The 72,089-nt window shown below is 41.2% G+C and overlaps 1 protein-coding gene across 1 annotated transcript; it reads left to right on the top strand.

Moving 5' to 3' along the window:
• The first annotated feature begins 5,612 nt into the window (after nucleotides 1-5,612).
• Nucleotides 5,613-59,646, top strand: KCNU1 (potassium calcium-activated channel subfamily U member 1). Its single transcript, XM_076358745.1, has 27 exons — nucleotides 5,613-5,777; nucleotides 7,601-7,717; nucleotides 9,308-9,369; nucleotides 11,366-11,456; nucleotides 12,222-12,333; nucleotides 12,964-13,039; nucleotides 13,493-13,568; nucleotides 13,916-14,086; nucleotides 14,528-14,619; nucleotides 15,276-15,386; nucleotides 16,872-16,977; nucleotides 18,049-18,131; nucleotides 18,959-19,028; nucleotides 19,465-19,620; nucleotides 21,568-21,680; nucleotides 21,785-21,853; nucleotides 23,765-23,854; nucleotides 23,986-24,086; nucleotides 28,616-28,712; nucleotides 41,825-41,924; nucleotides 44,371-44,595; nucleotides 45,064-45,241; nucleotides 50,723-50,800; nucleotides 54,655-54,794; nucleotides 58,110-58,307; nucleotides 58,639-58,742; nucleotides 59,433-59,646. The coding sequence occupies exons 1-27, from the start codon at nucleotides 5,613-5,615 to the stop codon at nucleotides 59,530-59,532; spliced, it is 3,081 nt and encodes a 1,026-aa protein (XP_076214860.1). The 3' UTR covers nucleotides 59,533-59,646.
• The last annotated feature ends 12,443 nt before the right edge of the window (nucleotides 59,647-72,089 follow it).

A 72,089-nucleotide genomic window follows, 5' to 3' on the forward strand; every position in this document is an offset into this window, starting at 1 on the left:
GATACTGCCCCCCAGAGGGAGAGTTGTGAAGGACAGTTGAGTCTGTTTTGAGCTGAGAGTAATTCACCGCAAAGCTTTTGTGTATAGCTGCCAGAAAATAGTTGCAGCACGGTAGTGAGTTTACCTCTGAACAGGAATCGCAGAACGGCTTCTGCACGTAAAGGAGAGAGAGCTAGTGAATGTGTCCTGTTTAGTACACAGGTGAGCTCTTGGTTGTGCTGTGTGTTAGCAGCCCGGGGAGTAGAATCTGGGAACAGGCTGCTTTGAAAAGACTAGTATCTCCTGAGGTGCTTCCCACACTGCAAGAACCACATGGCTAGATACAGAGCTTTCTTGAAGGACGTTTTGGGATTCCTTAGGATATTCCGGCTACTACCACGTGGGTAAGACTTTTCTGTGCACCTGTCTTTATAGAACAGCTTGTCCCAGGCTTTGAGAGGTGTCCCTTGGGGCATGGCCTGTGAAGTGCTCTGGTGCCAAGCTGTCACTGTCCCTTTGGCACATGGTCTTTTCTCCCAGCATATGTTTTTTTGTACTCTCATCACACATGAGGCCCCATAAGGTACAACATGACTTCCAAATCAGCATAATTGAGGCAATCAAACTGGTTGCATAAGGTTGTTAAAAGAATTCTTCATTAACCTCGCTGTAGATAAGAAAGCTTTTGAAGGCCAATAGCAAGCAGAACTTTGAGACTGATGGGCTGTATTTAGAATCAGTGTGTGTGAAGGGGGAACAAGAGCCAGGCCAAAGAGACAAACAGATGCTTGAGAGGCATCTGAGAATGCTGATAAAATGAAGAGGTCAAAGGGAGGAACAAGTCCAAGAGCAAGCTTTTGTCCCCCTGTGCTTGCTCCATCACCAGTGGGTCTGAATTTTGTCATATTGGAGTTCATTTTCTGATTTTTTTTTTTAAATTTTGTTTTTCTCCCCTTATTGTGACCCTAAGGTGTGGCCATAACCATTCTGTGGATATAGAATGTGGCTGCTTCAAAAACACTGCAGGTACTGGCTGAGCTCCAAAAGACCATCCTTTAAAGACTGACAAATGGCAAAGTCCACACAGGACTGTGGTACTCCTTGAATGCTTAACTGTTTCTGAAGACTGAGGAAGGCTGCACACAACCCCTTGGGTATTCAGGCATGCTGAATTATCTGTTGAGGGGTTCCATCTAACCCTGAAGTATTTTTCTTGCTTGTACGCAAAGCTGCCATCCTGAGCCTTAGGAGAGCTCTACAGTTAACTGTCAGAAGTCCCAATACCCTTGTGGATCCTGCCACAACTAGACAAGGATGTATAGGAGAGTAATTGTAATCCCTTCCAAAAGGGGACTTTAAAAACTTTCTAGGTCTCGGCAGTGTTAGCATACCATGGCCTGAAAGCTCTGAGTTAGGAAAGCAGCTGCATTTCAGATGTAGACGCAGGCATGTCTGGCCATCCAGCCTGATGGTGCCCATAAAGCTGCTCAGGGTCTGGCTCTAGCAGAGGAAAGCACTGCAGGAGGCATGAGAGATTATTATCCTCATCATGAGAAAATGAGAAATGATCTTACTAATAAAATACATGCATTATATAAATAAAGAGAATTCTTATGCAATTTATTCTCTTCATGGACATGTTTGATTCTGTGTCACATGGAGTGTGTGTATGTGCATTCATATTAGGCAGAATAATGGCCTTTCTGAAAAGATATTAGTGGATTATTTTGCTCTTGCTGCGGGTGACGTTATGATGAGAGGCCTTGGCTATTGTGCTGTCAATTTGTTTAATGATTATTAGAGGAGCAGGTGACTTCTATTAAAGGGAAGTGACAGACTGTCCATTAGATATAGATACATGTTTATTAAATTGGAAGCCTGGAGCAAGCAGCCTGGCTCATTTGCTTCCAAATTCCAGACCAATCTGTTTTATTTTGCACCTGGAAGGTTCAGAGCACAGTAAAAGTGGGAACTATTTACCAAGCAGGGATAAGAGGACTGTTGCATTCATGCACATATATTCGCTTCCATCCCAAATGGAGATTGCAGTGGAAAGGAGGCTGGGAGAATGCAAGCTGTAATACATGTTTCTCAGTTTAATTTCTTAGCCTTCTTACCTAGATAGGCTTGGAAGCAGAGAGAGATGACATAAGGATTTAATCTTGAAGTGCAAACCCTTTATCTCTTCAATCTGTGTGTGTGTGTCTCCACATAATAGAAAGATGGGCAATTTCCTCTAGACCCATTTATCCCAGTGTTCTGGGTCTGCTGGTAGCCAGCAGCTTCAGTAGGAGATGTAAGCTCCCTCCACAGTGAACAATTACAGAACAATCTACCCAAAGGAGACATTTATTTGTAGTTCCCACTAGCTATTGGTTTATGCTCTGAAGCAGCAGAATTTCTTTCTCTTTAATCCGGTCTAATGTGACTGTGGATGTTCTCATTACCCAGACAGAAGTTTAATCCTTTCAGGAAATGTCTCCCCAGTTCAATGCCTCTGTTATCCTTCTTTCCTCTCAAACTGGTGCGCTTTAAAAACAAATCTTTCCTTTCACAGATCTAATATAATAAGCTTACCACTCTATCCACCCCCATTAACCAGATCTTCACTGGGATAGTGATTCGGGGTCTGGTGTCTGCAGATCAAAGAGGATGCTGAAAAATGGGAAGGGTTCATAAAAGAGCTGTATAAATGATGCAGAGTCAGGGAAACATTTTTCTAGTGAAAGATGTAAGGAGCTTGATCCATTTAGGCTATCAAAGAGGAAGTAAAGAGGAGACTCCATCACAATGTGCAAGCACAGATACAGGGAAGATGACTTTTTATAATAGATGGCTCTACTAGCCAGCAGAAAAATATACAGTGAAATTTGGCTGGAAGGTCAGGATTCAGCTTTCATTAGAAGCTGGAGCTAGCACAAGAGTTGGAAAAAAGTATGTATGTCTTCAGGGTAAGATAATTAGCCATTGGAGGAATTTACCATTAGAGTAACAAATTAGGAAAATCCAGAACGTGAGCCTAATTTAGGAGATCCGTAATGCTCTCTGATGAAAAATATTATTTTATTCTACTGATTAGAGACTAAGCTAAATGATGTGTCACAGTGGGCACTGAACATTCCTGTTGGAGACAGCAGCTGAGCATCGTGCTGCCATATTGCAGTGGTGTGGTTGCAGAAGGGAAGCAGCTTAAAACACAGACTTCTATGCCAGAAATTATGAAATCAGGTTCCTGGTATCCTGCTGAATTCATTTGGGGCCTTAATTTTTCTCGTTCAGTTTTCCTACCTGTAAATATTGATAGCACCGAGCTATTTCCTGTCAGGAGATAGGTGTGGACGTTCTCATGTTCATAAAGCACTCTGAATATCAGTAATGCTATTTTTGCCCTAGAAATGAGCAGTACATGATGCCTCTTGGTGGATTTCCACTCTGTATTTAATTCTAAATGTGTGCATCAGTGCAGCCTAAACTACAATGTAGTCAAATTAAAGAAAATAAAACAAAAGTCCACTCTCTGTTGCTTGCTTCCTTTCCTGGTTTACGTATCTGTCACTGCAAAGACAGGGCAGTGTGCTACTGCATGCTAATACATCACTTTCTTTTTGCAGCTCTGTACTCCTGCTGAGTGGCTGTGATTTGTGAACGACCTTTTTCTGCTCTGGGGACAGCTGGACTGAGAAATCAATTGGGAGTTACAGTGAGCTGATTCACTTCCAGTCCTGGCTCAGCGACAACAAGTGGGCAAAGGCTGCCATCTTCAGTCAAAACCTCCCTACAGCAGTGGAGGGGAGAAATTCAGAGAAGAGCTTGCACCACAGGAAGATTTGAGACAGAGCAGGGATCAGATTCCAAATGTGTTAAGGAAGCACTAGATATGGAGCAGAAGTTGCACTGACTGGTGTCACATCCCTTTGTCATCTGGGTGAATTCCCATCCCCAGACTACAGTCCTGCAGGTAAACACTTCATTACTGAGTGGGAGTATCTGCAGAGTGAGGGAGATATTACTGCTACCCTTCATTCACAGGGAGAGCGAACCTTCTTTTCTCCACCCCATCCTCCCACTCCTTCTCCCTTTGGGAACTTACTTAAAATTCTTTCTGTCCTTGGCTTAGGCATCCTGGAGCCTTAGATGAGCTGATTGTAATTTTGTCATATTAGTCTCCATGAAAACACAAGTAATGACTTGTCAGCTGACAGGCTGTCCCCAGGACCACCCTCACCATTCAAAACACCCTATGGGTTCCGATCACTCATAGTCCCCTCTGATGCTCAGCAAGGGAGGAAAGGGGAGGGCAGACATTAAATACTGCTGTATTTAAAGGCTACAATAACATATTCTTTGCCTCCCCACCAACTATTTGCTGGGCTGTTATTTCACTGTTCTTTTTCTGTTTTTTCTTTTTTTTCCTGGGCACATTTTTCCCAATTCAGGCAAAATCACTGCTTCCATACTCAGCTGTCCTGATTGCATGAAGAAGAGTCTGATTGCATTATTCATCTGCAGTGCTCATAAAAGACTTCAAAACTCTTGACTAGACCTAAAGCTTTTGATGATGTTCTGTTTCAGTTAGAAAGGGGGAAAGATACTGTGTGAACTGGTGGCATCTGAGTGCATTGCTACCCCACCAGCTGTGGATGGGACAGCTAGGCCTGCATGGTACAAGATGAACTGTTGCTTTTACTGAGCAGTTTCTGGGAGATGGCTTGCTGTGCTGTTCTGCTTTGTTTTTCCTTTTTGTCCAAGGCTGCAGTGATGCTGAGAAGCACATTGGTTTTACATACTGGTATGCAAAAGTAGCCTAACTCCAAGGGAATGCTGCCACCTGTGGGCATGAGAGCACATTTATCCCAGCTTGGTTATTTTCATATCATTAGAAGCTCTGACTTAGCTTGTTAAAATTCTTCTGATTTAAAAAGTTTATTAAACTAGAAAAAGAAAGAGGGTAATCCAGTGAAATGAAGGCAGCAGTGGAAAGGTCACACTGTACTTCACCACTGACAACTGGGCAATTACAGAGACAAAATACCAGGCTAAGTGCATCTTTGGTCTGACTCATCTGACCAGTCTCATTTTGCTTATTCTGTTACATTGCTATTGCAGCTCTTATCATCACATCTACTCTTTCAGTGCCAGGGCATCTTGCTTGTGTTTGTTTTTGAACAGTAGAAGGACTCAATCCAAAAGTTGAGTGGAGATTCCCAAGGGAGTACTGCAGTATGTGTGTGTTGCAGCTCTTGAAAGGAGGCGTGAAATGGGGTCTGAATGGATGAGTCTGGAGTGCTGTGTGTGAAACTTCATAGGTCTGTATTAAGCAACTTGTGTTTATACAGTGACTTTGTATATGGTGAGAGCCAGCTTTATAAACTGAGATAATCCAGAGAGAAAGTACCTTGGTAATGTCACTAAAAAGATATAGTTCTAAATTAGAACCCCCATTCAAATCCTTCCATTGCAGAGGGAGTCCCTCTCAGTATCCCAGCCTGTCAGTCTGACCAGTGCCAACATGATGCACAGCACTGGTACTGAGGTCACTGCAATGTCACAAGAGCACTGAGTATTCTAGAAGGTCAGGACCAAGCAATTAAGGAAGCTGAGGAGGAAGAAGGCAGAATGAAAAGATTCCTAATATGGCAGGGAAATTTAAGCTGACCTGTGCACTGTACTTTCAGTTGGCTTTTATTATACCATCTTTGTTTGTTTTCTTGGGAGGCCTGTTTACCATACTGGCTTTCAGGTTGGCTAGGTATGCTTATGGATTCATCACAGAGAAGATCTGGATGAAAAAGGTAAGGGCAAAATCTTTTTGAAATGGGTCCTACGTTGCATGTTGATGTAAGAATGCAAGAATTACATTTGGTATGGAAGGAGTACTAGCTTAGAAAGTGTCTTCTGTTACAGTGCACTAAAAATGGCATGTTCAGGGAAAGTTTTGGTTTGGTTTACTTTTGTCCTCGAGTTGATTAACAGGTTAGTGCTTTTGGATGTTACTATCTTTCCCCTTTCAAGGGGAGGGGACAAGATTTTTTTTTACCAATATAGATATTTACTAGCTGCACAAACATACACAGAAACCTCAGCACCTACGTATGCATGCAGATAAACACAGATGTACACAAGAGCACTATAATGCTTGCTGTTTCAATCCACATTTGCATACAACCTCTGGTTCTTAAACGCACAAGCTAGTATGTGCAAACACACAGTATCTCGTACACATAGATATTTAAACACCGAGGCAGAGTTCATAGCAGAAATAAGGAATACATATACATGGTCAAGCCATCTCTCTAGACCATAACTCCCCACTCTGTATACTGCAACTATTGGAAAAGTTGTCTTCAGTTTTTTTTCAGTATTTTAGAATAGCCTTTTTCACGTGGTCTGAACAGACTGGACAAGGATGGGATTAAGCTTGCTGAAAACAAAGCCACCACCAAAAGATCTATCATCTTTTGATCCTGGTCCTCCCTGTGTGCATTGTGGAATTTTTGAGAAGGTATTAGTAGCTCCCAAGGATATCACCAGGATGGTTCTTATGTCGTATTCAGTTCACTTATGTACCTGGTTACCATGTAATTTGCAGGACTGAAGAGCTCTTTCCTTGTGTCACTTCATGTTGCCTCCCACAACTGTCGCAGGCTGTTTCACTCTGTCACTTCCAAGGGAGGGCTTGACATTCTCATCAGCTCACCTGGATTGTGTGGGCAGATAATGAAGGGAACATCTGTGCTGCTGGCAAACTGGAGGTGTCTCTGTTTGCCAAAATGTTAAATTAATCTGATTCTCTGCTGTTCTTTTGGCTGCTGAGCAGAGGTGGGGTTTAGTTCTTAAGTGTTAGCTCTTTACAGATTCTGGTGCCTGGGAAACTGAGTGTAAAAGAAGAGAGGCCAGCACAGTATCTCACATTACAAGCAGCATTGGTCTTTTTTTTTTTTTTTTTCCTGGTGGGTGTTTACAGGTTTTCTGTCATTGAATAATCTGTGTTAGTTATTTGTTACAGTTATTAACAGTTGTATCTGCAAAAAGGACAGAATCCTACCTCATAGCAAAAACTAATCAGATTAGCTGAAGCTGTACAGTAAATCTAAGTCTTACCTGGGGCTGTTACTGGCATACATTAAAAGAGGTAACAGGCCATGTTAAAACAGAACATTGGAACGGAGATTTTCCAGGGTATATACTAGGGAAATGTTTTACATGGTCAAAACTAAGAAAATTAGTTCACATTTGGCCTAAGATGGGAAAGGGTGGGGAGACTAGTAGAGAGGTGTGATTAGCAACAGAGTGCACTCTTCCTTTCAGACTCAGGTTATGAGTCTGAAAGTCAATCACTTTAAGGTGATGAGAATCAATGTTTATTGGTGCAACCAGTAGAGAAGAAATGCAACTGCGTCTGTATATCATGGTATGTGTCTGCACAGCATGCCCTCAGTGAATTCCAGGAAGATAAGGCTTTCTGAAGCTTTTAGTAGCTTAGCTGAAGGAAAATATATTCCACCTCCTTCGTACTTTCAATCCCCATTCAGATTTCGTGGTGGCTGGATGTGTTGGCTTTAGCCAGATTGGGAAACAGTGTCTGGCAAAGCCAAGGTTAATCTATTTGCTTCTCTGTCAGGACGAAGATGTCTGGTGGCCACACAAAAGGAAACAAAGTTCCGTCTACTGGATAAGAGTCTTCTCTACACAGGTAGAAATGATGCTATCAGCTCAAACATCTATGGGGTGTGTACTGGTAAGTAGATCGGTTAGCACAGGTTTCCTCTTTTAATGCAGGTGGTGAGTCATAGAATCATAGAATCATTAAGGTTGGAAAAGACCTCTAAGATCGAGTCCAACCATCAACCAAACGCCACCATGCCCACTAAACCATGTCCCTAAGCGCCTCAGCTACACATCTTTTAAATACTTCCAGGGATGGTGACTCAACCACTTCCCTGGGCAGCCTGTTCCAATGTTTAACCACTGTTTCAGTAAAGAAATTTTTCCTCATGTCCAATCTAAACCTCCCCTGGCGCAACTTGAGACCATTTCCTCTTGTCCCATCGCTTGTTACTTGGGAGAAAAGACCGACACCCACCTTGCCTCAACCTCCTTTCAGGTAGTTGTAGAGAGCGATGAGGTCTCCCCTGAGCCTCCTTTTCTCCAGGCTAAACAACCCCAGTTCCCTCAGCCGCTCCTCATCAGACTTGTGCTCCAGACCCTTCACCAGCCTCGTTGCCCTTCTCTGGACACGCTCCAGCACCTCAATGTCCTTCTTGTAGTGAGGGGCCCAAAACTGAACACAGTATTCGAGGTGCGGCCTCACCAGTACAGGGGCACAATCACTTCCCTAGTCCTGCTGGCCACACTATTTCTGATACAGGCCAGGATGCCATTGGCCTTCTTGGCCGCCCGGGCACACTGCCAGCTCATGTTCAGCCAGCACCCCCAGGTCCTTTTCCGCTGGGCAGCTTTCCAGCCGCTCTTCCCCAAGCCTGTAGGGCTGCATGGGGTGGTTGTGGCCGAAGTGCAGGACCCGGCACTCATACCTGTTCTTATGAGGACATCAAGTGAAAACACAAATATATGTCAAGTTTTGCAGTTCATATGATCTAGGTCACGCTTTTTCCTAATACAAATTTGTTTGGCCTGGGAAGATGATTTGGAAAGTTCCTAAGCAGGAAATGAGTGAAACTTGCCATCTGACATCTCCCTAGATCTGGCTGTAGGCAGACTGCTGGGTCTGGCTACACAGTCTCTATCTTCTGGTCATTTCTGAGTGATTCAGCCCTGATGGCTTTCTTGGTGGCTTACTCTTTCAATGGGAACTGATTATAACAGTATTGGTGGTAATGATTTTTGTTATTTTAAATGCACATCCAAAGGATTAAGAGTGTTGTCTTTATCCACCAAAAAAGAATATGCCAATGACACATCTTAATGGAACTAAACTGCCTTGTTTTTAATCTGAGCGTTCTTTTGTATATTAGATTTTGGTGGCTGCAAGTGAATGAGCAACTAGTCACATGGGTTTGATTCCCTGGCCTTTCTCAATGACAACCAGGGAACTGGAGTTACATGGTGAGCTGCATCCAACCTTCAACAGTAGCAAATTAACATGACAGTGTTTACTTACATTGGTTGAGATTTTGGTTCATTGTGCATATGCCTAACTAAAATCTCTATCTTGAGATTGCTGCAGAGTGTAGGTAACTTCTGCCTCTCCTGTAAGTCATAGAAAAACAGAAAAAGTGGTGGTTTAGATGTGTGCTTGTTTTAGATGGAAGCTGTGTTACTACCAGAGTAAGCCTCATAACATCCTCTTTGATGCCTGTGTTTTCAGGTGATACTGGTGTTTCTTCTGAATATTGGCGCTCTCATCATTTATTTTGTCAATCTTGCTGAGTAAGTAGATTACTGATGTTTATCCAAAAAGCTTGTTTAAACAAACGTTAGAAACAAACTGCCAAGCTGATATGTTTTCTAAGAGCTGGTTTGTGGCCACAGATCTGAGCCAGAGGAGCCTATGGGCACTGATATGTGACAGGCCCCTTTGAGGTCCATGGGTTGTCAGGTACATATTCCCCTCTTCCTTTAAGATGCCAATACTTTACAGGAATTACAGATGCCAGAAGAGCATACCTTGGGCATAACTGCATGATAGCAGCAGCCTGAGTAGTGCATGGAACTACACAATGCAGCCAGAAAGGAAAAATTGTGTTTTGTATCTTTCTGTTACAGCTGTTGAGGTTTCACTATATGTAGGTTTTTTGTGTGTATACCTTCAAGGCTGGATTTTTCAGAAGAACTGAGGACAGATGTCCAGATCCTACAGCTTTTGAAAAGGGTCTGGCACCCATTTTCATACAGGCATTTTCAAAAGCATTCAAAGCCCAGCTGTTGCTATTGCAATGTTTAGAGAATGCTAGACTTTTAATAAAGCTCACCACCCACTACCCAAAGCTCTTTTGAAAGTCTGGCCATCTATTTTTGGTATCTAAATGGGAATGGAGCTCTTCTATAAAATCCAGCCTTCGGTAAACAATTTGATGGGAATAAAATAATGAGACTGAGTAGGAAAGCATGCTGTAGCCTCTACCAGTCTTCACCTGAATACATATATTTTGTAGAATGTGCTCAGGGGTAAAAAGTTATTAATATGTAAACCCCTTTGATTTAATAAGCCAAAGCATTGTTCTCAGTTCTTTGCTTGGACTGATACACAACACTGGAAGAATAAAATGGAATCATAAAATGGAATAATAAAATATAAAAGCTGTGGAGCACTCTGAACTGAATCCAATCAGCAGGGGTAAACCTGAGAAGCAGAATTATACATCAAGAGCAATCCAATATTGTGTTTAATCCCAAGACATTATAAATCTGACAAACATCTAGAAATAGTTTCAGAAGGGAAAGAGTTGGTTTTTTCAGGAATAAACAGGCAGTTAATCCTATTTACACAGAGTTCTTTCCATGAATAGCATTACACCTGTAGGCGAGAGTAGATGTTCACCTAGGCTGACCTACGGGACTAGTTTACTTTGTTGTGTTTCTGCTTTCAAAATACCCCCTGCATGGGTGGAGGAAGAGGTGCCTCAGATGGCTCATAATTGATGTACCTAGCTTGCTGTCAGCCTGATACAGGCAATATGTCAGCAAGCGAGTGTGAGAATGTGGCCTGTAATCTCTTCAGGCACTGCCAAACATCCGCTGTTGGACCAGGTGGTGCCAGTGGGAAAAATCTTATTCCCACAGCTTTCTACTGCCAGATTTTACCACTTGCATCAGTCTGCACTGTTACACTTTGTTTGAGCTCTCTGTTTGAGCACTCTGTAAGCCTATTTCATGCAAGGTCAGTGAGGCTGGCCTAGAAAATTTAAATTGGTGTTGTAAGCTAACCTGGCAGACTTTGATGGAAACTACTCAGTGCTTCAGTTACTCCCTTGGCAGTTAGAAGGCCATGTTCAGAAGGGGTTCAGTGAGAAATAGCTACAGGAGCTCTCTCTTCTGCTGGCTAAGCTGAATACAGAAGAGTATACTGGTCCACAGGAGAAGGGTGAAACCGTTTTCCTGAAGAAGTCAACAGAAAGATTTGCATAAGCACTCTACAAATATATGAAACCCAATCTTTCCAGTATATTTGCATGATAATGTCATGTTTTAACATGCTTGCTTATGCTAATGAAAACCTGCTATTAACAGTCACTTATTCTGCCTAACTCACTGACAAAGTAGAGATTTAATCTACACAAAATTGTGAATACATTTAAATTTTGGTTTAGTGATTATTTCATAATAAAAAATGAAACCAAATGTCACTTTATAGCCACTCTATTGTTTGTTTGTTTGTTTTTTTTCCCCTTCCCTCCACTGGCTGTGATGTCTATTTCCCAATTAGAGCAGAGGAATTCAAGATCTCCTTTCCAGACAGCATCCTTTATGTAGATACAGGCTTCAATGCTTTCTTCCTCCTTTACTTTGGATTACGGGTAAGGGCACTTATGGGAAAGTTGAGTTAAAAATGAACTATATTTGGGAGCAGTTTACCTGTGTGGACAGCAGGTGCTCTATAGTATAATGTTTGATTGCCTTAGCTTAACTCAGAGCCAGTCTGGCTTTCCACTTTTTCTTGTAATTACTTTATTTTCTCCCTTTGGAATCTTGTTATTTCCAGCATTTCTGCAACATTTCTCAGCTCACACGTTAGCCTTGTCTGTCTTTCTCCATGTCTTTAAACCACTGAATGAATTAGTCAGGTCTCTCTTCAGCTTCTCTTGAACAAACTGTATAGCTGTGTGCCATCTGTTGTTAAAATTACATTAGTTGCACTGGTGTGAAATACGTTTTGGTTGTAGCTTTTGACATTAGAACTTTTGTCGAAGTCATTAGAAAACAGGATATTCCCTGTTATAGATTGATGTAGTGAGGATGGGGTCTTGCCTGCCCTTTGATTTTATAATTCATTGTTACTGATACTGCAGTACCACAGAGAAAGACACCCTAGAAAAAAGATGAAGGGGGCAGGAGAGAAAGAGAGCATCGTTATACCTTTGGGTCCAACCCATTTTGTGTTCTTGGGGCTCCAGCCCAAGCCTTTCTGAAACAAAACAACAATGTTAAGGGGGTGTCCACAGAAGCCAAAACAATAGAGAAGGAAGCAGACTGCAAAAATGGGTCTCCTCAGGGAGCTGCCTTCTTGCTCCAAGACCCACAATCACACAGCACTGATGCTTTTTGATGTTATTAATCTTTAGTTTGTGGCAGCAGATGACAAGCTGAGGTTCTGGCTTGAGCTGAATTCTCTTGTGGATTTCTTCACGATCCCTCCAGTTTTTGTTTCCTATTATTTAAAGAAGAATTGGCTTGGTAAGTAAGACTTGGAGATCCTGCTTTCCATCCATGGTGTTCTGCATCTTACATCAAGACTCCCTTCAAGTTTATTTTGATTCAGGGAGGCTTTGACCATCAGTATGAAAACTGTTCTTTGGGAGCAAAATTATGCCTTATTGGCAAAAACGCCTTTAATGTTGAGGGGCTTGTAATTTACCCAAGTCTGTCTCCATTCTGTTTATATGTCTGCCGGGGTTTTAGTATCTCAGCAATCACTGTACCTGACCCAACTGGATGACGAGTTACCCAGCAGGGAAGCAAAGATGGTACCCTGATTTTTGTGAATGACTTTCTTGCATGCTCTGGGATCTATAGTCTAGTAGACCTGTATATCACTTAAGCCTTCAGGTTACAGCTCAAAGGAACTGCAATTCTTAATTTTTCTCATAATTCAAGGCCTCCTTTGAGGACATAGGTGGAAATCCAGTGATATAAAGGCTCTGGATACTGAGCAATGTTATCCTTTCTTACCAGGCTTGAGGTGGGATCCACTATAAATATGTGGAAAACAAAGCATGCATATTTAAACATATCTGAATACGTGGACACACTCTGCTTCTAGACAGATTTTTTTCCTTCTCCTCTGACTGTCTCACTTTTCTGCAGGTTTGCGTTTTTTGAGAGCACTTAGGTTGTTAGAACTTCCGCGAATACTACAGTTCCTCAGGATCACAAAGAACAAGTAAGTTAAAGCCTTGCCAAGTATGCTTGGAAGCCTAACATTCTCCCTGATGTGTGTATTTTGGCTGACTCAGGTAATAAAGGAAAATAGTAGTGTTGCATATGGAAAAAAAAAGACTATCAATAATATTGCACTGGAAATTGCAAAAAATTTTATAACCATCAGCTCAGTGAGACTCTGGTGGTGGGGAAATGAGTGGAAATCATAAATGCAAGAAATCTTGAAGGTTTTAGAGATTGATAAATGTCAAAAATGGGATTATTTGACATGTTGCCTATGATAGAAAGGGCCGGATGTAGGAAGATTTTCTAATCCTAAATCCTTCGTATGTAATCTTACACTCACTAGAGAAGAGTTTTGTTGAGTGAAGTAGGGTCATGTAGGAAATTTTAACTCTGGCAAAGATTATGTTACATTTTAAGTGTCCTGGGATTTTTCCCTTTCTATCTCCAGTTATTCAATCAAGCTCTCCAAGCTCTTTGCTGTATTTATCAGCACCTGGCTCACAGCTGCAGGATTTATTCACCTGGTATGTATAATCTGCTACACATCCTTCCTTGTCACCTTAAATCAGTATTGTCATGTGAGCTTTGGGTATATGTTTTTTCCTAACAAATGCAACATTCTCTTAGGAGAGAACAAATCTGTTGTACCAGGACAAAGCATGACTCAAGCCAGTGTAGTTTACTTGCATATGTTATCAGATGTGGTTCTGTTGATACAATACCCCCCCATGCCCCTCCTGGTAATGAATCACTTCTGCAATAACTAAAATAGTGCTAATTTTTTAACTAAATAATTGTGAATTGGAGATGGGCTGAAACCAAAACCAATTTAAACTTCTCTCTTCTTTTCTCTTTTCCCGCCCCCGGGCAGGTAGAAAACAATGGAGATCCTTGGGTTCAGCCTGCAAATTCCCAGTCCCTCAGCTATTTCAAATGCATGTACCTAGTAATGATGACTATGTCCACTGTTGGTTATGGTGATGTCGTGGTTCAAACAATGTTGGGTCGAACCTTCATTTTCTTCTTCATTATTGGTGGCTTGGTAAGAAACCTATATTACCTTTCTGAAAATAGCAGCTGGGGACAGACAGTGAACAGCAGTGTCACCACAAACTTGATCTTAGCAAGGTTGCCGTAGGGATTAGACATCTATGAGCAAAGAGTTTTGACATTAAGTATTTACTGGCATGGCTATAGAGTAATTTTCTTTTCTATCTTCTAAGAGCTGTCAGGGCTTCTAGTATTTCTTCCTGCAGCTGTAAATACTGGCAAGAGCCAAAATACTGGACAAAATTAATCCAAGGTATCAACGGCATAAATCCATTATCACTACATCATACACTTGTACATTCCTGCCAGTGATTTTAGGAATCAGAAGTAAATTTCTCATTGTTGCTCCACATAATTTAAACTCTCACAAATTAATTTATCATGGTTAGGAGAGACAGAATTGGCTCTGAGATGATTTTTCTTGATGTCTTAGGTACTATTTGCAAACTTTATCCCTGAAGTTGTGGAAATTGTTGAAAGCCATAAAAATTACAGATCCTCCTATGAAGTGGTGAGTGGGAAAAAGTAAGTATGGTTGCTGTTTGTCTTTGGAAAATAAAAATCAGGTCAATGACTAGGCTGGGAACCAGCTCAGAAGAAATAAGAAGCTAAATAAAGCTTCCTGTAGTAATTTAAATGAAATCCTGAAACTTAGTCTTGGTTGATCCTTACCTCAAGACTGTCTGAATAAACCTTGTCAACAGCGCTATTCAGCATGGGCTTTATTTTCAAAGGAAGAGAAGCTAGCTGACATGATAGCCTAACTTAGAGATTGAAGAGACCTATTTCATTGGTGGTGGTGGTGTGGTTTTTTCAGTGTAGGTGTGGTGTGGTTTGGTTTTGTTGGGGGGGGGAGGTTTGTTGGTTTTTCAGCCACTCACAGGACTGGGCAGGTACAGCTTTAACCAGGTCTTATAAAGTTCCTTCTGTGACTCTCTGTTTTTGGGATGTCTACCATTCACTGCTTCTAACTCTTACAGTTCCTCTTCCTTTCCAAAGTAAATGCTGAAGTACATAGTCACGATGGATGAAATTTCCATCAAACCAAAAACACACACTGTTTTCTGCATTACTGGGATTAGTATACTACAAGCAGGTGTGTAGTTTCATACAGTGTCAGCTTTGCAACAACCAGTCTACTATTTTCAAAGTGACAAATCTTGCTTGATCTCTTCCTGTAGCTATATTGTTGTCTGTGGTAATATCACTCTGGAGAGTGTCACTACGTTCCTACGAGACTTTTTGCTTCAGGACAAGGGAAATGTTTGCACAGAAATCCTTTTTTTGGGAGAGTAAGTATCCTTATTTGTCTGAGATGTTTCACTTTGATTGTCTGAACATTTAGGGGAAATGTGGGAGGTCTGAAAGTAAAGGAAGGCTGTGTAATTAATGGGAGTTACAAACCAAGTTGCAGCAATGAAGCATTCATGCTGGAATGTTCATGACAATGTTTTCTGTTGTGATGAATTAAAAAAAATGTTTCCCTGTAAATTCCATAGTAAGCTAGCTTTGCCAGATACACCTGACTTTAAGTCTTGCCAAGTCTGGCAATAAAATAATTGTCAGCTGTCTCAATTTCTTATGTTTTTTCATCCTGGGGAGAAAATTTGTAACTTCCACTTGGTCATGCTGCCGTATGGCAAAGGGAAGAAAGTGAAGCCACTTTTCTGTGCCAAAAATACCAGGCATTTCAACTGTCCTGCCAGATCCTCTTCTTCTGCCTAGCTGAAGCTATTAGACATGTTTCTGAAAGCAGAAGCTTCAGAGGGAGGTGGTTGCTGGGAGCACAAACACGATTTTACCTTGGAATGCAGTGGAGGTGGGGCAAGAGTTGAGCAGAATATTACAGGCATCTCTTTTGAAATACCATGACATTTTGAGAGAGTTGTTGAATTGAGGATGCATGGAAATGAGGTACAGGAATGGTTCAAAGACAGGAAAAGCGCTTTAGAGGAAGAGATGTAGAGTTCAGTCTGTTTAGCATAACAGGAGAAGGATAGGGAGTTTGGCTCAATTAAAGTGCCTAAGTAGCTTCGCAACCAGTATAAAAATCTTCTTTAATCTGGAAAAGATAGGCATAACAAAAGGAAATAACTAGAGTTCAAAGTTGAGCAAACTCAAGTAAGAAGCAAGGCATGCATTTTCAAAAGTAAGAAGTGATTATTAATCACTTCTCAAACTGCTCAGAGAATGGTGGGTGGATTTTCAAACTCCTGTTTTTAAATCAAGATTGGATACCTTCCTAGAGGGCATGCTTCATTACTGGGATCAATGTAGGAATATCTTGATAATGTATCGTACAGCTCACGTAGAAGAGAATGTTACAGAAGTTCCTGGATGAGATACAGTTTGCATAAATTGTATAAGAAAATAACACTTGAGTTGGAGAGAATGTTGAAGTTCAGCAGTTTCATTTGAAAAGAGAATGCAGAATCAAGCCCTAGGAAGTGTCATTTGCTGACTCTTGTGGAGTAACAGTGAGCTGTAAAATTAGAGTTGCGTGGATGGCTGTGGAATGATACTCATGAAAAATTAATGACAATAGCAGAAAACAGGAGAAATCCAGGAAACATTTCCATGACTGTTAAGTTTTATAAAAGCTTGTTTGCATTAAAATCTAAACTATGTACTTTAACTGAGCTGCCAAAATCCCTGTAGCTTTTTTTAAACAGCAAGTAGTTATGGCAAATAGCTTCTCTGAGAAATGGAGACTTGCAGAGAATGTAATTATGAGAGATTGATGGATTCCCCCCCCCATTCTTGTTTGTACTGAATAGGTCTCTTCCTAGTCTGGAGCTGGAAGCTGTGTTCAAATGCCATTCAGCCTACACAACTTTCTTTTATGGCTCTGCGCTAAACTCTGAAGATCTGAAGAGAGTTGGGGTAAGAACTTCATCATTTGCCCTTTCGTGTAGATAAGCCAACCTTGTGAAAATCTTGTCCCTTATGAAGGGATGCTTGAGCTGCATTTACTCAATTCATGTTGAGATTTACACTTAAAGCAGCTCCGCTTATTTTAGTGGTACCTTTTGCATACCAACATATCACTCATGGGAACTGAGAATGCAAGAGTCAGGCATAACAGACTTTTCAGGCTATAAATTTTTCAAGCACTGAAACAGGAAAAATAAAGAGGAAAGCCAAACCGATCATCTGGTTTTGAAAGAGGAATGTTATGGAGTGTGGTATTTCTGGAAATTGTATTTAAATAATTGGAATAGCCCTTAGCTCATCTTTAGAGCATGCATCATATTTGGGTCTCATTCATGGACATCCAGAAAAGAAGACACTTTGTGTTTTGAAATACTGAAGACTCAGCAAAATATTCCAATAGAAGCAGAAGGAATGGACCTGGATTAAAAAAGAAGAAAAACCAAAAAAACCCAAACCAGCACTACCAACGAACAAAAAAACCACCACTGGCTTTAACTTTAGTGTGGTTTCTATTTGTTAGTATCCTGTTTGAAATACAGTGGTAGATCTCCACCCAGTTCCCAGCAGACTATAAAACCTCCACCATAAATGAAACTTTGTTGTTGTTGTTAACGACTTCATTACATAGCCCTAGTATTGATTAGATGACTGACAGAGGTCTTCTGACCTGCCCAAATATTGACCCTTGAAGTGTTTTGGCTGGACATTGCTGGGGAAGAATATAGCAAAGCTGCCTATTTTGTAACCTCTTCTAGGAAGGTGTTAGCGCTGGAAACTTAAAAATTTCACATGTTCCAGCACTTTGAAAATAGAAATATGCATTACATACTGTATGTTTGACTGGAGCTGTGTCACTGTTGAAATGTTCAGGCATGTGTACAACTCCAAGTAATAGGATCATGATGATCTTACACAAGTTTTTAACTAAAGACATGTGCCACTAAGTCAGCTCGCTATCGGAGATTGTTGTACTTCATATGGGGTTAAACCCTGACTTAACTTTTCTCTCCTGGGATACAGATGGAATCTGCGAGTGCTTGTCTCATTCTAGCAGATGTTCACTCTCCACAACCTTATACTGAAGATACTTCCAATATCATGAGGTAGGATGAGATACTTCAGTGCTTTCATTCTCTGTCTGATTGATATTAACAGTGACACAGATAGTGCTGCTGGCAGGGGAACATATTTGTCCTGTCACGTTTTTTTCTGCCCGGAGAACTCTGAAAGCCAACTGACTGCTTTCTGCTATGATTTTATCAGATATGTTGAAGGATTGAGACAGGTAGCAGCTGTGCAGCCTTTCAACCCCATACAGAATATAATGTTACTAAATATGGTGTAATTACCTTCTTCAATATCCTGAATATTAGCAGTTGAGAAGTCTGGCTCCTTTACACTGGAGAGAGTTGCACACTACTGTCTGGTGCAGCTCTGCTGTCAGATCTAATAATTCTACACATCTTCGTACTGGGCAGACTTGAATTGGGGACTCCCTTAGTACTGCTGGATTATGTGAATCTGATGGCATAATTAGCATATGTCCAAAACAGTCCAGAAGTCCAAGTTCCAAATTGGATTATCTTTATTTTCTATTTGTAGGGCATCTACTGAAGTGGAGTTATTAGTTTATGAATGAAATTTACAGGTGAAATTGGCGAAGTAAATAATACTTGTTGCCTCTCTTAGCTCTACACTTTCAGTGGGATGCAGGTATGATTCTTCACCCTGTGTCCAAGCCATGTGCCATTATCTTAAAATCTTTTGATGGTGACTACCTTCCTCTCCAGATAGTGGACATTGGGTCATATGCCGTTCTTTGTCACTACTCTCCAATTGCTATCTGCCAGAGTAAGCTAGTCTGACTTGAAAAATGAAAGACCCTAGCCAGAACCAAGCGTATTAATCAGAAGTTATATCTTTTATACAGAGTGCTGTCTATCAAGAATCGCTACCCGAACACAAGAGTAATTTTACAGATAATTCAGTCTCATAACAAGGTATCACAATTGTCTGTCTGTCATGCGGGTTGTCAAGGTTGAAATTCTGGCCTTTATGGAATCAAAAATCTCTGCCTTTCATAAAAACAGGATCTTTATCCAGTGTCTCTTACTCATCCAGTTACTAACCTATCTAGAATATCTTTTAACATTACTAAAAATAAAGAATAACTTTTTGTTTGTTTTTGTTGTTTTTGTCAATTGTCAACAAATGCATATTTAATGTTTAAAAAAAAAAAACCTAAAAAACCAAACGCCCAAAGAACCTCAGAAGTCCACTTCGCTATCTGTTAGCATATTCCAGCACAGATTTTTGAAAGGAAAAAAAAAAAAAAAAAGATGAAGGCAAGAAAGACAAGAATCATCATTTTACGGGAACATTGTGGCCTTGGCTATCTCTATGCTGATCTGTAATCACTTTCTTACTCTGAAACAGGTATACCTGCCGAACATCCCCAACTGGGACTGGAGGACAGGAGACAGCATCATCTGTTTTGCTGAACTGAAGCTAGGCTTCATAGCGCAAAGCTGCCTTGTTCCTGGTTTGACTACTCTTCTAACCAATTTGTTCATTGTGAAAGAGGATACTGAGGTACGTCCTTCACTTGTCTAAATAATGTGAATACAGCCCAGTGGGATCTTCTCTGAAATATGTGCCTGATTTCTGAGTAGAATCTGCAGCCAGTTCTTTTGAAGCTTGTCTTGATCATGCTGGGATTAAGCTTGGCACAGACGGCAAGAAAACCTAACAGACTATTTCTAATTTAATACTTGAATTCAGTGCAAGAGGTGAAAAGAGTGCTCTAGAGCGTGCTGAAGCAAAAGAACCTAAGGAGGCATTTTACAATAGTGTGCAAGGAGGTGTCAAAGCAAAGGATGGCCCACAGCAAGCCATGCTGCTGCATTTAGCTGATATGTGGAAACACCTTGTCTGTTGCTATAGGTTCAAAAGCAATAATGTGATGCTAGTGCTCCCCTGATCTGAGAGAACACAGTAAATCAGTTTTGGTTACTGCACGGCATGGACCCTGTTAGCTTCTCTGCGTCTGTGCTTGATTCCATTCTGTCTGGCGTTCATAACTTGAATCTGTGCTTAAAGCACTTTAGCAGAACCACTCCTGTTTGACACCCCCAAAAATGGGCTGAAAATCCATCCAATGTACCCCTTCCAGTTAATAGCATGCTTTTCTTCAGTATCCTTTTAGGCTTATTTATTTCTTTGGTTGGGTCTTATGGGGTAATTTACACAAGAACAGTGACAATTAGAAATCCTGTCATCTCTCTGCAAGGAAGGTGATCCAAATTTATCCTCCTTTTATCTGCCTTTCCTCATCAGTACCTGCTACAATGCAAAATTGATAAACTACATATTAACTTTACAGTACACAAGTCACTCAGATATTTCCAAATCAATACCAGAAGATTTAATAAAAACATAAAAAGACAGAACTATTAGGCGTGAAGCTGTCTGAACAGTCTCAGGTTTGCTGGTCCTGCAGTGGACATGCTTTTGCTATCACCTAGTGGCTATATGTGGTACTTCACATTAATCTTCTGCACAAAAGAATTTGATTGCTATTTCTCTCTTCAGGGACTTTTCACAAAATTAATTTAGACAAACTAAATAGATATCAGGTGAAATAAATACAGAGTTTATCAATGCAGAAGTTGTATGTAGAATTGGGCTGCTTGTTAAACAGCTTTTTCATTGACATGTGCTGTTTCATTCAAGGCCAAATATTTCATAGACATGGCAAAGCTAGCAAAACTGATACCTTAAGGTTTTTTTAAGCATACTATGAAAACTCAGCAAACTTTTTAAATTGGAAAAAAGCCTCATGTCAAAATCCATTAAATAATTTTTATTCGGAAAGCAACACTTTTTTACACATTTTTAGTAGCCTATTAAGTTTTATGTGGAAGGCATTCATATGCCAAGAGAATAGCATATACTGTGACACAATGAGTGGCAGTCTAAAACCTGAAGGAGCTGTAAGCAGTAGAGTGTTTTGTTGCTCTAACTACCTAGGTATATACAACCCTTCCTTAGTCACACAACTACCAAAGAAGAAAAAAAGTGCTTATACTGGAGTAGATAAATACAGTTATTAGAGGTGTGATTTATTGCTGAACTGTGATCATGATTGGTAAAACTTAACGCAAGACCAGTCCTCATTTGAATAACTAAGGAGGTAGGTTAATCTTATTGCAAAGTAAGGTGTAACTTTCCTCAAATAATGGGCTCCCAATACTTTGCAGTCATGAAATTTCCCTGTAACTTTATTTGTATGCAGTAATAACACCTGTTCTTCGATGATAATATGAATTGGAAGTGTCTAGAAGGGTTCAGACTTTCCCTGCTCTGTTGTTTATTAACTCAGATGTTGTCTCTGACAACATATAGCTGACATCATTCTGCTTCCAATAACTAAAGGCCTTTGATCTAATACCGTGTGGTGTTAGAGTATTGGCCCAGTGTTAGGTTACATATCTTACTTGCTTTGCCTTTCAATAAATACGTTATCATTGATTCTTTTAGACAAAGAGAAAATACTTGAAGGACAAAAAGCTTCTGGAAGACAAAGACTACAAAGTAATGACTTCTCAGCTCTCCAATGATTTTGAAGACATGACTTTTATAGAGGTTTGTCGGTATGTGGTACAGATGTGGTTGTTTTTCTGTTATTTCCTTCCAGATGTGTCTTTTCACAGTACAGAGATGATGTGACTAACTGTGACTTGCTTTCTGTCCTCAGGTTGTGCTTTGTAAAACTGAACCTTATCCTCTTTGGAATTGAACTCAAATTTGGCAGTCAAGGGGAGAGGTAATTGTCTGGGAGACAATTTTTCTAGTAAGAAGTCAACTAATTCCAAACTAACAATTTCCAAAGAACTCAGAAGAAACATGCCCCAGGGTCTGCACAGGTTTTATACACCTCTTACCTTCCTATGCACAGTATTTAGGAGACAGGATCAAGATGTTGTTCCTGGTTACTTAAGCACTGGGGTGAATTTTACCATATACAACAATCTCTTCTTTTCTCACAGATAATCAGGCGATGGGAGATGAAACACCATTCTTACCTTCTATTCCACATGCAAACAGCATAGGTCTCACTTTGATTTGGGGTGACACAGTCGTATTTATTTTCACTGGTAAAGGAAACTCCTCATTTTTTTTAGCCACATGAGTTTACAGAGGCTCCTAAATGCTATAAAGTGTTGTCATAAAGGGATGATTTGTCAATGCTGGCAGCAGAGCTTTTGTTTTCTGAAGCTGATCTGGTCCTGGGCCAGATAACACTGTCTGTTCTAATGATGAAATATAAGACATCCTAATGGGGAAGCTGGAACTAGTTCAAAAAGGGGAATATATAAGTGCCATAGATCTTTAAAAGCTTGAGAAATCACCCAGAAAACGCGGACTATTGAGTGCAATTATTTCTCTTTCCACTTTTTATAAAGGAAATGGCTGTTTTGACGAAACTGTAGAATAGAAACTCTGAAAACAGAGGGTTGTAGGGAAACACTGCTGTGAGAAATACATTGGGGCTCTCTTCCAGAAGCGTTGAATGAACTCTACACTGAAAGAAGTCAGTAGATGTAGCTGCTTAACACTAATGGAAAACAGGCCACAACTCAATCCATTCTTCCTTGAGTTCATACACTGTCTGGCTGAAAACAGAATGATGAAAAGAGAAAGCAAGAGGGAAAAGGAAGCTGCATGCTCTTTGAGAGATAGAGACTATATTTTTGCTTTCTTTACACAACAGTTGGCACAGAAGAGAGATCTATTCTAAAAGCAGGATCTCTAGATGTTGCTACAATATCTGTAGTAATAATTAGTCATTCATATTTTGTTTATCCTCTGAGCCATGCATCTGGAGGAGCTGAGTACAGGCCACCTCTTGTGTGGAAGGAAAACGTTAACAACCTTGTCATCTTTCCCTATGCCATTCACACTACCAGTCTTCATTAAAGCTGGGTTGAAAGCAATAGGGATTTGGACTGTGCTCGTACCTTGAGTGGTCTTCATAGGGGAAACTGGTAAATTTAATGATGTTGCAGGGGATTCAACATAGATGTGGTTAAAGCAGCCCAGCAGGGATACTCACTCTGGATGTAGAAGGGGGAACCATTAGAAAATAAGGTTTCCTCCCCTTGTTTTACCTGGCGTGTTCAGCATTAGAGCAGATACCTCAAACCCTGCACATCCTTAGTATCTTCAGTTGCAGAGAAACCTGTATTTTAAGTGTGAGTATTCAGGATTTTCAGTGACCCCATGGAGAAATGGCCCATCCAGGCTGAAGTAAACTGTGATTTTATTACATTAAACATGTTAAAAGATAATGTGGTGGAAGTGAAAGCACCTGTTTCCTATGAAGTTTACAATTTAGCAAATTAGAAAAAAAAAGCCACCAAATCTTCAGAGTTGAATAAACTGCAGAAATCGTAGCAAAAGCTGATTTGCATGCTTTGAGTCCCTGTTCTTCCACAGCTCCCCCAGGTTTCTGTGGACAGTAAATTCCCTTTATGCCATTGAAAAAGCATGTTAACTTTTTCATGTCTCACATGTCTCTCATAAGTCACAGAAGCTATAACAAAGAGGATTAATGTAAGATAGTGAGGTGAGAGGAAACTGTTATGACGATATAGTCTGAATTCTCACAACAGAGGCAAAAAATATCACCAGATAGACAAACTGTGATTACTCTTTTGATTGTTTCTCAATACAGTGCTATCCTGATCAATCCATCTGCGCAGATAAAGCTTCATCGGAATACAATGGGCTTTTTTATTGCTCATTCCCTGGCAGAAGTCAAAAGGTAGGACTCCCTGTTACTGTTTTGTTGAAAAAAGATCTAGAACAGAAAAACTTTCAAGAGCAGACTAGTGCATTTATTCTCTCATCAGTTAAACACAATTCAGTTCTGCCTAATTCACTTCTGTTTTCTAGGGCGCAGTTCTATTGTAAAGCCTGTCACAGTGATATACAGGATCCAGAGCAGATTAAAAAATGTCAATGTAAGAGCAGACTCTACTCAAAACCTTTCTCAGGTAATTTTTTTAAAATCTGTTTCTCACTGTCCTGGTTTCAGCTGGGGTAGAGTTAATTTTCTTCCTAGTAGCTGGTATAGTGTTGTGTTTTGGATTTAGCATGAGAATAATGTGATAACATGCTGATGTTTTCATTGTTGCTAAGCAGTGTTTATACTAAGTCAAGGACTTTTCAGCTTCCCATGCTTTGCCAGCGAGGAGGTGCACAAGAAGCTGGGAGGGGGCACAGCCAGGTCAGCAGACCCAAACTGGCCAAAGGGATATTCCATACCATGGGACGTCATGCTCAGTATATAAGCTGGGGGGAGTTGGCCAGGGGGCAGTAATCACTGCCCAGGGACTGGCTGGGCATCGGTCAGCAGGTGGTGAGCAGTTGCATCACTTGGGTGTTTTTTTTCTTCTTTCCCTGGGTTTTTGTTTCTCTCTCGTTGTTTTACTTTCCATTACAATTATTATTATTACTACTACTATTATTATTATTTCAAGTATTAAACTGTTCTTATCTCAACCCGTGAGTTCTCTTACTTTAGCTCTTCCAATTCTCTCCAGCATCCCATCAGAGGCGGGGGGGGATGGTGAGCGAGCAGCTGTGTGGTGCCGACTGGAGTTAAACCATGACACTCATTTAAAAAAAAAAAAAAAAAAGGCTGAATGATATCTGTTAATTGTATTTTTATTCACTCTTTTTCTAGAAGGATGGGTTGGAATACACAGCCCTTTACTTAGCTGATAAAATAGGGAGATTTCTGATGATACTAGTAGGTCTTACAGATTATGATTATACTTTAAATGCTTCCAGTTTATGGTTTCCTTTAGGAGTCAAAGCTTCTTGGCTAAAAAAGAGTAGGACAGAATATACCTTGTCCAAGATTTTCACTCTACTTGTTAACAGGTTTATCACAGAATACTGTTCTTTAACTGCAAAGACTGAAGCAAATGTGCCTTATTACGATAGCATGTGTATAATTGAAGCAAAATCTACAGCCGGATAAAAACAGAATTTTGTGTCCAGTTTGTACTAGATCCTTGATCAGGATTCCCTGAGGAAGTGTGTCTAGATCTTTGTCATCATGAGAATATAAAACTTTAAACATGAAGTCAGATAAATGTTTTTGAGGTTGTACAAGTTGTATAACAACACTTAATGGTGTTTGCTCTGAGGACTCAAATCTTAGCTGGATGGAGAGAACAGATTAATCATGGTAACATCTAACCCTAAGCAGAGCAACTTATTCCTTCTTTACCTCAAACTCCATTTTGAAGACACGGGGGTTTGTTAGGTGTTAGTTTTCTGTTGAAATAGAGAACAGCCTCTCAGATCTATGTGTAACTACACCAAATTGAAGCTTGCTGCATTTTCATTGTTTAAGGCCAAAATGCACACCTCTTCTAGGCTCCTGTAAACTTCTCTGCTAGTGTCTGCCCTCCATGGAGATGGTGCTTTGCTTTAAAGAGCAGACAAGGAGCTTTCCACTAATGTGGATGTACACATGCATGCCTACTTGTATTTCAAACACTTGCAAATCCTTTAAGCAGCAGATGGCAGCCAAGCCCCATTACAAAACATGCCTCGGAACTGCAGATGGTTGAGATAAAGGCAAAACTCATTCACACTGTGCTCAGCCAGACTGAGTGAACAAGCACAAACATGCTGACACCTGGAGGACTCCATGTAGTAATATCATGTAGAAAGAGAAGCTGGAGCCCATTTTCAGTCCAACACACTTATCGGCATAGATGTAACTAAGGTCCCTGAAAGCCAGCTACCTCCCAGAAAAGAGACTTCCATAAACTGCAAAGACATCTTAATAACAGTCAATGGCAAATGAATAGAAAGACATTGACACTGTAGGAGCTCTCCACCTGGTTGGTTTTCTTCTTGTTTCCTAGGCAATCTTAGATTTTTAAAAGGACAAGATGACATTTCAGTATAAATGTGTATTAATAAAAAGCGGTTGTTTGCAAACCTGCAGTTCTGCACCAGTTATACTGTAGAGAGAGTGGTTGCCTGAGGTAACCTGATCAGGAGCTTTGGCAGGCATAAGACCTTGCCATTGGTTTCCCCTAGGATTCTGGATGTATCAGAGCAAAACAGAGCTTAATTATAAGCACTTTGGTTCATTCCTCCACTCTCCATATAACGTAGTTTAAGTGGTACATGCTGTTCTGGATTCCTCCAAACTCATTGTGAGGGAGGTGAGGGGAAGGTTAGATGGAAAAGACCCCAAGTAGTGTAGATGAGTGTGCCTCCAGTACCTGCAATGGAAATAGGAAGATTTAGTTGGCGAAAAGCAAGTTCATTGTCATGAATCTCAAAACTAATACAGGACCCTCACAGATTGCAAGCTTTAGTCAAAGGAGCTACTGTTGTCATTTTAACAGGAGGGTAAATGGCGTACCAGAGTACAGTCAGAACAGAAAACAAAGACTTTTTTTTTCCTTTATCATCCAGACTTAATCAAAAGCTATTACTATTACTAGATTAGTATTTTTTTAATCATCAGATATGTATTAAAAGGCAATAGGGCTGCTTGAGACAATGACACCCTGCCCCCCTTTGGGACCTGGTCATGCAGTCAAAGTAAATGAGAGCTTTTCTCCCTGTTCTGCATCTCTGCAGCACCTCAGAGCTGCCCTGGACAGTCAGGCCCTGCACAGGTTGTTCATGGTAACCCAGGAAGTCTGTGATAAAGGCTGGGACTGAGCCCAGCTCTGTGCAGTTGGCCAAGTATCTTGGTTTAGAAGACCATAAGAGAGTTCTCTCAGATACTTAGTAGTGTTTGCATAAGAAAGGCTGTTCTGAATTTTCATTCTCTGACTTGACTTACGATACTTCCATTAAGCTTGACCTAGAGGAATCAAGTGGCACGTAGCGTCCTCAGAGAGCTCGCTCTCTCCCCATCCAACTCCCACCTCATTGAACACAGGGCTGTAGAAAGAGGTATCCTGTTACCAAGGCTAAATGCACCTGCTTTTAGCACACCTGTGTAGCACAATTACAGCTTAAGGTTGACAAATCACCTATTCAGAGAGATGTCCCTTTTTCTGCCAGGGTATGCTTGGAATCGCTAGCTGTTTCATCTGGGTTAGTATGGTTTGGCAATAGTTACAACATCACAGGAAAGTTAAGGGTATGTGAGAGGGTTCATCTGTCAGTTTGTGAGATAAAAAGATAATGTGTGTCTGAATGTTTCTCCAGTCCAACCTTTCCTTTTCCCGTCTGTATGCATTGGACATGTTTAGACACATGTGACATGGAGAGCTTTGCTGCATGTCCTGTCAAATGCTGACAAGGGGAGGAATGCAGATTAGCAACAAAGATACAGACTAGGGGAGTGTGAGGAGCAACATCGTGCATCCTGAACCAGTTACATCACCGTGAAAAGCAGGAGATGTAGGTAGGCTCTGGTGCTCTTAAAAAAAATCTCAGAGGGTGCTGCTGTATATCCTCAAATCACTGCCTGGTGTTACAACACTGGGCTTAATGGCCCATGACCTCAGATTATGGCCCAGAAAGGACTAGATCAAATGTCAGAGAAAAGGTGTTCCAGCTGTTAAATAGCTACTTTAGGACTTGGGAAACTTGAGCTCATTTTCTTGATCTGCTTCCTCAGATTCAATCTGGGACTTTAGGCCACTTAGCCTTTCTGAATTTTGATTTCGCGGTGGGAAATTGAGGAAGTTAAAAATGGTTTGACTCGCAGAGAATAGCATTGTAAATAATTGCAAGTCACTTATGACAAGTATGAGGATAGTACAAGTACAGAGTATGAACTCTTCCTATGCTCTGGCTTTTTTTTTTTTTCTTTCCTTGTATGGAGGACCATGTTTTCATAGAGCACTTAGAGCACACCTTCTCCCCTGCAGGACCAGGATCCTCCTTCTCCACGCTTTTAAGGACAGGCCCATCCCCAGCACCCCCATGCACCTTGGACTTCCCCTCCCTACAGGACCAGCCCAGAAACCCGCTCACCCCCTTCAGGACCAGCCCTGGGACCCCCTCCTTTTCAAATGTAAGCTGTGATTCTCTCTAGTCAAGAACACATCTTGTTCTTTCCCATGCAAAATGACAGAACAAAGGTCTTACAGGTCACACAAGTATGTGTTGGCTGTGTGTTGAGGGTATGCTTCCTTCATCTGTGCCTCCACCTGCAGAAGTGACAAAGGTTTCCTTCACTTTGGGGGAAAAACTCGGCAGTTCTGAGTGAGTTTTAGCTTCTGGATTCCAACACAAGAACCTCACAAAGAAAAGGAGCTCCCTTTGGAATGAAATGTTGTGTTACGTATGTAGTGCTCACCATATTTAAGACTGTTTTATGCATGCTAGATGGAATTACTATTTTATAACGCTGTGCTGTATTTCTGAGCAGTTGGTATGAATAACCAATTACTCAGAGCTCCTTTGTCTAGCATTTCTGAAGCCCCCACAGAATCCTCAAATGCCATGGTAGCCATTTGCAGACACAATCTAAATGCAACTGAAGGCTATACAAAAGGAACCCAATTCTGTTTCATTGCCTTTGTTTCAGAGAAATTGAAATTCTGTAGAGAATCGCATGTTTCAGATGGAGAGCCTGCAAAGTCAAGGTCCCTTGGTGTTCTTCTGCCTCGGAGTTTTGTTAATGGGTAAGAAATGTAAAGCTGTGTTGTATGCTGATCAGGCATTTCCTGGACTGACTGACTGAGAATTTCTGTGGAAAGTGGGACTAGCAGGGTGCGCCTCTACTAATTCTGCTATTGTTGGTGGTTGTGGTTGAAGTGGATGGTTTATGGCTTCTCCCTATCTTGATTAATTGAACAGCATAGAACACACAAATTATGCCTATGCATTCAAATCCTTAGCCTCTCATACTCTCCTGCAAGCTCAAAGCCTATGCTGTGAACTCCTGATACCACTGTGGAGGAACAAGGGGAAGGGTACACCTCCTGAAAGTGCTCACTGCCTTCCAGACAGAAGCCAAATGATACCATCACTGAACAGCTGAGTCATGAGCACATTTTATTTGGCTTCTGAGAGAGCAGAGTGGAGGCAGGAGCAGCTAGGGGTAGGAACATAAACGCCAACACCAAGATTTGCTCTTTGCTCAGATATTTAATTGCAGTGTGACACTGGCAGCAACCTGGAAGACTAGCAAACTCTGGTATACTCTGAAAGAAGTTTGCTCTAAAGGCAAATGGAGATCCAAGAGAAATCACACACTACAGCCTTTCTCTCTAGCATCGGTAATGCATGCTAGAGGAGTCCTTTCTGGGCCATCTAAATTCTTCCCAGCCAGAGGAATCTGATTTCCCAGCAGAGTTTACGAACTGGTGGCAGAACATAGTCATCTGCTGTCTAAGGCAAGGTGTGAATTGCAATATTCTTATCTACAGTGTACTTAGTTTGCCAGTCCAGTTGACTTGCACTGGGACTCATAACCTGAGCTGCTACCTTCAGCATAAGGAAGGGTATCATGGTCTGATACTGAGCTGTCAGTAATAGCAAGCTGTTACACTCTTCCAAAGCATCCACTAGAGAGGGTGACAGGACATATTGGCAAACAGTGTCATACCAGAATTTGCAGGGAGTAAACGGGAACCTAGTAGGGGAAGAGAGATGCACAAACTAGTATTTCTTGCCTTGTTTCTGCTTGTGAGCAATTTGCAGCTGCTGTAGAACTGAAGAGGCTTAATAAATGATGTCTCCCCTCCCTCCAAAACCCTGTCTTGTGCTTCAGCAGCAAAGGCAACTGTCAGTATGGCAAGGACTCTAAGGTGTCCTCTGGAGAGCTTTGCATCTTAGCAGCTGTCCCCAGCACATACATGGTATTGGGACAATAAAAGGTTGCTCAGTGCTGCTGTCCTACAACTGATTAGGTCAGCTGTAAATATTGGGACTGCACGGTAAATACATATGCGCATACTACCAGATTGTGCTGACTTGTTAAATATAAATGAAAACATAATTAGATTTATAATGTGTCCCTCCCCCTCCTCATGCCCAATAACATAATTTACCAAAGGGGGTGGCGGGTAGGGGGAGAAGAACATGCCCTCACAACCTGCTGAAATATCATTATTAACATGCACATGAAAAGTCAATTATGCCAGAGGGAGGTATTTAAGTGAAGTGAGTTTCCATACTCTGGGATTACACCTTGGGGATTATATATTTCTTATTTATTTATTTTCCCTGAGATCTCTGCTGCTGCTTAGCAGTGAGGAACAAAAATGTTACTAAGATATTTCGAAATCCCCTAAAGAAATAGCCAAATATGCATATAAATAATTGTTCCCATCCCCATCAAGATTCTCTCTCATCACCGTATCATAAAGACTCTATATTCTATCCAGTCAGTGCAGGTACGTTTTCTGGTGTTTAGTTTTAAATGACACCAGGGACTGGTCTTCCAGCGCTTCCCTGGGGAGGACATTTTACCGTACTGTTGTTATTGGTTGCAGTATTTATTATTTGTATTATAGCGGTGCCTTGAGGCTTCTACTGGGACTGGGATCCTGTTAGGCTGGATGCTCTATATGTACATGGTAAAAGGCAGTTTCTGCCTTAAAGAGCTCTCAGTCTAAATAGAAAGAGCAGACAAAGAGTGGGAAGGCAAAGCAAAGTAGGAAACGGTGAAATGAGGTATCGAAAGTCATAGAGGAAACCTCACAATGCAAACTACAGCTCTTTGGGGCTGACTCTTCATAGCATTAGAGTTCTCAAATTAGTCCCAAATCATTTTTTATTATTATTTAAACCAACAATAGAATTGGACCCAATTGCCTGTTTTCAGACTAAGGTGAGCTTTTCCACCTGGGGTTTTCTGCTAATAGAAAAGCTAACACTGACCTTTTGCTTCCAAATTAGGACAGTTAGGACTGTGACCAAGGGGAGCTCCAGGTTCAAATCTCTGCTCCATTTGATTTAGGATGGTAAGCTGCAATCTGATCCAGGGAAGGTAGACATTTTAATGCAATTCTCATTTCCAGGGTTCTCTGGATATATAATAGAGATTACTTCCACTGCGCCTGGCAGGCAGTGCTTTTAGAATTACTTGGATACTTACCCTCTTGCCCCTTAATGGGGTCTTTTGAAAATATCTGTGTTTATTGGGACACTTAGCCAGCTAAATATTTAAATTCCAATTATTTTTTTAAGCAGAAATTTGCATCTGAGATTCAGACAAGATTTGCATGTGGGCTAATTAATGAAAAATGTAATCAAACCATAATTCAGGGAAATTCAATAAAGTATAGTGGGAAAGAATTAGGCATGGCCTACTATAAGACTCAAAACACATACTTGACTCAGGTCTTGCCAATATTGCTGGTGTCCTAGACTATTTTAGTGAAAGGTATCTTCCATCGCATTGCACATATTAAGTCTTGTACATTTCTTCCTTTCTCTTTTTGTTTCCCCTACTGAAAATAAGCAGATCTTTATATCCAGGGGAAGAACTTAATTAGTGTCATTAAAAAAAAAAAAGTCATCACAAACCAATACAAAAAACCCCCTAAGACCTTATAAAGCTTATTCAGAAGTGAATACATAAAGACCTGTTAGGATTCCTCAGGTACTTCTGAGCCCCTGCATCGATACACTTGCTTTACTAGTCATGGTTTTTCCACATTCTTGCCTAAGGCATGACAAATTTAATGGTGTATGTTTTGCTGAATTGTTGACTCTTGTTTTTCATTCCTGCTAAGTTTCTAGTGAGGCATAAGAGAATGTTTGTGAGCAAGGCTCCATGTGTACACAACTCTGCAATGTCTCCTTCCCTTTTGCCCTGGTGTAGAGTCACTTCAGCCAAGCAATGGATTAGTAGAAACTGAATTAGATTAAAAGGGAAATGAGGTTAAAGAACCAAGTTTTAGCTCCCTGTTAATTGTAACTTCTCTAATGCCTGGATAATTACTCGTAAATAGCTGCTGAGTTGCCAAGCCTATGTTAAGGCTTGTCAGTCTTTAATAAATCCTAAAGACTTAAGATCCTACTCTCTGATGCTACCCATCACTTCCCAATCCAAAGGTAGGGCAAAACAAGGCAGTAATGCTGAGCACTCCAGCTCAGCTAATCTGGCAGAATGCATCACAATCTTTATAAATGTGTGAGAAGGGCTGTACAAGAGCTCCTGAAAAGGTCATTGGTATTTTTGGAGCAATAAATCATGGAGGGAAAGATTTGCATTTTGGCTGTATAAAATCCAGGGCTGGATTAGAGAGAGCATACTTTGCAGTAATATTTCTCTCCTGACTTGTTTTATTAGCTTCCTTTAAACATGTTACATTATTGCTTATAGAATTTCATTTACTTGGATTGGCAGCTTGATAAATATGTCTATTGGCGATGATTTGGATTGCTCTGGGCATTAATATTATTAAAACCTGTCACAAGGAAATGTCTGAAAGATGACTTACTGTAAAGATTACAGCATGAAATAAATCATGCAATGGTATTTGTTACCGTTTATGGCCTCTTGGAGCCGAGTCAATCCCTTTTTATGTTGCATTATTTTTCAAGTTTTTATAGCCTTACATTATATATCGCTGTCAGAAATGAACAGATGGGGTGTCAAACACGAGCCTTCTGAATAATTCCCACCCTCGGGTTATTTGTATGAAGGACAAGTGTAAAACTGTGTTCTCAAGAAAAAGGAGATAGATAGAGGTGGAGAAAGTGTTGTTACAGTGAGCAAGATCCCTTTTGTCAGCAGGCACATTGTGCTTTTGATCACTACCTGGTATTTACGCTACAGGGTGGAAGCTCTGTGGAAAATTTAGCAGTCTGTTGGCATAGCAAAAAACCTCACAAGTTAGACAAGTTTCATGTTCCTTCAGCTTTGCTTTTATTGCTAGAATGGGAGAGAGATGTGGAAGAGGTGTTTCGGTGATAACCAAACCTCATAGGGTTTGTAGAAACATGGAAAAGTGTGGATGCCTATAGATACCTCTCAAACACTTCAGGGGTGGAATTCTAAAAAGAGTCCCTCCTGAACTACCCGAATGGCATTTCTGGAGTTTGGGACGCATAAGGAAGATGATGAACAGGTATTTTGGACACTGGAAGTTTATGAACTGATGTTAGGCAGGAAGAAGCCTCTAGGAAGAGACGATAATATTTTGCATTCCACTTTTTGTTGTGTTGGGAAGTCCCATTTTTCTTGCAGTGTATTTTTGAGGACTACTTGTCAGAGACAGGGTGACAGGTTGGATGGAGTGATAGTTAAGCTGATAAATACACATGCAGTTAATTAGGTTTATCTGAGTTAAAAAAATTCAGGTGGGAGACATCATCCATGCATACTTTCCCCCAAGCTTTCTCTCTTCAAATCTCCAGCCCCCAGAATCTTGTACAAGTACACAGAATATAAATCAGCATTATTTTTGGAACATGACTGTTCCTGGTATAAATGGATCTTTAAGCACCCCAATAAATTGTTCTGTCAATGCAGGCTGGCTGAATTTTGCTCATGGAACACTGAGGTCTTATCTTCACTGAAACTTGCACATCTTCCCTGAAGCTTGCACAACCAATAAGACTGACAAATCATTGTGATGGAGTAGATATTTTAGTGGATTTCTGGCACAGAAAACCTAACTTCCGTGGTGTGCAAAATCTGCCCAAACTTGTTTTGTACAGACTGCATTGTGTCTTTGCATGAAAACCAAGCCTGTTTACTGGCATTGAAAGAGGGGTTTCACCTTTTTTTTTGTTTGTTTTTTGTTTGGGGTTTTTTTGTTGTTGTCTTTTGTTTTGTTTTTGGTTTTGTTGAAACCCCATAATAAGCAAAAGCATCCTCCATTTGGGCTTTAAGTCACTGGAGATGTTACTGGTAACTCTAACAGGACTTTTCTTCCATCAGTGATTTACTTCTTGATTCAGTTTTGGTTGAATTATGTATATAGGCCTCTAGTTTTGGGGTTTTTTTCCCCCCCCTTCCCTTCTGGAGAGTAAAAAATTCGGAATACTAGAAAGAAAAAGTGTCAGCCCTTGCCTGCCCTTATACATAGAATTTTTTCTTCAGTTTGTATTCACGCTCACTGTATTTGGCACCTAAACTCCCTGTGATTTTAGCCAGCAGCCATTCCTTACGGATTTAGCCAGCTAATCCAAAGTTTATTCCAGTTTCTTTCTGAAGCTCTCTTCCCTTGTGTTCACATGCCTCTCTTGTTTCTCTGAGACTTACCATTATAGATCAGAGAGCCTTATCCTTTACAGCCTCTCCCTGTATTCCTCAGTCTTTTTTTTTTTCCTATATTTCATGTGATAATACACTACCTCTGTCTTCCCCAGGCCCTTGTCCCACATCTATCATCAAGCTTGCATAAGAGTTTTAGGGATTCACATTCACCATGCAAAGTACAGTTGTACTGCACATTGTAACTGGAGTTGCACCCACCTGTACGTACTAATCCGATTCCATGTTATACAATAGTATAATCACTTAAAGAATTTGCATGACTGATGGTGTGAGTTCTTAGTGCATAAGGATAAGTTTCATAATTAGCTTTCCCTATGAACTTGTGCAAACCAGTCTATTTATAATTTGGTCAGCTCCTGATTTTTAATGAGGGTGCTGAGAGTGACTGAAGCCTCTGGCAGCATGCATTTCATATTTTAATTACCCACAGTAATTCTGACAATTACACCAATGTCATAAATCACATCATAATGACCCATTAAAAAAAACCACCCATATTTAATGGTTGGATGGGGATTTAAATTAAACAGATATGCAGTGGCTTAACAAGAAGCCAAAAGCTCCATGGAGTTTCGAAGTCTTCCAAATCTTTTCATTGAACTATGGCTCCAGAAGGTGAAGAAACTTTTTGTGCAAAGTTTCTTTCACAGGCCAAGTCCTGATTTCCTCAGCAGGGGATTACTTTTCATGGGATGAAATCCATTCCTGTGTGCCAGGCTAGAATTGGACTTCTACGTGATTTGAGTCTTGGTAGCTGATTGGCCATTCTGGTCTCTGTCTTTGAGTCCAGGAAAATTTAGGATGTCACTTACTCTTGGCAATGCCAATATGGTAGTCACAAGCATCCCTGGATGTCATGCGAACATAATGGCATTGGTTTTTAGCCAGTTAACTTGAGTTTTAGTAGGGATAGCATAGAGGTACAGCTCACATATTTTTGTGTTCTGGCAGATAGCTTTTGTTACACTGTCCATGGTTTAATTAAGTGTAAATTTATCTATCTTGTGTGTGGTGCTTAATGCCCTTCTTACCATTAACAGTTGTTAAGGAGGGCAATTGGTAAGGGATGGTCAACATCACATTGCTTACATAGCATTTTCCTCCTCTGGTTATTTCTTGGGTGGTGTCACCATGTGCCACCTCTTACACAGACCTGAAACAACAGGGCTAGGCTAGGTCTGCAGGTAAATCCTCTGAGGAACAGAGCCCGCACAAAGTTACCACCAGTTCAGCCAAAAATAAGGCTGTGCTACCCAGCATAGTATATTATTCATCTGGGTCCTGGCTCCCTGGTTTTGGCCCTTAGTGAAAATCACTTCTATTATCTAAGATCTTCAGTAAGCCAAGTTCTGCTCTTTAGATTATTTTGCTGTTAATAACATCACAATAAGTGGGCGGAAGTAGCTAATGGCTCTAAGCCACAAATGATCCCAAATGTTCCCAGTCTCTCCTCTCCTGTAAACCTTGACAGATTGGGAGTGCTTAGTAAAATATTATAACACTCAACAAGCATTTACAAGACAGCGATCTGTCCCATGACGGCTTCCAGATGTGTGTGTGTGTGCAATTTCCTAATTCAAGAACAGATTCTATTGCCCTCTGCAGATCCCCCATCAGGCTGTTCATAAATGCTGCTCATAATTAAATTAACCCACTAACTAACCATGCAAATTTTGATAAGCAGTGACCAAAAAAAAAAAGGGGGGGAACCTGTTGAGATGCCCTCAAAAAATGACAAGGTTGTCTTCAGAGATTATTTATCATGAGAAGATTTGTTTTTTCCCTTCCTATTTGCCAAATTCTACTTTGTCCATTCATACATGACAATTGTTTCAAGGTTTTAATCTAATAATTAGGAGCTGAATTTTGCCAGCCTTACTCAAGCTGTGTGCTGTCTTACTCTCTGAACAGCCTTTCTGGAATCAAAGCAAGCCTCTATTCTATGTGTGGGTAGCAGAATCAGGCTTTAGTTTTTAAAGTACAACCTGTGCCCAGCCCAAGTAGCAGTGGCAGAACAAAAATATGCACATACACTTGTCCATGTCAAGGAGAAGAACCTGCATTTTATCTAGCCCTCCTGTGACCTCAGAAGGGGAGAGGGAGACTTCAGCAAAGATTTCACGAGGGATGTTATGAATAATGAGCTGTTATTTTCTGTCAAAAACAATGCCTTATAGCTCTGACACGAGGTCTGCCTGCAGAAGTGTAGTATCCAGCTTCCCCATGATAACTGTGCTATATTAACTTGCAAACTGTTGGAGTCATTACACCTGGTTTATATCTAGGGCTGAACAACATGCCCTTATACAGTAAAGTGTTAGCTGAGGGAGGTGATTTGGATGAAGGTTGAATGCAGAAATGGAGAGCAGATAACAAAAGCAGATGATGTCTTTTCTTATATGTCACTCTGAGGTTTCTTTAGTGAAGTAGGCCCTAATGAATCTAGATCAATGTTCAGACAGTTCAGTCCAGTTATCCTTATGCATGAATTTCTCCAGTGCTGCCAACTCTTCAGACTTTGCCACACAGGTATCAGGAGCAATTCTTAAGGCATTATCACCTGGAATCCTGTTATTAGAGAATCTTGGCTTCATTTTAAAATGCAGTGTCAGACAGTGGCTATTAGACTAGGATTCAGCCTTTCTATTTGTATGTTGTGTAAGTCCCAATGCTACATGTCTCTTTCCATGCTGTTTTCTCAGTTCAACTTAGTTTACCTTTATTGTTCATGTTTACAACTCTAAATAAAGCAGGAGTCCCTAAACTTAGTGGGGGACTGTAAGTATTGCTGCAATATAGATGATAACTACAGACTATTTTTATTTTAGTGTATTCTGTACAACCACACTGACTTCACTGGGATTACATGTGCATTGCTTAGGGGCAGATTTGGTTCAGTGGATGTAATTAAGAAAAATTTAACTACTCATTTTTAAGATTGGTTTTACTTGTTGCCTGATGTATTTGTTAATTATTAGATGGAATACTCTAAATTATAATATTTTGCAATGACACGTAATACCTCTGTGTCAATTAATTAAGCCTCATAGTTCCTTGTGAGGTAGGGAAAGCACTTTGATGCATTGTAATTGGAGTGATACAATCCACGATGATGAATAAGCCAAGTCCAGACAAGCACCATATTCTCACAGTGCGGGCCTGGGAGTGAGAAAAGGGGCTTTGTAGCAGCCTTCACAGGCACAGGCAATTTTCATTGTGTGTGTGAAACTCCACTCCTCCCTAAAGGAAAAGGTTAACATATGTGCGGATCTGGGAGTGATTCAAAAACAGTAAGAGGATTCCCAAATGGGATGTGAACCGAACAGCCCACATGCCAAGTGTTAAATCATCCCCAAGGCTGTGGTACAGAGGCAGGGGAAGGATGTCAGGGCGTTTGTGCTGGTGGGCCAGGGCTTTCCAGATCCAGATGCTGGAGCAACCTGCCTGCATCGTGCAGGTACCCATGGGTGTTTTCTCTCTGGAGACTTTTGTGCACAGATTTCTCATGTGTGTAGGTTTCTGGGGACCAGTGGTGGAACTCTTCCAGGCCTTGCTTGTCCTGAGGTGCTTTGTGAGTAGGCTTCTACCCCTTTATCTCTTTCTGGGCAAAATTTAGGACACAGAAATAAGCTCCGATTCCTGAGGATTTGCTGCTATTCTGTACTTGGAGCGCAGAAGCCAAACCAAATGAGCACAGACCTCGATGCGTACACATGACATTAAGACTCATTGTAGCCACATTTTCCCATGACAAGGAGTGCAAGAGCTGATGTCAGAACACTGCAGGCGAGGGATTCAACAAAGCTTTAGGGCTTTGCAAAGGCATTATGAAGAATTTAAAGATAGCTTGTCAGCGGGAAGTTGTTGGCAGCTAACAATTTGATAAAAGGACTTCTACTCCCTGCCTTCTAATGCTATAGACAACTGTTAATCACTTATGTTAGTCCTCAAATGAAGTTTGAAACATCTTGGATGTGTCTGACCATCTTTTAGTGTAGCCGAGAGCTACATTATCTACTTTGATTCATGGAAACATGAGTGACTGGTTTATATTAGGTCGTGTCTGTGGAAACAGGCAAAAAAGAAATGTTTTACCATGTTGTAACACTCTCAGTTCAACTCTGGTACACTGGACCGAACTGCCATTTTGGATGATATATAAGGTATTGAACTGGGGTTACTTGTAGTATAAAACCAAATTTTTCTCTGAGTTTAATGGTGGGCTATTGTAATACTCACTTTGTCTGTGGGTTGGGCACAGACTGATTACACCAGTGGCTTATGCACCTGGCACTATGGAACAGTATTTTCAAATGTTCAGCCACTAGGACCACGTTTTCAGAAATGCCCACGGTCCAAAGTACCTAGTGCTTTTGTAAGTCAGCTCAACTTGTACGGTCTTTGGTAGCATGGTCTTGTGCTTTTTTGATATTCTGTTCAGTGCAATGTAAGTGGTAAGGACCTCAAATGAGAATGTGATAGAGAAAGAAAGGTAACACAGACATGGCAATGCACAGCACCATGTGAATGCAACCGTCTTCTTTCCAGACTCATGCAGAGCCAACACGGATAACTGTGCACCCACAGCACAGTTGATTTGTGACCCAGATAACCTGCTAATGGCTGTAGCAAGTGACTGTAGCTCAATCAGACTATTTCTGTCTCTCTGCCGGGTACAGCATGTCAGTTCCAGGGCCCTCATCCTCAAGCTCCTCAGAGTCCAGTGCAGGATGATTTACAAGTCTCTCAGGAAAATCAGATTTGCGTAAGAATCATGTAATTTGCAGAGTATATGGCAGAAGGAACCCTTAGCTAAAGAATGGCTTGTTAAATCAGAATGTGCTTGGCTTTGGCAAGGTGGATGCCGTTATGATGAAGCGGGTTTCCTGCTGTCTTTTCCCGCTATTTCCCACTTTAGGGATCCAACAGGTGTTTTCTCCAAGCCTTATATATTTCTCATAATATTAGAATGAGAAGTTGTCATTTCTGACAGGTTGTGTATATAGATGATGGCTTTATTATGATAGAGATATATACATTGATTGATTGGTAAATCTGAGTCAAGTAAGGGAGCTTGTGAGAAGATAGTCTCTAACTTGCCAAAATACCATTTAATCACTGGCCTAAGGATTCACTATCTGAGGAGGAGACGCGGCTGATAGATGCAACTGCTTGCAGTTAGCACAGGGCTGCATAGAGACACTGCAGAGATTGAAAGGGGTACATGCTCCCCTTTCCCTCCAGTTTTGAACTAGCTTGCTAGATTCAGGAGAGCCAGTTTGAAGCCTCTCACTGTCCCTTGTCAGAGATGCAAAATTACCTTTCATTTTGCTGAAGGGTGGGTAATTCAAAGCTGATCAAAAAAATGTTTCATGCAACACGCTGTTTGCCTGTGAAACTTCTTGTTGCAAATGCTGCTGAGAGCAAGAACTGTGCAAGTGGCAGGAGAAAGCAACAGGGATAGGTAGTGTGGTGGCTTTGGTTATGCTTTGTGAACTTCTGGAGATCGACAGACTTCAGCTAAAGGGCCTGGAAAAAGATTGGAAGCGTCATGGCTTGGTACTGGCAGTCTGTAAGAGGAGCGGAGCTGTCACGAGCCATTTGGCACCTGGAGCACACTGCTTTCCATTTGCCCTTCCTTTCTCCTCCCCTAGGCTACTTCCAGCTGCCAGTGCCTGCTGCTCTTGCCGCCTCTTGAGGAGCAGTAGTGCAGCAGCCAGTGCATACAGATCTGTTTCTACCTCTTTGGTGCCTTTCTTGCCTGAAGGAAAGATTTTTCTAGGCTTTCCTCCATCAGGTGTAGCTTGCACCTTGCTTTGTGTTATCTGCTACTTGTCCACATTAAAGGTTAGATGGTGCTTGAGTTGGATCTGCTGCAGGCAATCCCTTTCTCTCTTATCCTGCGGTGGTGTGGAGGGAACAGAGATAGGAGGCACTGCAGAGCTGGAAAGGACCAGCTTCCAGATTTGGGGTTACAATCAAACCCAGCATGTGATAAGCATATTGCAGAGGAGACTGGAGAGCAACAAGGCAAAAGTCGGTCATTACAGTTTATGTCCATGCCATTAGTAGACCCTTTGTGGCTTTTATATCTTGTGCTGGTTTTAGGATAGGTGAACATTTCTAAAACTTGGAAATATATTAATTTAGAAGAACAAGGTAACCTATTCTAATATGATCAGTCCTGGGATTTGTTATTAGTCCTTCGTTTAAGACCTGGGGAGCTAGCAGAAACTGCAAAGAAGTTCCAGCCTGGTCTTTGAATTCTCATATGGAATGGGAAAGACTATAGCTATGCTGCAGTTATTGAAATGACTGTGACTTAACTAGTTATCCTGTGTATGGGTTAATTGTGTAGCTATGGCATCATGGAGTTTGGCACAAGCTGCAAACCCCCCAGCCCCATTTGCAAAAATGGGGCAAATTCTCAGGTTCCTTAATGCTGTGCTAAGAAGTGCTAAACCCAGTACAGCATAAGTTGGTCTGTACAGTACACAGCTAGATCCACCTTGCAGGCCTCATAATGAATGACATCTTCCCTTAGCAAAATCCCCCCCTCTCGTTTCTGTTAATCTCACCTCACCCAATACTGCATAGACAAGATAAGGACAAATTGGACATGAAAAAGAATGTCGGGACCAAACACTTGTCTTGTCATGCAGCTCTACTAAGGCTGTTGTGTTCAGTATGTATTGTAATCCTAGATGGCAAGTTTCAGTTATCATTGTGATTTCAGTTACAGAGTGATTAGATAAACTTTGCTCTTGAGCCACCTGTTCAAGGCTGACTCTACCTACAGTAAAGCTAGAGAGATGGTGCTGAGCAAATGGTTTATCCAACAGATTCCAGGTCTTTTTCTGTCCATGCCTGGGCTGTGAGGAGACATGAACATCCCTTTGTTGTTTGACATGAATTCCCCAACAATTCTGTTCTGTAGCAGACCTTTGAAACAGTTTGATGTTCAGAGCAGCATCTGAACTTGATTGAATGGCTTTTGCTTCACATGGTCTCGTTGCTGCTTCTGAACTAACACAATGCTCACAAACACAGCTATGTATCTGAAATTTGCCTCTAAGAATATCCTGCAATATGGGCATAATTTAAAGTCCCTGAAGCAAGGGGAAAATTCCTCCTGACTTCCTTTTGCTCTTAATCAAGACCATGTTTATGTAAATATTGCTTCAATGAATGTCCCCACTGAAGAACTCATTATGTAAAATAATCCTAGGGACCAAGTCCAAACAGCTATAAACATCACAACTAATACAATAATTCAAGGAAACACTTTGCAGTGTATTTTTCCTTATGTTTGTCTCACTCAGCTGACATTGACAAAGGAATTCCTTCACCACACAACCCTTTTCCCCCATACTGTCATGGTTAATACGTGACTCATACATCCTAATTTTTCCTTGCTACTATGAGACATGAAAGCTGTGATGTAGATAAAGAGGGCATCTCAGCAGCAGCTGGAGATGTGATCTCAACTTTGGTAAACTGTAGCTGTCACTGCTGAGAGGTTGTTCTGTAGCCGAGAAGTTTCTCTCTCCGTTTTAGGGGTTTTGATGGCCAAGGAGAGGAGAACAGCAGAGTCATTCTAGATTCAACAGGAATGTTCTACTGGTGTGATGCTGTTCCACTGCAGGAGGCTCTTCTGGTAGGTGTGGGGTATTTGCTTTTGGGATCCTTGTGTGTCTTCCTCCCTGTTCTCCCAGGAATAAACTGGACCTTCAATGCATTGATCTGGGTGGAGGGCACAGCACTCTCCAGTTTACTGCTGTTTATTTAGCAATGTTATCTTAGCCAATTTCTAACTTTGATATTGTATGCAAAGGTAAGAGACAGACCCTGCCCTGGAGGGGAGAGACTGAGGGTTTACCCCCTTTTTCAGGAGTGAGCTGCAGATAAAGTATCTGGGCCAGGATCACACAGAGACTGTGTTGCAGTGGTGGGAGCTGAAGGCTCATTCTGCGGCCATATTCCTTTGTAATTTAGGTGGTAACCTGGGAACAGAGAAAGATCTCCAAGGTAACAAGGGATCAGTAATGCCTTCCGTGTTTATCTAAAGCAGGGCAGGCACCCTGTCTCAGGAGAGGATCTCAGCAGATGGACAAAGGAAGGTCCAATTGACATCTATTTTATTTTAAAATTTTGTATGTTGTGTTTCCAGACCCCTGTGTCTGTGACATTATTGATCTGGATATCTTTAAGACAGTTTGGTTTATTTATTTAATGTGTCTAATCCGTAAAAGAACAAATCCCATCTAGAAATGGCAGGTTGTGCTCAGAGCTGCCAGAGAGCTGAGAGTAGGCAACCAAATCTTGCAATGAGGTGATCAAAGATTTCATCAAAAATACAGAATGTTCAAGCTGTTCTGCCAGCTGGGAGACTTATAGCAGGCTGGAATTCATGCTGCTTGAAATGCTGCAGGTTTCTTCCAAGCAAATAAAAGGACCCTATTGCCCAGCAACCTCCAAAATAGGATTAGGCATTACAAATGGGCAAATATCCCAATAGGACTGGACACTCAGCTCTGAATTGAAGAGTAATGTTTTGAAAAGATCTTACAGGCGGGTTTACATGAGGAGAAAGCTTTCAACTGCTAGTGTGGCCTAACTTCCCATGTGCCACTTCTGTTTTGTACTGAGTGTTTTTGTGTAGCTAAGATAGACTGTGCAAGGGGTTCTCTATGAGGATTAAGAATGTCCACAAAGGAAATTAGTGCATAATAGCTATTGCACTTCATGTTCATGCAGTATCTTCCTTTGCAATCATGTTTCTGAGACAGGCAAGCCCTCAAAGGCCTGGGAGTCTCAGATGCATTTTTGGGAGTGAGTTGGGTGCTTGACGAAGTCCCAAACTGTGCTTTGGGTTTTTAAAAGCTACGTTTTTAAAGTTGTTGAGGTGCTTAAAGGTGCAAGTATACTTCCATGGGATTTGTCATAACACTTCAGCATTTCATTCTGTTTGGAAACCATGGACAGCTAGATGGATATACTTTACAGAAGTTCCTCCTTGAGGTCTATGCAAAACACAGGGCATCTAAACACATATCAAAATATGGTCCTCTGACTTTTACATAAGTTATACGTTATTAAAAATTTAAATGTGTTTTGGAAATTTTAACTGTCAGTCTAATACGGCATAGACGTTTGAGAAGTAATGTGATTTTATTTTTTTTCCCTTGACCTCAGTAATAAAGTAATAAATGCCAGATATGGCCAGCTTCTTGGCCCCAGGTTGGAAGGAAGGCCTAAGTCCTTCCATAGTGTCTTCAGAATGGCTCACCTGTCCCTGCTGCTCATTCACTGTACTGACTGCTTCTGTTGGCCTTGTAATTGCATATTTCCTCTGCAGATTTCAGCAGTAATAGTTTTTCCAATTGTTCCTATAAAATAAGCTATAAAATAGATTGTGTTTTTAATTGTTTAGCTTCATTCAGCAGACTAATCGTTGGACTTCAGGCATGTTACGTTAAATACAGCTAAAGGTTTCATTATTCAATTTAAACTAATCTAATTAGAGACAATCATTTAATTTGGTTATGATTCTAATCTCTCATCAGGAAACTTCTCCCTGACAAAGTCCCTTGTTTCTCTTTGGAAAAAAAAAACTGCCAAGGAGTGAACATTGCAGGGATATACTGATCCCACAGTTCCTGGTTGGTTAATGTGGACATTAACCAAATTACAAGCCTGGTTGTCTGACTTGTCCATACTACCTACCAACCGTGAGGCACCATACTAAGCAATACCCATTCCCCAGTACATTTTCCCAGACTAATTAGCTCATTTGAGAAACATGATCAATTAGCCAGGAAAAAAACACCAGGCCAAAGTTGTTATTAAGCTCCTGGCCTTAAACTAGTATTGTTGCCTTGTTCTACATTTTTGGTGTTTTATGCCAACATATATGAATTTTTCACTGCTGTAGGATACACTTGGAATCCAAATACTTAAGGGGAGATACTTCTTTTTATATATAGTCTCATTCTACCCATAGATGTTACACAGCTAAGAAATGGTTTAAGTCTTTCTAACTGAAGAGAAGAATCTAAAATAAACCTAGTAGCTGGTTTAGCAGAATTCTGTTTTAAATTTAGAGTTGCAAGAACCAAGCAGCACCGAACCTGGAGGATCACATTTTGGTCTGCGTCTTTGGCGATGCAAACTCACCACTGATTGGGCTGCAGGACTTCGTGATGCCCTTAAGAGCTAGTAACTTCATTTACCATGAGTTGAAAGACATTGTTTTTCTTGGGTCTTTGGAATATCTACAAAGAGAATGGAAATTTATTCAGAACTTCCCAAAGCTGTGGTTATTCTCAGTAAGAATTTTTTGCATATTCTCTTTCCCTCTTCCTTCCTTTCTCTAGCTCTCATGCACATTTCTAAGTACATTTTAAAACTTCTTGATGATAGCACAATTCAGATTCAAAAAAGACCAAAATTATCTCAGGCTCTAGACTTGAGCTTGAATCCAAGATGATGTTGAAAAACTTTCCCTTCTTAAATATTTATTTTCTTCTGGGGGAGTCTTGGTACTCTCTGGTTTCCTGCAGAAGCACTGGGAAGCTAATCTTGATTGGTCAGAGAAGAAATTTAACAGGTCTAGACTTGCAATTTATTGGACACTTCCCCATTTCCAAAGTTGCTGAAACTTTGGAGGTGTTTCCAAAACGCATTTGTGCCAGCTGAGTTTGAAACAAATTTAATGTTCATCTTTCACCCTTAAAGATCCTTAATGTTCAACTTTCTCAGATTCCTCCTTATCACTATTTCTTTGGTTTTGTCAGGGTAGTGCTCTCTCCTGTGCAGATCTGAGGGCAGTTAATGTCCAAGATTGTGCTTCATGCGCTATTCTGTCTTCCAACACCACCGCTTCAAGCAATCCTTCCCTGGTGGACACAGAAAGCATCCTAGCCACACTGAACATCCGATCCGTGCAGGGTAAGTCCAGCTCAGCCCCACTAGGTAAGCATGCTTCCTTTTGCCTGTGAGCATGCTGATGTGACAAAAATGGAAGTTAAAGGAGGGAAGAATGAAAGGGTCACTCATCTGAGCCACAGCCTGTGTCTCCCAAATATAAATATGGAAGTTAAACGGGCCAGAAGTCCATTTTAGCGTAGCTGGCTGTACAGTCTAGTCCAGTTTCTGTAGCTACAGGTATGCGAAGGAAGGAGTGATAAGCCAACATTGCTCCTGGAAATATGCCAGTTCCTCCTGCAAATTCTGAGTGAAGCTTCAAGGTTTCCAGTAAAGAGACCGTGGCTGGAGGGTAAATGTAAACCAGTGTTGGTAACTGCTGTATTATTTGCAAAAGAAAGTGTGAATGAAGGCCCCTTCCATCCTTCAAAAAGAGAAAACCAATACCTTTCCCTTGAGGCTTGATAGGGTGGGTTCTCTGTTCCCAGACAAACAGAGCTTGTAGCTCAGAACTGCAATGGAAGCAAAAACGACTTCAACCCAGTAGAATATTTATTGCGTCTCTTCCTCCCTTAATTTGGCGAAGGAGCTAAGATTTGTCCTCCTCTTGAGAATGTGGAGTATTAATTAACTGAAGACGGGCTCAGAAATGGATGGCTCCTCTAAGTGTTTTCCCTATACTTTATTATCATTCTAGGCTTTTAAAACAATGGCTGTGCCAAAGAAAAGATTAGAGTGGGGCAGAGACAGCATTTTTTAATAATAACTAGACAAAATAATATCAATATACAGTGAATACAATCAGAACAGAAGACAAATTATTTATAAGGTATATTTGAGTAAGAAGTAATTGTGACTTGAATAGATGACTTTAATGTATTTATTGCTACATAAAGATATATGGAACTCTATTGTTTGTATATAGAGAAGAATTAAATAGTATGTACTTTTATATATATAATTTATGTATCTCCATCTATAGTGACAGATATAGATACTGTACCTACTGCATCTTTATACCTATACGTAGAAAAGAGAGAGACTCAGAACAAAAACGATATTTCATCCTATCGATCACTGTCCTACTCCCCTCCAGTGTTTTTTGGTTTATCATTCAAAATTGTAGTACATGGAGTGCAGAACTCTGAACTACAACGTGCGTATGGAAAATAGAGATGTGAGCATCAAAACCTTCCCCAGCTGCCTTGCAGAGTTCATACTTACTTGTTTCTCTTTGAGGTGGTAGCTTTTGTCTTGCTTTGTCTCCTTCCAGCAGAAGACCTCAGGGACCTAACGCTGACATAGGTGTGATCAGTTGGGTAAGCTGAGGCATGGCTGGTTAGGCAGTTTACCAGGCATATCATTGTCAGAACCATCACCACCTGCATACTCAAAGTCTTTCTTTTAATCCACAAGCATATATTTTTCCCTCATTTCCCTTGGGAAGATGGGCACGTGATGAGTTGCATCAGAAAACTGGATTTTGCAGATTTAAATCTGCTCAGCATCCTTGCTATCATGAGAGATAGGAGAAAAGTTTATTCAATCATACTGGAAAAAACATAATCAAGTTCTGTAGTTACAAGGTCCCTGAGAACAGTGTCAAATGGATTTCTGCTTGTGCAGAAGGAGGCTAGTAGTCAGAACAGTTAGCAGAGACGTGCAGGCACAAGGTTATTTGTGTGTTACAGCTAACACTGTGTTACAGCACATCAGAACCAGACCAAATACACAACGCCTTCTTTCAGGTACGAGCAGAAATCAGGATTGCTTGGTCCTCTGTCAGGAACCTAGGTAAAGTATGGTCTAGACATTAGAACAGGGGAATGGAAATCAGTGCTTCTGGGTTTCTTTTCTGGCTTTGAGAAGGGGCAGGATCCAAGTAAGGGTCATGGTGTCAAAGCTTCTTGTATTTCTCTTACTCCTCTGCTGTGCATCCCTGGCAGCTACTAGAGGCACGTTGTACCTCAGCGTAGAGCCCCATAACAATATTTATTTCCCAGGCTTGTTTAAAGCCAGATAGATTCAAGCTCACAATGTAGCAATACACAAATGCAAATTGTTCTTGTTATTACCCGTTACTGTGATCAGTTATTTCTGAAAGATTGATTCAAACTAAAGAGGATAGATTCTATCACCATTTACTATAACAGCATTGTCTTACTCTAGTTGACAAAATACTGTGTTTCTAAACCCACCCTGGTTTATCCATTTTAGGTATTTCACTTCCCATATTTATAAGGCACCTATTGCCTAGCTCAGATGTTAGTGAATTGTCGCTCCATAAGCTGACTACAATTCCAGTCTAATAAATCTTTGGCTACTCAGTTAAGACTATTCCTCAGTTTTACAGTGTTTTCTGCAGACAGAAAAGCAGTGTTCAGTTACAGGGTATCATCATCAATGAATAAAGATATATTTGCAAAATAAGGCTAAGACACAAGTTTCACTTCTTCCTCAAGTCAGCCATTAAATTTGCTAGTGTAAAAATAAGCTCTCTCCCCTTATAGGTTCATTAGATGAGTTGCTAAAAAAGCCAGCCTGTTTTCTTCTTTGCTGCCGTAGTTATTTGTAATTATAGGACCAAAATCTTAGGTTAGGATTCTCATACCAGAAGCTCCTTCAGATTCAACTGCAAGATTAAGGCTGTGTCTTACACTCTTTAAGGTCTTTGCCTCTGAAGGTCTCCAGGAGCACACATCTGTAATGTGTCTATAGGATAGTAAACTAGTCACAGGTTGTTGCCACCAAGTTTTGTATCAAGGTGCCCAGAGTGGAAACAGAATGTACGTGTCCCCACTCCCACTGTTTCAGCCTCTGCTCTCCCTCCCGCCATTGTTATTTTATAGGAATTCATCTCTGAGAAGACAAAATTTTCACTGATAAAATCGGCTCATCTAAGCTGGTCCCAATGGACTGGATGGCCTCCAGATGAAATAGTTCATGGGGGTCAGAAAATTAGGAAATTTTCAGGGAAAAGAGAGATAAAAGCTGTGAAAGGATGGCTTTTATCAGAATTTATTTTTTTCTTTGTGGGGAGGAGGAGTGAGAGAAGGGCCACTGGCCTTATTTGAGTTATATAAGAGCACTGAAGACAAATACAGCTAGAAAAGAACCAACAGTACAGAGAGTATCAAGAAATTTTCCAGCCTCGGTGGCTGTCAAGTTAGCTAGGAAGCAGTAAGAACAGCAAATACTAGTAACGTAGCCAGGCTGTGTCCGTGCTGACCAGAACTTGGTGTTGGTTCACCTCTGCAGTAGTTAATTACAGTGTACCGGTGAATTCTGCATTTTCCACTAGTGTAGTACATGTACCAGTGGGTGCTTTCAGCTGCAAAGTTGCAAAATCAGCAGGTTTAGAAAATCCTTTCTATTTGTAGAAGTTGTGCAGAAAAGGAAATGGGCAGCAGAAACTAATGCATATAGGGGAGACCCAAAAAATATGGCAGTCCTCTGGGTCATGACCTAATTTTTTGAAGGAGAAGGGTAAAGGTACATTCAAAACTTGGATCCAAGAAACCTAGCCTCAATTAATATTAGTAGCCAGGAGAGGAAGCAGGTAGGAAAAGATAGAAGAATAGTTGGGAAAGCTTTCTAAAGCAAGATGATTATGCAACTATTATCTGATTTAAAAAGTGATGTTTCTCATTTAGTAGTTGCCATTGCTCATGGGACAGCAGGTGACTTGGCTGGATGTCCAGCTACCCTACCCATCCAAATCCTTTCTCATCCCCAGCTTTGATGCTGTAGACAAAGCTATAGCATTTTTGCATCCTAACCACAGTGGAAAATAGTTATTTGGATTGAAGACCCTGAGTTCCCTTAACAGTTCAGGTGCTTTGGTAAGCGTTGCAGCAGGCGTAGTCTCAGTTTGGAGATTGTAACAAAGCCCAAATCAATTGCATTTCCTGTGGTTTTAGATTTCACTTGGGAGCATTTCACACCCAACAAACCCAGGCCTGTTCTGCACAGTTACCTCTCTCATGGGGTAGAGAATTAGACAGGTCTTACAGAACCAGACCCACACAGAGGTAAACATTACTTACACTTGCAAGAATGAGCATTTACTAGGGTCAGTGCTGATGCCAAGGACTTCTAGTCTTTCCCATGGAAAAATTTAGGTTTTCCAGTAATGCTGTAATTATCACCCTGTCATGTCACAAAGCAAACAGGTTGGCAAACCTAGGTACCAAACTAAATAATCTGTGGCATAATCTAAACATATAATGGTAATTAAATCTGACAACTTAATAAGATACTGAAATTCAAATATACAGTAGTAATCTACAATTAAGTAATCTTTTGTAATAGCACCCTGCCAGTTTGTAAAATTTCAGGTAGAGCACTGTGTACTGTTTCATAGCAAAAATATTGACATAAGAAAAAGGTATCCAGGCAATGATCAGACATACATTCAAATCAACCGGTGCAGTACATGGAAGGGTACAACAACGGCAATGATTCATTTCAGGCATTTAGTTGCTGCCACTGGCATGCATTCAGAGATGCCTTGCTATTCTTGGGAAGGACTTTTTCTGCTGTTTGGAGGGATTGTGATGCCTGACATCTCTAATAAGGTTTTTGGCAGTCCATTGCCTGACCTCAGAGGTGGTTGATTAGAGCAACGGTCCATCTAGGACTTTGTTAGGGTCTCTGATCTCCAATGTTCACGTGCTCCTCCGAGGAAGGAGGATCCATTATACAGTATCTGAACTGGAAGAAGTTCCATTTCTAGCAAAATCTTTAATGGAGTTTAGATTCCATCATTTTGACTTTGATACTATCTTGTGCAATAAGTAGTATTATTAATAATACTCAGTTACCCAGATTCTGTGCTAGGTAGCAAAGGGAAAATTTAGACATAATGGTAAGGGAGACGAGATTGGATGTGATCAAAACACAGAAAGCAGACTTCAAATTGGGACTGATTCAGCTAGCTGGTGAGAACTGGGAGGAAATAAGGGCACATGCTTCTAGGAACTTCTGGATTTCTCTTTTAAGTCTTTTTGGTTGCCAGGTTTTAAAAAAATTATGGTATATGCTTTTGCCTTCATTCCTATAGCACATATCCCATCTATTTATGTACAGCCTTCTTGAAGGGGAAGGAAAAAACACAACCCCCTCCCTCAAAAGCCCTCTGAGTGCAAATTGGCTTAGTGGGGGCTTTGTGCCAAACAACACTGTAACCAGCACTGCTGCTCCACAGAGGGTAATTATATTTTAGTTATGATGTCAATAAGCAGCTCTCAGGAGAGCTTTTCTTTTTAATCCTTTGAAGCTCTGAGTGAATAAAGTGAGCCTTGGAAAAGCAAACTAAGGCAAGAAACTTTCTAAATATAGGAAACACTTTGGGATTTTTGCATGACAATGACATTTTTAGGCATAGGTAAGAGATTTCCTGGATTTGTCAGTCTGAACCATTGTGCCTTGGTTTCTTTCTTTTTTCTTTTTTCTTTTTTTTTTTTCCCCTCCCTTTCTGCTTCTGCTAACTTCCCTCTCTCCTCATGTTGTTATTGACTGTTTCTACAGACGCTGTTTTCAGAGCGAGAGCATTGGGGAATCAATCACAGCCATGTTATAAAAGGATCCCCATCACTACAGAGCTGAGTAAGTTATTTAAGAACAAATTTCACAGACGCAATATGCATGCTGCATTATTTATTTACCCCAGGCCCTTTTTAGAATTCACAGGCAGAAAGCGACAAGCACTACATGTCCAAGGAACAGTAAAAGATTTGACTTAGATGTTAATTCACTGGCTTTGAAGGAGTCAGGATGGTTTATCTGGAGAATAAATATAACAAAGTGTTACAAAGGTCTCGGTGCATAGCAAAACTCTGAAGCATCCATTTAGGGTAAAGATAATGTCCTTGGGTTTTTTCCTACTGGACTGGATCTCAGGAGATCTGAGTTCTAGTCACATGGCCTGCATTCATCCCACCTATCCTAACATACTTCACAAAGGTAGATAAATCAGAAGCGTACTTGCCTGGTTTACCCTTATTTTCAGCGGAGAAAGAGGCACTGCCAAAGGCAATTCTGCCCAGATGAAATCTAACTTGCCCTTTGGCCATGCTTTCCTCTCTCTGATGATTTTAAAAAGCACTGGGAGAGACTGTATGCCCAGTTTTCATCCCACAACAAAATGGGGTGTATCAAGGCCTAATTCTCTCTGTTCCAACCCTCCCCTTTCTGAAACACTGGTGATGGTTCCCTCCTCTTCTGGATTATGAGGGTAGCTGCAGGCTTCATCATTTGTACAAGTGGCTGTGAAAGAACAGAGCCTGTTCCAAACAGTCTGCAGTACATGGCATGGTGCAGTGACTGCTTTGGGGTGCAGTACTTGGATGGGTCCCTGCACACGCCAAGGTGGACAGACAGTGCAGGCATTTTACTCCAGAACCCAAACACCTTTGTCCTTATTCCACAAGGCTCAGCCTCTCTAGCTTGCATTCATAACTTAAGCAACCCATGGAGTTCTTTCATGCTACTCTTGGCTATCTTTGTCTTCATCTCCTGATGGTTACAAACTGGATCTGTTAATTAGGAACATGTGCACCGATTAACTGATTACTAGTAACACAGCAGTCAGTGTCACACCAGAGTGGTGTGGCTGGGCTGCTAGTCCCAAGGGACATGGATGTTTAGCTCCATTTAAAGTGCTGACACAAGAACTTACCCATCAAATTAGCATAGCATGTTGCTAGGCATCATGACTGGCCCCTGACTCACTCAGGCTTTTTTTTTTCTTTCTTTTTTTGAGGCAATGCTTTCAAATGCTATGTGGACTCAGCCCATGTGAGGTCCTTACTTTCCAGTCCTCACCAGGTCTGCAGCTGAAACAGGGTTAGTGAGCAGCCTTGGCTTGTAGCAGGCACTAGCAATATTTATTTATATGAAGCTCTGGTGTACTGCTTAGTCAAAACTTGCACCTGATAAGCTGTGTCCCAGAAGCAGTTAAGCACCCCAATGGGCTATTCAGTCCTGTGTGCTCCTTAGACTAAAACACTGAGGAGCTACTGCAAAAAAAAAAAGGCACAAAATAATAAGATAATGATGCCTCCTCCTGAGAAATTGCAGAAGTCTTGAATTTCCCAGAGTAATATTTGGATATCTTGTGCTGTGGTTCAGGCTTTTATTTCTGCTGTGTCCAAAAGTCTCAGAAATGTTTTGAGCTGGCTACTGGGGCCCAGCTCCTTTGAGAAGATACTGTGCAGTCAAGCTAACATCTTCAGACAGGCATTGCACCCCTGTGATTTCTCTCCAGGATGTGGTGTGTCAGTGGAGGGGAAAACATCTGCAATCTGTTGACATGACTTGGATTTTAGTCATGTCAGATCTTTGACAAAATAATGAATTGAGGCCAGTCCCTTAGCACATGGATGCCTGCCCCGTTACAGTCTTGAACAGCATAGAAATATGTTCAGAGTTACAGGGATGGGCTGGGAAGCAAAATAACCCCAAGAATTTAAAACCTGGAAGCACAAAACAGCTAAACAAAAACAGCTGGAGCTTTCTTGTGATTGAATAAGCTTCCTGTAAGTCCCTCTGGTAGACCTTGATCTAGACAAATGCTCACTTTTGTGCCTATCTCTAGAAACAAGCTGAGAAGAGTAATACTCATGTGCCTTAAGTTGTAAGGGCTTTGCCCATTCCAGGCAATTTCTTATTTCACAGCACACTGAGTGTGGACCAAGGGTCATCTGTATCATTTGGTGTGTCTGACACACCAAAACCAGCAGTATGATACATAGTGCTAGCACTGCTGCTCAAAACCTGCCATAAGAGAAACTAAGACCCTTCGTACCTTCAGTTGAAATCCTGTCACCACTGAAGTCAGTAGGAGTTTTGCAATTAATCTTGACAGGCACAGGAAGCAATGTGGTACCTCAACAGAGCCAGAACTGCCAAGCTTGACTTGCCTCTGACGTAGTTTCTTTGTGACCAGGATGGCATGCCAGAGCCCCCTGAGTCCCAGAGGTGTGCTGTGGTCCCAGAGGTGTGCTGTCCTCTAGCACCTACTGAGCTAAGGGCACATAGTCAAGGGCAGAGTTGACAGAATTAGCTGAGGGCCTGCACTCCTCTAGAGGGGGCTGGATATGAATTTTGCCTTGAGCAGGAGAATTGTGTGTTGTCATCATGCTTTGACATGCTGCTGCTTCTCCTTGCCCAATGGTGAGAAACACAGAAAAAGAAATGCTAAACTGGCCACTTTGCATCAGGCTGATGCAAAGCCCATTAAATGGCAAGCTTTGCATGGGGTTTCTGTGGGTCCAGATCCACCAAGCTGAGCACAGTTCAATGTGTCAAGCATCTTCTGAATTTGTGAGTTGGTCAGTGGGCTCAGAGGCATGTTATAAATGGTTATTCCTTGGAAAGAATGGATTCTAGAAACCGTTGCCATAAGGAGACAGATCTGGGAGAGAAACAGCGAAGTGATCTGTAAAGAAATAAGAATCCTGCAAATATGTAAAGGAGAAAGAGAATGGTGTGGAGAAATAAAGTGGATCCCTTATTGTGGCTGTGAGACCATGCTTTTCATACCTAGACTGTATAAGCTAGTCAGTGGAGTCATACTGATTAATGCCAGATGCAGGGCCAACTCTAAAATCCAGGGTGGGTGAAGTATCTGTATTGAGAATACATGGCTGAAGGATGACACCAACACTGCAAGACAACAGGAGACATTAATAGTATTGTGATTCTGGCTAGTTTTAGTCATCTTTAAAAATGATGCACTGAAATGCTTCCTGACCCAAGGGGACATAATAGAAATCAGTCATTACTCACATAGAGTTAGTTGTGCTCGCTCTCTGTTTTTTCAGTGGGAAGATACGGGTTCTTGATCTCAATTCCTCTGTCTCCTGCTGTGCTGCTGTCATTCATCAGCATTCTTACTGGTAGTGCTAGAGTGCCAGGACATACCTAGCACGTTCAGTAGCACAGCAGGGGGCTTCTGCCTGGGTATACTTAGACAGTTCCCTGAAAATAGGAAAGAAAGTTAAGGAGGAATCGCTTTCAGAATAGGGGGGATTCTGCAAGACTATCTCAGCCGGCAAGAATACGGTTGAGAAACTAGTTAAGATCCCTCTAACAGTAGGACAGCTGTGAAAGGGACTCTGTAACTCCAGTTTAAGCCAATAGAAACACTAATTGTATTTCTGTTAAGTCAGGAAAATGAAGGGAAGAAATTAGATTATTCCTTTCCTTTTCAAAGCAGGTAAATTAATTATGATCTGATACCTTAAAACTTAGTTTTAGGATTCTGTGTCTTTTGTCTGCCATTGCACAATGTTAGCAGCACTGACTGTTTTGTTCCTCTTTTCTTTACTAATGTTGCATGCTGTGGCTAGTGCTGGATGCAGAAGGGCAAACGGGATTTATTAACTTTCGTTTCTGATTCTAGATGGCTTCTCTCTGTTGCTAAGATGTTTCCTCTTCCTTCCTTGCTCTTCCAATAGAGTCTTCACCAAATGCCCAGTTCATTAATCAGGCTCCCAGCAGCAATTCTGAGATTCGAGAGCAAGATCAGCTTTTCACCACTGGTGCCCCTCCAGGAGCTATCTTCTCAGACAGCTTCCTGAATTCCCTTTTGTCTATGGTAAGTAGATGTATCATGTCCTGTCATATTTAGTGGCATTGGTGTGTAACAAAGTGATTACCAGCCAGGGTAAACCCACTTAATCTAGCCTTAACAATGGTCAAGGCCACATGTGTCAGAGAAAGGCACAAGAAACGTTGCAGAGATTGGTGATGTGATTAGTTACACAGTGCCCTGAGAATTATACTTGTCTATTCCTATTTAAGCAATTTGCTAATCAGTGGGCCTCTGTGATCCTTGGGGTAGTGGGTTCCATACACTAAAAGGTAGCTATCAACTCCAAAAGACGTCTCAATATGTGCTATTAGCAGCAACTCTCCCTGTTGTTAATATACACATAGAATTCTGTGGAGAAACTTTTAGAGTGTTTTCATAAGTTCTTCCTGTTCCCAGCTCCAAAATATTGACAAGCTACAAAAGGTATTCAAAGCCAGCCTGATTTATTTACTTTTTGACAACATGATGTTACAACCAGTCCCTCTAAGGGAACTGCAGTCACTGCAGCCAAAACTGCATTTGACACCAGCTGGCCCCTTGGTGGAAGCTCCAGCATTGATGCCAAAGGCTGAGAAGATTATGGGGACTCTGAATTCTTACCTGTTCATGTAGAAAGGAGTTTTACAAGCCTGGCTGGAGGTGCATTGGTGAGCTAGGGAACAGGGAGCTTGCACTACCACCACTTTACCATAGCAGGCATGGGAATAAATGGAACATTTAACTCTTCTCATCTGTCCATCTGGCACCTAGGCAGAAATTCACTGGAAGTTTGGATGGAAAATCTGTTGAAATCAATGGGAATCTCTCAAATTCCACACGTGGGCCATTGCTGATATACAAGACCGCATCAGATTTTAAAAGTGCATATTTTGATTCTCTGTAAATTCCTGGCAGTGTGTTCTTTTAAAAACATTTGCATCACAAGGATTAGATACATTGCACCAAAACTGCAAGAACGGAGGGAACGTGGTGATCTCACCTTGGTGACATAATCATTTTAAGTTGCTGTCAAAACTGAGTGATACTGTCAGTGGTGACACACATGTGGCTCACGCTTTGGTGGAGTTAAGCCAGGATTTTGGCAGTGAAACAACAGTTCAGCTCAAAAGCTGGCATTTCCAAAACTGCCTTCTCTTTTTTCTGAAAGCCCCTTCTTCCTCTTCACCCTGATTCCCCATACTGCAGTCAAGTTCCACATGCCTTGCTTTCAGCTCGTGTCCAAGGGGATAGTGCTTGGGTGGCAGTTTTACAGAAACTGAATAAATACAAAACAAATCTCTCCAAGGGATAAGCAGTCCAAAATAAGTGTGTCAAGTCCAGTTATGCTTTTCTGAGAAGGCTTCAGTGTTAGGGAAAATATTATATTGCTGCTACTCACTGATATGTCAATCAGCCAGATGGTAATTAATGACTGCTAGTGTCAAGTGTAAAAGTAACTCGAGACATAGCATGACCTGTCTTAAAGGATAAAATTTCACTCAAGCATAAGATTCCGAGTCTGTCCAGGAATGATCAGCACTCAACTTTGCTTTAAAGTAGAGGGGCACCTGAGGTTGGATTCAGTCATTCTGTAAATACAGTTAAGACTGAGAGAAATACGATATTGCTTAGCAATTGCAGTGTCAGGGAAAAGATGTGTGAACTGGAGAAGAAAGAGAAGGAAAGGAGCCTTCAGCAGTCCAACATCACCTCCTTTTGCTATCACTGTGAATATGTCTTGAAATTTCTCAAGACATTTGGATCAGGAGTGCTGTTTTCTTTTAGTTTGAAAGGAGACTGGCAGAAGAATCTGAATGGCAGAATGTGGTCTGTAAAGTAAAATGTTACCCCTTGGAAGCCTGAAGCAGAACTGGCATTTGACCCCAACTTGGGGTCTCAATAGGCAGAAAACAATTCAATGAGCACGATCATTATGGCTCAGGTACTCTAATGAGCCCTGAATTCCCTTCCTGATCCAGCTGTGAGTTCCTATACAGGACCAGTTTTAAAAGCTTAGTAACAACACAGAGTCAGTGGGACTAGGCAACTGCTTGGTGATGGGAGAAGGTTTCTAGCCTTGCCTTTGTGTGCAGAGGTGTTCCCAGGAAATCTGCTTGTCTGAAGCTGTAACCAAACACCAACTGGTGAAGAAGGTAACATCTCATGGGCACATTACAGAAATGTTGCTCCTTTAAAGTCAGCTTCAAGACCCATTCTAAATGCAGTGTGTTATTTCCTGAGTACACACACGCATGCACACCTCTACAGTTTCCCTGCCTTTCAAATTCCTGCAGTGTAACTCAGCAAAGAAAGTACAGAATGAGGGTGACATGCAAATCCTATTAATTCATCCAAGTATGGAAATACAATCCTTTTGATGTCAAAAAGTACAGCAATGATATGTTAAAGAGCTCAGCACACTTCTGTTAAATATGTAAAGTGCAGATTCCCCTGAAGCTGTATCACTTCTGGATAACCCTGGACTATAGCTCCTTACTTTAAAAGGCTGAGAATTACTCTAACAGCATTATACCCGTTTGCCAACAATATGGTCAGATGTTCTTAAGCGGATTTGAGTTCATCGTGGATTTAGTAACACCATTCCTTCTCTGCAGCTTGTTTAGTTTCTTTACTCAGGCAAATGCAGGTGACAGATTCCACAAAGTGGCTCTATGTAGGAAATGAGCTTTTTGAGAAAGGGTGGAAAATAAGTTATTTGATGCACTGCAGGCAGAGGAAATACTTTTAGATTTAAAAAAAAAAAAAAGACTCTAGGCCTTTTTTTGCCTCAGATCTGAATTTGAACCATGGTAACTTTTTTCCCAAAAAATACTGACTGAGATAAGGGCACAGAGAGGTTTTCAAAACAATATGGCAACTACAAGGACAGAGTTTCCTGCTGCACCTGGATGCTATAGGGCTGGGCAGGGCAGTTGCACTCCTCAGTCTCACCTTGCACAGTGTGCTCCTACTCAGGTGACAGCAGAGCTGCTGCCCAGTTTTCTTACACAGACACGCGTGCACACACACCCACGCCCCCACACCCACTCCATTTGTGCCTTTCAAAATCTCCCATTCAGATACAGCTTAGTGCATTCTACTGTAATAGCAGAGGTGGGATCTTCTGACTGCTCTTTGAAGCTGAAATGGGCTAAGCCGGCGGTGATCCATAAATATTGTCAGAAAACTTTAAACATAATTAAGGACTACTTTAAGTATACAAAAAACCTCCAAAGTGTCTGTCTGATCACTTTCTCTAGGTTTTCAGTGGAAAACTTGGTTTTCCTTTCCAAGGCATACTCTTTTGTCTTTGACTTTTCATTGTCTCTTCCTTTCCAGACGTACTACAACCATCACATCTTGGCTCTGCTGCAAACGTTGGTGACAAGTGGGACAAGCCCAGCATTGGGGGAACAGCTGTTGGAAGAGGGCAGCAGACTGCACAGAAGTCCTGACAACATGATCCACAATGCCTCGCAAGTCAGATGCAAGCTAGCACTCCTGCCACTGTCCAAGAGGTTGTTAACAGGTGTCATGGTGAGTTACATCACTGAGTGGTGCTTCATGGGCTAGGCTTTCATCCTTGCTGCTAGTACTTTTGGATTGTCATTACCTGAAGTTTAGTTTCATTCAGTTGAATCTCGCTATGTAGCTTGAGCCATATTTTGAAGAGGCAAAGACATCAGATAGCCTTATTTTATACTAGATTCTAATCTTATAGGGGACCAGTCATTTTCTTTCTTGCCAAATACTATGATACTAAAACTAGTGAACAGTGATGATTGGCTAAATAAGTGATTTAGTATTGGGCTGAATTGTCCATTTTGGTTCCTTTGAGATAAGAGTGAGTTTGCTTCTTTCATAGCAGGAGGACTCCTTTGGAGACATTTACTGCAGAGCGTTAGACTTGTTTGGGATACTCTGCTTTGGGCTCTACCGCCTGATGGAAGAGCCCAATCCATACAAGAATAGGCAAGTATACTTTATCTCAAATTGTACCATAAGTCAAAAGATAGTAGTGACTTTGAAGTTAGGCATCCGTTATAGGCAACGTGAATTACTTATTTTTGTCTTGGATTTAGACGTTCTTGTAGGTAGCTAAGGCCAAGGAAGGAAGGCCATTTGAGGCAAACTGGTATCTGATCTGAACATGGTGCTTACTGGCGCTTGTATGAGATTCCCTTACGTTCACTTAAGATGTGATTTATCTTTACAAGTGAGCCTTCTGCATTAGAGAGCTGCTGGAGCATGAAGTTAGTAATGCTGCTGAGGGCAGGGATTTCAGAGAGTTTGCAGGTAGAGAGAATCTTCTCATCTAACCTGTTCTACTCACTGGTTCTTTCAATTTCAAGATTTCAGTGATTGCTTGAGCTTCAGATCTCCTAGAGAGACATTTAGTCTTGATTTAAAGATTTTCAGCAATCAAAAAATTTATCATATCTTTCAGTTGCTGTTCCAGAGACTAATTAGCTTCATTTAAAATATATGTATTCCATTCCTAGGTAAAATTAAACCCTCTGTATATTGTCTCATTATTCCAAAGAATTCTGCACATGCAATCAGTCGTTGCAAAAAAAATCGTACAGCTTTCTTGCTGTCCCAGACACTCAGTTTGAAGGCCTCACAAAGCAGCCTGAATCTCATGTGCTACTGCTTTTTCAGGTTTGTGATTGCCCGGCCTGCCAGTGATTTGAAGATGCTGTCTACGGATCTGCTGTTCTGTGTTGTTCCATTCAACGTTGCAACAACTGATGACCTGTGATGTGGGATGGAAGTCAGTTACCAAGCAAGAAAACAGGTAGTACAGACACCTTCATGCCAGAGTTATGAGAGGTTGTGAAATGCCTTGCAAATAAAAAATTGTACAAGTTATTAAGACCCCCACAATAAATTGTCTGTGTTCTTATTTCTTAGGGGTGGCAGTTTGAATTTGGCTAAACATTAACATGAGGTTATTACTGAAAACAGTATTGTTAAGCTTTTGGAGAGTTTGGAGCTTCACTCCAAACATATTGGAGAGTAAAATGCTTTCTCTGCGAGGAAAAGGACAAAACCTTGAGTTTCTGCTGAGCACTGCACAGAACAGACCCAACTATATACAAATACGATGACTCCATTGGGTTTAGAGATTCTTTGCTGAACTTCTCAAAGTTCAAAGACTCCAGCACACTAAAGTTCAGTTTTCTTGCAGCCGGAACTGAAGATGCTGGATTGATATGCATGAAAAGAAACAAAAAAACAAGCAAAAAAATCCCCATGAACTTGTACCATGAATCAGGTCCTGCCTGTGCAGTTGAGGGAAGGAGGAGAGTGGTGGTGGTTGGGGTTTTTTTTCTCTCTCTCTCTCTCTTTCCCCTAACACTAATTAGGTTTGAAAGACTGCAGCTTGAGTCCAGATACCACATGCCGAGAAGAAAGGAACCCAAACAGCTGATGCAGAGTTCAGACTAAACTAACTGCAAGCTCCCCAGGGACATCACAAGGTAAACCTGATAGTCTCTGTCATTTACAATCATTATCAGGCAGCTGAGTCTCTGTAATTTTACTAGGGAGCCAATTAACAGATCCCTGAAGCTCAAGAATAAGGTCTTGGTCCTTTTTCTATTTTAGATGGGAAAAGGGGGAAAGTAAGTCTGTGTTTCAAATAGATACTCCAGAAGCTTTCCTACCCAGGGGTATGGTTAGATCTGGGCTTGCACTTTTCCTTTTGAGGAATAAGATAAAGCACTGAGCTTAAGAGTCAAGCAACTGGCTTTAGTACCCACCTCTGCAACAAGCTGGCTGTGTAACCTTGAGTGAGTTATTTAACTGTATCCTAATACTGCTTGCTGCACACAGGGAATATAACAACACACTTGTTAATTTAGATAATGAAAGTTTTGGGGAAAGGACTGTCTCTTGTGATGTGTTCGGCCTAACATAAATAGGTACTGATTTAGGATGGGACATTTAGGAACTCCACTCAAACAACATGAGTAAGAAGCAAGAGAAAAGCTTGGACCAAAACTCCGGATGGAAACATATCTGTGGTTGGGGAAGTTTGGAGTTTGGATTCAGGTCTGAGCCTTAATGTGTTGGACTCATCTTTCCTGGAACAAACTAATCATACATTTTCAATTCGGGACAGATTGCAAGTAGGAATCACTGAACCATGCTTAGAGCAAACAAAATACATAGGAAGCATGCTTTCCCTTTGCCAGCCCTTTGCAGACCTGAACTTGAGCCAAGATGGTCAGCTGATACCTTGGTAGGAGTGTTTTGGCCTAAAATCACCCACTGTATATACAAACTTAGATAAGAATTTGTGCACTGGATTCTGGTTACCCTCTGGCAGAACAAAGCTTCAATAATAGTGTCTCTGTCCACTCCCTAGCATGCATTATTTTAAACAGACAAGACAGTTAAGAGGTGGAAGGAAGAGCCTGGGCAGGCTTTGCAGTCCTTTGACTACAAAGGACACCTCATACTAAAGTTCTGCAAGCTTTCTATATTGTCATCATCTGAACCTTCCTTTATTTTCATCTGTAATTCAGTCTAAGCAAGGCACAGAGGAGGTAACATCCCTTTTTCTTCTTTATTGTTCTACTGCTTTTAAATAACTACACATGCCTGGACCTCTGTGTTCTGATACTAAGCAGGTCTTGTGCAATGTTAAGGCATTTTTATTAAGAAAACTGCAAGAAACACCAAAACCTGTTTACTCATAACTTCCCTGAGTGGGTGAGAAACTCAGACTATCTTGCCAGCAAACTCTTCTATCTGAAATCATCTGCTTTTCCTAGAAAATGAAGGCAAATGTTGAAAGCACTCCTTCATGATTGAGATGCAGGATGTATTCCAGCTTTAAGGCACCAAACATTGGATACACTACTATGTTACTCCAGAGCTACGCTACTGTTGCAACCCCTGGTGTGAGTACCTTTCTTCTTTCCATTAGAAAGAGAGGTTTGCAGCAAGTGCATTTTTTTTTTTAATGTTCCTTGTCTCCAAGGTGTCTTAGGTGCAGGACTGCCAGTGATGACATATGCCGTGCTTTCCCATCCTGCATTAACAGTATCTCTGTGATGGGGGAATATGCCCATCTCCAGTCATACAGCTTTTCCAATACAGCGTATTTCCAGTTGCTTAACCTGCAACTGCTAGAGCATGTAACTTGCTGGGGTAAGGTGGAGTGGGGAGAGATGACAGGGTGGAGAAAGGGACCTCTTTTACTTTGCTTATTCCACCTTTTTGTTCAGTTTGCTATATCTGAGCAAGCAGTTCTGCTTCTCATGAAAGAAGGAAGAGGGAGAGAAATCCTAAGAAAGGTAAAAGCATTAATAGGTCAAGGCCTCCTTTGCATAATTCTATTATCACCAGGAAGATTCTGCAATAATCATGTTAGGCATGTGCTCTGGAGCATCAAAGTGACTTGTCTTACCTTACTTTTTGATGTTAGACGGGTTTAAATGCTTTGTACAGATGAGGCACCTCAGACAGCTGATCAAGAAAGCTTGTGCTGTTCAAGCAAAGCAAAGGCCTGTTTTGCCTTTTTTTAATGTCAACAGTGCCACATTCTTCCAGCAAGGAATAATCTCTGTTGTCGCAAACTGTGAAAAGCAAAGGTGTAGGAGAGAATCTGTGTGTGGGTGCATGCAAACATGCTTTCTGAAGCTACCACCTTTGAATCTTCAGCAACGGTATCTTCTTGTGTATTGTTTGGGTCATATGTTTATATACCTATTGTATAAATTAATTCAGCTCCTGCAGTGAAAACCACGGTGTGGTACACAAAGCTGTTAGAGGATCTCTCCACTGTAGTTTGCTAATCTGCACCCATTCTAAGTTGTAAAAGTCACCTTAGTGTGTGGGTGGCAATTAATATTAGCAGGTTTTACTTTTTAGCAGTGTTACCGGAGTCTCCGATTGAGTTCTGAAACTTTCTGTGTCAGATACAATCAGAAGTAGTCCCTGACCCTAGTGAGTTTAGGTGGTATATACAAAAAAGAGTTATAAGGGAAGCAGAGGAGTTGTAGTTTGCTCAAAAGCATATATCAAATTGGTGGAAAAGATAAAAACAGAACCCAGATCTCCTGATTTCTAGGCTAGCAGCTTTCCCACTAGGCCATTTTGCATTTGTGCTCTCAGATCTCAGCTCCTGCTAACATGATCGTTCCTTTGCCAGCCTGTCTAGGGGTTGAACAGTCTCTTCCAGAGGTGGCTCAAATAGTCTTCATGGAGCACTACCTGATGAATTATTTTTCCATTTGTTATAAGATGGTCAGCCTCTTTACAGAAGCAGACAAGTATCATCATGCTTTCAAACAGGAAAGTAAGTTACTTGAGATTACCCAGTAGGTCAGCTGGGCCACACTGTCATTTCAGGCTGGTACATGGTAAATGGAGCCAGAAACCTCTCCAAAGATGCATGCAGGGATATGTAGACTCCACAGGGACTCAGACATGCTAAAGCACTTATCCTAACACATGCATCCACCTGGATCTGAACACTGAAAAAGACATACACACAGAGACAAACGCAGGCCTCTGCAAAGAGCACTTGCCCATAAGGAGATGAATATATACATCCAGGCCAGGGTTGTTTTCTCCATCCTCTTCCTTCCTGTGATCAGATACAATCCAGCAGAATAAGTAGTGAAGGATGTAGCTGCTGTGAGCTGGGCTGGGTTTTGCAGTACAGCATGCTGCAGGTGGCGACTGACACATAGTCAATGAGATCTGAGGAGAATCCAAACTACAAATGTTAGATGAGGCAGGCTGGGCATTAACAAAAACAAGAGGTGGCTGCGAACACCAAGTGTCATTATTCTCTGAGCAGGGATGGTGAGAGCCCTAGGAACTTCCCATGGAGATTAACTACTTCACAGCAGGATGAGGAGCTGTCTCCTGATGTGAAGGGACATCCTCTTGTCCTGAGATCTCTTGGGAGGAAGGATGCATGACAGCAGGAGCAGCTTTTGAGAGCATACACACAGTTTCCTGCAAAGCATGTATCTTGTCTGAAATATTATTTTACTCTGCTGAGATAAACTCCAAACACCTGATGGTTTAAATTAATGCCAGAACAGAAGGTGGTCTCTCTTAGTCATTAATTGGCAGTGGGTTCTCCAGCCTCTTCCTGCTGAAGGAAGGGCTCTTTGCTGCTTTCCCATCCATCTACTTCACCTTACTCTCTTGACCTGCCACCAGTGTACCATAAAGTCATAGTCTTATTCCCCACTGTTTCTCTAGTGTGGCCAGTTATAAAGGGACTAGAGCTGTTTAACTGCCGATTGCTTCTCTACTTGCAGCAGGAGACCATGCAGAGTGAATTAGGTGAGCTAACTGTCTTAAGCAATCTGGAAGTGCATCATTAATGCTTCTGACACTTTTTCTGTAGTACACATGTGCCAACTAATTAGTGACTGAAGTTTCTCCATTTCCCAGGAAACACATGTAGGTAGAGCAGTGAAAGTATAGACACAGTCCACTGGGCTCACGCTCTCTCCACAAGTTGAGATGCTTTTCCAAACTCTTCTGTCCTGCATATAGGTGGGAGTTGCATGGGGATAACGATTAGAGTTGGCTGAAGTTTCTAGCTTCCACTAAAGCTTTAATGGAGAACTTGGGTTTTTTGGGGTTGGCTCTTTTTTTTTTGGTGACACAACAGGATATTTGTTTCCAGCCGGAAGGAGGAGCCAGATCAGTCACTGTGACTTGGAATTTGGTTTGTAAGGTTTTCTGCTAAAAAAAAAAAAAAGAAAAAACGCAACCCCACTGAGATTCATTCTTTCCCCTTTTGGGGCAAGGGGAAAGGAATATTAGTTTCTGTGAAAGAGATGCATTTTTTTAAGTCTTTTTTTTACACAAGGTTTCCAGGGTTGAGGTTAAAGGTTTAGTTCTGTTTTCCTCTCATTTTCATTCTTGAATAAGCCCATACCTTAAGGAAAGCTTTAAAGAAAAGAAATATTGCTATGACTTGATATTGTGACTCTGTAAAATATAATCTGAGTAGCAGGCATTTCTTTCTCCCTTTCTCTCATCTTAGTCCTGTTGAAAACTCTGCCAGCAGCGGAGAAACAAATGTACCCAGTTCCTTCACTCTTCCATGAGAGCAAGGACTGATGCTTGCCAGCAATGAGCCTTTTGTTTCCACCAGCATGGCTGGTCTTATGTATTGTTTATCCAGGCAACTACCAAAAAGAAGCAGAAGTCCTAAATGCCAGACTAATGCATCAATCATAATTCCTGAGCTGCTAGCAGTCATGTAACTGCTTAAAGACCTCAACAGCCCTCTGGCACTTAAAGAAAAAAATCATCTAATTAATCACAGGTGAAACAGCTTGGACCTGCTCCAAAAGCCCCTGAATTTTCTGCCAAGCTTTGATGCTAATTTTCCTTCTAAGTAACCCCCTAAAGAAATTTATGATTAGGTAATTAAAGTGATGAATAAAGAGATACTTAGAAGAAGGAGGGAGAAGAAAAAGGGGGGAAAAAAATCAACCTTGAGTCGAAAGCCTTAAATCTCCTCCCCCCCTCAAAGAGAAATGTTAGTCATTTTTGCACATGCATTGTCTCTGAAAATTGGGTTGGATTCCCAGAGGAAGCTTGAGAAATATTCCTTAAATTAATGTTTGCATAGCCAAATAAAACAGAAAAGAAGGAACTCCTAAACAGATTGTAATGTCAAGATGGTTGAGGGAAAAAAATGACTTGTGGCTTCTCTCTGAGAATCACCTACTGTACAACTTTTGTCAGAAACTGTCTCGTGCCTTTTCCCCCTAGGTACCTGAGGTCCATTTTTTTTTTTAAAGGTAATTAGATACCTAGGAATGCCATCTAATTAAAAAATGTAGTGATATCTAATTAAGAACTTCAGAGCATCTGAACAACTTTTAAAAGTCTGACCATAAGTTCTTAATGGGTCACAAGTCCTGTATAATGCTTTTCAGTGTCCTCTCACATTCTTTCTCTCATTTTTTTCAGAGGAGAAGGAACTAAGTAGCCTTTGATTTGCATTTTTTCTTCAGGCAAATGTACCACACCAAACTCAATTGTAAGGAATGTGAGTTTAAACATAGGGACACATGCTGCAAAATTTTAATGGTGCCTAGATTGTTTCTACAGAAGATGCACGTGTGGCCCCAAAATAGAGGAAAAAAAACCCCTAGGATCTAGTTTCAGTTCCAGGATGCTTTTTTTTTTTTTTTTAAACTTAAAAAAAAAAAATCCACAAAACAAGCATGTCACTATCCAGGGGTCTGCTACTGGCTTTTTGGCACAGTCTTGGCTAATACTTTCCTTGTGTCTAAAAGCGAGTCTTAGAATCTAGGAAACTTCCTTACTGGCCCGTAAAATGAAAAGTAAGGGGAAGGGGGGGAGGTTGAGCTAGGGGGTGGTTTGTAAGGTTCGTTTGTGGTGGTGGGACCCTGGAGGGTCATTTTCCCTCCAGGACTACATCTCACTTTGGTTTCTGCATTTTGATCCCAGGCCTTGAAGTGGCAGAAAGCTGCCATGCGCTCACCTTTGCTCTGTTCTGGGAGCATGCCCAAGACTCTGCTTCACACTACATGATACACCTGACCTTTCTCAGTTAATAAATGCCTGCTGACCCCATCGCATGGCCCCCTTCTGCTCTGCCTGGCACTGAGGGAAGAGTTGCTGAATGATTTTTGAGGGGACCAGAGAGGATAAAAAATGAGAAAATGGCAGATTAGATCTGAGGTGACAGAGATGAGAAATAAAAGCCATTAGAGCCTATTTGCAATGTGCCCTCATTGAGTCAAGTTTCAAGGTGTTTTTCCTGATTATTAATAGCCTGACAGCAGTTTTTGTACAGGAATCTGATACAGGAAATAACACTCATGTATACACACTGCAGTGTAGAGGGGAAAGCAGAGCCCCCTCATTTATTTACTTGAAGAGATTTGAAATACAGCAAACCAGCCAGCTGGGTTACAGACAAAATAAACATTCTCCATTATAATCGTGGCATCTTCAGACACACATCTCTATAATAATGCAGTGGCATGAAAGAAGCTCTCATAAACCTCTGCAACCAGCCTTTGCTGTCTACAGCCTGAGCTGCATTCAGAGTGGCTCTGCTGAAGCCATAGTGTTCTTTGGTGTAGAGTGCATTGCTCTAAGCCATTTCAGTCCTTGGTTAACATACCTGAACCTGGGTCCTGTGGGCCATTTGGACACTTAAAAATCTCCCAGGGATCTAATTTATTCAATGTGGCAGGCTTCTTTTAAAACTCGGTCAAGCACCAATCCTAAACAGAACTTTCCTGTCTCACCCCCCACTTACCTGAATTATCTCAGTCTTCTCAGTGTGATCCCCAGTGAAATGACAGCTAGAAAGAGAGGGAGGGAAGAACAAGAATACTTGGGCGTGTGGGAAAGAAAGGTTAAAAAATTCCCAAAGTTATACTTTGTAGTTGCATGCTTGTAAAAAAGAAATACCAGGTGGGTAGTGCTTTGAACTTCACAAGGCTTTGTGGGACTGAGTTGTCAAATATGAGTAATTGTAGCTTTCTTCATAAACAAGGGGTGGCACAGAAAATTTGACTGATAAAGTTCATAATGCCTACAGGCCAAACAGACATTCAGCTGAAAGATAGCTCTTCAAACATCATTAGATGGTGATGTCTGCTTGTCTGTGTCTGTTGCTTTCTATTAAACTTTAGTTTTTACTTCCTCATCTCATGTTGCAACCTAACTCTGGTTGTGAGTATTGCTGGGCAGAAATAATCAAGTCTTGATCTATATTGCATAACACATTGTAGAGGTAGCCAAACTAATTACCAGTGAAACTGGACAACGAACACTAGAGACTAACTTTACCCATTTTTTTTCTGCTCCTTTTCTGAACGGCCTGTAGCATGCAGCATTGTCTGGGAGGATGCGCTACCATACAAACAAGCAACACTCCCTACAGATAAAGAATTTTCTAGTGGTGGTTGCATATCCTTATATTGCAAAACAAAAGGAGCCAGCCCCTTCCCTTATTTTCATGGTCTCACAATTTATAATTTAACTGTAATTGTAGTGTGCATGTTGGCAGTCTTAGTCAGTTCTGGGTGTACTTATAAGCCTCTGCCTAGCAGAAGACAGAAATGAACTTAAAACACTCGGTTGCTTTCTAATGAAGCAATATCCCTGCCAGGAGGTCTTTTCCAGGAGACAGATGAGACAGCCTGAAAATCCCCTTCTGCATTAGGGTCGATTACCTCTCAGTGGATCCACGTCACCTAAGATGCAATTGAGCATGAGCAATTACTGCTTAATTTGGTAAACCTTCCGGATGTACAAGTATTTCCAAATTATATATCATTGTGGAAGAAAGCAATGCCTTGACAAAGAGGCAAGGCTGAGGACAGCAGTCTCCCACCAGCTTTTGCTTTCACACCCTTACAAGTGCTGTATAACTCGTCAGAAGTGTTGAGAAGCATTTGTAATTTCTTGCTCAGCACTTCTTGATTTCTTGGACTTGATACGTAAGCTGCGAGTTGCTTTGGGAGCCAGCAGGTTCTATAGCATCTTACCTTCTTGATCCAAACACTGGTGTGAAGTAATTCAGGTTCCCTACAAATGCACTTTCAGTTTCCAGTAGCACCAACTCAGCACCTTATGTTTTCCAGTGAGGTGAGTTAGGGGTCAAGCACTTTGCTCTCTAGGTTTCCATTTGAATAAGCCATTAAGACCTGGGATTTTGTCTCTGCAGAGAATTGATGCCATGTTGAATCAGTCTGAGGAGTTTTCTGTTAGGGTCTTGACCAATATTCTCCTTGTCTTTGCATTTTGTACAGTATCTTATGCCATTGGCCTTCCCCTTTTTATCCTCGATGCTGCTGCTTATAAATGCAACTTGTCTGAGTTCTCACAGGACACCCAGTATTACTGCATCTGACCAGCTCATACTGGTGACCATAAACTGCTACCTACAATGTAAAGAATTTGTTTCTCATGATTTAATTAAAAGATGTCCTTCTAAAAATACATAAAAAGTGACTTTTTCAAGTGTTAATTTTTCATGCAATTTTTCAGTAATGTTTTTCATTGACAACATTCTCCAAACTGTAATTTCTTAATCAGCTTAAGACTGAAATGGTAAATGATATTTCAGCCCTGCAAGACAAAACATAATACCAACTCCAGTGTTGAGATCTCCAGCTTGTAAACTACTATCCTTCAGGATGAAAGGTGCCCATATAACAATAAGGCATTATTACACTTCCTTTATTACTTTGTACACGCATAATTTACTGACTGCTAAAAAACCCCTGGTGGAATGCCTCTTTGATGTCATCTGTCTTGCCTAAGTAGTGGTTGCTGCTTGCTTCTTTCCTACCCAACTAGTTGTGATGCTGCCTATGGCAATTTCAGTGGCTAAATTCCTTCCTCCAGTAAAATCTTAACTAGTTGAACTGAATCTTCAAACAGGTCCACGTCTCCCTCAATAAATATCAAAAGGGAAATCCAGTTTAATATAAACAGAGAATAGCAAAATGGTGCTATTTATATGGTTCAATTTCCCTTCAGTTAAACCACTAATGGCACAGAGAACTCTCATAATTAAAAGACACACCTGATAGAACAAAGTCATCTGTGGAAACAAAGAAAGGGGAAGATGAAAGCACCACCAATACAAAACAACAGTCCAGCTATAGGTCTGTACATGTCTCTCTTCCCTGTTCTGAGAATCAGCCAGAGCCTGAAACCTCTTTTGACAAGTAGCTCCTCTGATGACAGATGCTCCCCGCAGCCTCCACAGTCTGCAAACAGATGCATTGTTCTTGCTGTCAGCTCCCCATTGAAAGGTGATTCCAGTAAGCAGCAATTGGCCTGATGTGTTAGCATTAGTCAGCAAGCGCATGGATCAGATTTGCTACCAAGGAGAAGGAAAAGCAGGTCTGAGACTGAAAAATCGGCGCTCATAATCAAGAGATTGTCAGGGTGCAAGTCTTGCTCTTTAGGATGTGAGGGACATGTTGCTAGTCTTGATTTAAACTCCTTCACACTTTAGAACAGGACTCATTTTTGTCAGAGTGGTCTGGACAAAGTGATCACATCCCTCTTCAGGATCATCACCCAAACAGCCTACAGACTTCATTGCTGTGGCAAGACTTGGTGACTCTAGCAAAACTGATGTGGAGAGGGAATGAATTACTGCAAAAAACTGACCCTTAAGCCAGAGTAGGACTACTGATCAGAACAGGGTGATGGGTGAGGAGGGGGAGGCTCTGGACTAGAATATTCATCGTTTAGAAAGGAGACAGAAAAGCAGATGGCACGATGATGTTGTTCCTGTTTCAGAAGGATTTCACAGTACTGAATGTCCAGACAATGAAACAACAGTGAAAAGTCAATGCTAGTGAAGTCACATGGTTAAAAAAAAAGCCCCAAAATATTTGCTCAAAAATGTCTCTTAATTCATTAATACCTTGAAGGAGAGAGATGTCGGTGCTATGTAGATAGTTCCATGAGGGCATCAGCTCTGTGAGAAACTTCTAGAGAAGAAATAGAGAGCATATTGCTCTTTATATCCATAGTATACCTGTGTCCTAAATACTGCATGCGTTTTTGGTCACTCCCATAAAACTCGTTCCCTGCTCCATTAGACGTACCATAAAGTAGTAGTAGCTTTGATTATTGTGTTATCTCATCAGAACAAGAAAATGGAGAGCCTGCCTACTGCTTCTTAAACAGCAGTGGGCAGTAGGGAACAAATGCCTATCATTTTCCACCCAAGTTATCCTACCAACTTCAGTACATCTGACTGAGGTCAGTTTGATATAGCAGTGTTTGGCTCGTGTGCTTGATTCAAATTTTTGCTTAGAAAAATTTAAATAACTAATTTATGACTCTTCCTCTCCCCAGCTTTCCTCAGGCAGCTACAGACCCTGAAGAAATGATAGGTTCTCCCTGCCCTGGACAACAGGTGGGCAGAAATCCCACTAATATGGTGCTACCTGTAGATTCAAGCTTGTCTATACTTTGCTTTTTGCAGAGCACCAGAATTGCTCACAATGCAAAAGCATAGAGCAGATATGAGCCACAGAAATGGAGCAAATGATAAACACCAAATATGCAGTCTGGAGCTGCAATTGCACCTGATTTTTATTTTGGGGGGTTTTTTTCAGTACATCTCAGCACTTTTTCCCCAGCCTTTCCCTTTCTCTCTCCCCCAACACAGCTAGAAGTAGTCCATTAGTGTGAATGATGCATGTCACTGCATGCTGATCTAGGACAGAGCTCAGGCTGCTTTTCAGAGCAAGTGCCTAGAAGCATGATTATACACCAGCCAGGATTCTCAGTGGTGATTTAAAATGGATTTTGATTTTAAAGGTACATCTTAAAAGCACCTGGTTTTCTAAAACTGTAAAAGCTACTCGGTTCTCACTATCTGCAAATCAGAAGCTCTTAAATTAGGTACGTAAAAATAGAAGCATCTCATAGTATTGGTCTCTTCTGGAAATATTGTTAACAGCCTGATTTCCTTCTAGTCTGCACTTTGTGCTTGCTGCTCACTGTGTGAGTTGCCCAAGTGTAAATGACTACTGATGGGAGAACCAGGCCCCTAGGATTCGAGCAGGTTGTGTTCACATTACTCTTTGTCTGTGAACTTCAGTTACAACCTGCACCATGTCACCATTTGGAGGTGGTGCTTTCCACAGCCTTGCTCTGCCAAGCACCATAGCCTTGACTAGGTGATGACTCTGCTCATCTCTTGCAGTTCTTGGTCTGAAGACCCAGGGCTGCTATTGCACATTAATCTGAACTCAGTTCCACTCTCTGTGAGTAACTGCATTCCCGACCATCCTCCGTGTATCTCTGCCCCTGGGCAGTCCTGTTTAAGTTCTCACATGTCCCTGACCAACTCTGTATTGCCGTGTCTCTGGTCTTGACCAGTTCCTTTAACGCAGCTCTACTCTGAAGCTTTTAGATGGCTCAGCAAATGTCAGTGCTGTTAGATACTTGAGCTGCTTTAGTCACTTCTTCTCTGAGCCTCATGACCGTCACTTTCATTGCAGAGTTCTTTGCAGAAAGGCTGTTAACCATGTAGACTCTTCAGCTGGTCCATACATGACAAGACTGGAAATATTAAGCACACGTTTTGCCTGAGAATTCAGTCATTAAAGTCATCTCTCTAAAGCTTGTAATGGCTACTGGTTGTTTTGGGGAAAATGAAATTTATTTATCTGAGATAAAAGCCTTAGAAATACTAACCTGAGCAAAGTTACAGCTGCTCAGGATCTTTCAGCATTTGCCCCTTCTCCTTTTTATTAATGCAATTCAACAAGTTAAGCCTGAGCAACTGTGTCTGACCCCATGGCT

Source organism: Aptenodytes patagonicus, chromosome 24 (genome assembly GCF_965638725.1).
Source record: "Aptenodytes patagonicus chromosome 24, bAptPat1.pri.cur, whole genome shotgun sequence".
Taxonomy (NCBI): domain Eukaryota; kingdom Metazoa; phylum Chordata; class Aves; order Sphenisciformes; family Spheniscidae; genus Aptenodytes; species Aptenodytes patagonicus.

Coding starts and splice junctions, on each gene's coding strand:
- KCNU1 (XM_076358745.1), top strand. CDS start 5,613: ATGGCAGGGAAATTTAAGCTGACCTGTGCACTGTACTTTCAGTTGGCT. Junction 23,855..23,985: donor TCCCTGGCAGAAGTCAAAAG/GTAGGACTCCCT, acceptor TCTGTTTTCTAG/GGCGCAGTTCTATTGTAAAG. Junction 24,087..28,615: donor CTACTCAAAACCTTTCTCAG/GTAATTTTTTTA, acceptor CCTTTGTTTCAG/AGAAATTGAAATTCTGTAGA.